Source organism: Amphiura filiformis, chromosome 9, assembly GCF_039555335.1.
Source record: "Amphiura filiformis chromosome 9, Afil_fr2py, whole genome shotgun sequence".
Taxonomy (NCBI): Eukaryota; Metazoa; Echinodermata; class Ophiuroidea; order Amphilepidida; family Amphiuridae; genus Amphiura; species Amphiura filiformis.
The window spans coordinates 60,695,559-60,760,489 of record NC_092636.1 but is presented as its reverse complement, the minus strand read 5'-3'; the positions used below and the strand labels follow the sequence as shown (position 1 = coordinate 60,760,489).

General features: G+C 37.0%; 3 protein-coding genes across 7 annotated transcripts; 1 reads left to right on the top strand and 2 right to left on the bottom strand.

The window, feature by feature from the left end:
• Positions 1-7,088: 7,088 nt before the first annotated feature.
• On the bottom strand, positions 7,089-19,704 carry LOC140161262 (F-box only protein 8-like). 2 transcript variants are annotated; one of them, XM_072184727.1, is made up of 6 exons: positions 19,527-19,704; positions 13,299-13,553; positions 12,624-12,750; positions 11,413-11,531; positions 8,949-9,133; positions 7,089-7,668 (listed from the first exon to the last, which is right to left on the bottom strand). In XM_072184727.1, exons 2-6 carry the CDS (start codon positions 13,532-13,534, stop codon positions 7,472-7,474), a joined length of 864 nt encoding a protein of 287 aa, XP_072040828.1. In that variant the 5' UTR covers positions 13,535-13,553; positions 19,527-19,704; the 3' UTR covers positions 7,089-7,471. The 2 variants fall into 2 exon arrangements, with proteins under 2 accessions (XP_072040828.1, XP_072040827.1); XM_072184726.1 differs by having other exon boundaries at positions 13,299-13,736; positions 19,527-19,703.
• Positions 14,543-15,382, top strand: LOC140160202 (uncharacterized). Its single transcript, XM_072183480.1, has one exon. The coding sequence runs from the start codon at positions 14,543-14,545 to the stop codon at positions 15,380-15,382; it is 840 nt and encodes a 279-aa protein (XP_072039581.1).
• Positions 19,705-31,364: 11,660 nt separating the features above from the next.
• On the bottom strand, positions 31,365-61,674 carry LOC140161260 (uncharacterized). Of its 4 annotated transcripts, none has more exons than XM_072184724.1 (10): positions 61,595-61,674; positions 45,837-45,943; positions 45,104-45,141; positions 44,047-44,309; positions 42,714-42,764; positions 38,252-38,413; positions 36,235-36,501; positions 34,621-34,923; positions 34,104-34,391; positions 31,365-33,259 (listed from the first exon to the last, which is right to left on the bottom strand). In XM_072184724.1, the coding sequence occupies exons 2-10, from the start codon at positions 45,888-45,890 to the stop codon at positions 32,646-32,648; spliced, it is 2,040 nt and encodes a 679-aa protein (XP_072040825.1). In that variant the 5' UTR covers positions 45,891-45,943; positions 61,595-61,674; the 3' UTR covers positions 31,365-32,645. The 4 variants fall into 4 exon arrangements, with proteins under 4 accessions (XP_072040825.1, XP_072040822.1, XP_072040823.1 ...); XM_072184721.1 differs by having other exon boundaries at positions 45,837-45,960; positions 61,595-61,668; XM_072184722.1 differs by lacking the exon at positions 61,595-61,674 and adding an exon at positions 48,345-48,716 and having other exon boundaries at positions 45,837-45,960.
• Between the last annotated feature and the right edge of the window lie 3,257 nt (positions 61,675-64,931).

Below are 64,931 nucleotides of genomic sequence, written 5' to 3'. Positions count from 1 at the left end.
TTACCAACTCACAAATCATTGGTCTGGTTTAGAAACATGATATAGTTTCATTTTATACATACTTGTTACTATCACACACTGGTTAACACAACATTATTGAATTTGGATATAATGGTCTCAGAATATTATATAATGCGTCCCTCATTGTTTTATGTTATCAGAAAGGGTTTGGTAGTTCTGACAAAACACATGTCCAGACACCAAAGACCTGCTATGTGCTATACCATTTTTCACCCTGATGTGGCAGTGACGTCAATGCATCGAAGCAACTGTTTTGCTCGAGCATCTATGCAGCATCTTTAAGCATGTGCATATGTACACCCGCACTTTGAGGGAACGCTAATGATTTGGGGTTGGCCCAATGAGATGTGCACTGCCGTCACTTTCACATTAGCCTTTTCGAAGTATGGCGTACACAAAAGGAGGGCAGTCTTCATTCTGGGTAAAATTCAAAAGACTTTACCCACTTTGTGCAGCGCCATCCTATTGTGTCCACATATCTCGAAAAGGCTAATGGAGGTGAAAATGGCATAGTACAGGAGTTCTCAATTTTATTAGCTCATGGGCAACAGAGGGCTAAATTCATTTCCAAGATGTTTGAGGGCCAAATACACATTGGTATCTCTGTCTACTGTACATTTAAGGGCCGACCACACCTAGTCAGCGGGCTGGATCTGGCCTGCAGGCCGCTAATTGAGAACCTGTGCGAGGACATATCCTGCAAAGAATCTTTGTATGAAATGAAGCGTAATGATAGAATCATACCATTCCTACTAAAGTTTACACAAGATTGGTGATGACATGGAGATATAGATGGTGAGATTCTAATCAAGGCATGAGTTAGTTGACAGAAATAGATCAACATCATCTCTGTTTTTTGTACTTTGTTTGATAGCTTGTCAGTGGTCAGTATCCTCTACATCTGAGTCATTACCTGCCTTAAGATGACCAACACCAATAAAAATGGTTGTAACAGTGATGGACATGAGTCTGGACCTTAACAATTTTGTAAGTGTGTCTGAAACTAGCCAGTTACACATCAGTAGATGTGACAGAGTAACTTGTTTGTTATCACAAATTGAACATACCTGGCAATCAACAATCTTATTTCTTATGCGCATACTATTTTTATGCGCATAATATACTAGTCGCTGGTACAGAGATAAACTGGGGAAGTTGCATCCAATGTCATCTGCCACTCCAGTAGAAACATGCTATGATCGGCTATCTTACCTATGTGGCTCACCATTATACATGCAGCGTCCTTTGAGTGCAGAAACATGCTATGCCCCTTAAAGGATGACATCAAACGCAGCATTCCGAATTTATCTCTGACAGCGACTATAGCAGTGGCAGTGATCAAAAGACAAATTATTGTTATCCGAACAAATGCTATTAGCGATTGTGCAAATGCTACCAGCAACTTGTTGAGTTGGGTATGACACTAAGAAAGTGGTGTATCCATGGTGTAAGATATGCATGAGTTAGACTAGTGTAAAGAGGAATTAAACAGCTTATAGAATAAAGCTGTATAATCCTTCAATAGAAGATTTCTTTCTAGGCTACTACAGTGCATTTTTACAAAAAGGATCAATCAAGCAATCGTTGTGTTAAATCACAACAAGTTGACTTTCAAGACAACTTAGACGCTACTCCGCTAACAACGACTGAACGCTGGTAGCGATTTACAATTGCCTACAGGCATTTGATCACTAGCCAGGTTTTAATTTTATGCTGCATTTGTGTTATGGGCATAATACATGCATTATTACTTGAGTATAACTTGTCTTCCCGCCAGTCCGAAACACCGTCAGTCCGAACCACTGTCAGTAAGAATTACTAAGAGGTAGGGTTAGGGTTAGGTTTAGCCCTAACCCTAAAAAATCGGACTGACTGTGGTTCAGACTAACGGTGTTTCGGACTGACCGGGTGTACCTGTGTATAAAAGGTTGTACAAAGGTCTCTAACCAAGCTATACTATGATCAGCGTTTAATAGGTGAGAATTATTCCATTTCTGCCCCCAACTTAAGCCACGCAATGCACAGTTCGCACAGGTGCTGCACCCAGCTGAGAATACACCATTCTATATCAATCCATGATGTTATGAGTCCCTCATATCCCAAGCTGATCAGAGTATAGATGTTCAACTGAGTACTCATACTATTTTGACATCCCTGGTAACATTTCAGCGTAATATTAAATTTACCAGTTGCTGTCATTTACAGATAAGTGCTTCTATCTCCGCCCACACCCAAGTTACTTTTCGGCCTTCCTTTCTTGACTTCTTTGCAGCAGATCACTCTTTAAAAAAAATTTAAAGTGTGTTACGCACAGGCACAACGCCTAGACGTTGATCCACAAGCCTCAGCACACTTTACCTAAAGTACATTCTTACAACATAACAATGGCTCAGTAGCAGAAAGACTTAATATCGTAATTAGGCTATTCCAGTTTTAGTTCATAAAACCCCTACGGGAGACTTGACCTGAATCTCCCACACAGGGAGTGCAGATTTCAAATGGTAACCCCATTTGAAATTCATACTCCCTGTGCAGAAGATTAAGGTCATCCATAGGGGGTATATGGATTTCAACTGGAATAGCCAATTTAGCTGCTGGTGCAATGAATAGCCCTCTCAACATGGAAAAATTTAATTCCATTTTTTTACGGGAGGAGTGCAGCAAAAATTTGTAGTAGTATGGAATTTGGATAATTTTAAATATGCATCTCTACAAAATGTTTTTTTTGGGGGGGGGGAGGGCAATGTATCCATTACTTGTTTAAGATTTCAGCTTGTAACTACTAAATAGCAGTAAAAATTAGTATCAGAGCTAGGATACATGGCAAGAGGATAAATGCAAAACATAGTATAATAACACCAATTGGTGTTCAAACATTACAGACATATAAAAATGCTACCTGATCACTAGTGTGATTAAAACTCCACTATTCGGCACACAATAATAATATAACTTATATCATCAGTATTTACAATAATCATATATACATATTATTTGCATAAAAACAAATTTCATAAAATTATTATTACTACAATGAGGTTATTGTAACATCTAAACAGCAATCTTGATAATCCAGGTTTCTACTGTGTTTATTGACAGGTATCTTCTTTAGACATTGGAGAAAATGTTTGGAAAAGGTCTTTCCATTTAGCACGAAATTGAAAAAGTGAAATTTGAAATGGTTGGGTAAATGTTATTTTGATATGATCAAGTAAGAAATTGTAAACTTTTCTCATCAAAATAAAATACATATTGGCAAAGATAAGCTAAGCTATTCTATATCTCACTATGAACCACAATGGCCTCATCCCAATGGCATAGTTCAATAACCTCAATTAAACAATCATAGTGCAAAATTTGACCTCAGGTTGCAGAGTATGAGTTTTGGTACCCACATTTTCAAAGTTCATTCAATGAATGTACAAATGTATTGGGGTTAAAGAACTGTGCCCCCAATAGATGAGCATGTTGTGGATCCTAGTGTCTGTTGCTAGACACTAACCTTTCAGATTAAGTATACTATAGTCTATGTATCTACCTTGAGTCACCGGCACTAGCTTTGAAGTTCAGCATGTTCTGTGTTAGCTTAGCTTTACTTGGTGCATCTACATACTTTTAGCATGCGATCAACGCAACATGCCGCATATGTACTAAGCCAACGCAGCACACGATGAACTTCAAATCTAGTGCCGGAGACTCGAGGTAGACATACATACTATAGACCTATTTATACACCATAGTATGTATTGTTAACATGTCTCGTTGTACTTTTAATTCACATAGTATGAACCGTATCAAACAGTGACCCAGCCAGCCACTGTCTTTTGTAGTCCTACTAGATATGACTATTTGTGCATTGGTCTAAATACAGTAAAACCCTGTGTGGTTCTTGTGGTATAGCAGTTTTTGGGCCAACACAGTAAAAAGTCACAATCTCATAAAGGCAACATCTTTCATGGAGAGAAGAGTCACAGCACAGCAGTTTATCACTTCCGCTCCAACAACCAACCTGGCCACATCATATGTTGGGGAAATTTACCAGACCAGCCTCAAAGGTTTTGCACTTGGGCACAAAGTTGGCTACTCCAAGGTATATCATCTTTAATTCAGAGGGCATATTTATTTGTAATTTAAAGAAAAGCCATCCACTACAATAATAATTTCATTTGAATAAACACAGCAGTACGTGATCGTATTTCAAAGGACATAATGTTTGCGACATGAAAATACTAATCAGAAATACCAACCAATCAGGAGTGAGCTGGATTCAATCACTTTCAGTCACAGGTGTGTGCACGAGCATACGTCACACAGTTTACGCGGGTGTTATCATGATGTGTTCATTCAAATAAAATTCTTATTGTAGCAGACAGGAATAATGTGGGTTCAGCTCTGAAATATGCAAAAGCTCTTTACTTTATTTCACCTTGAATTTGGTAGTGACAGCAGTGTATTCACGGTTGCACCACCAAGAAACCACCCTTATGAGTGTATATATACACTCTGCAGCGTTAGGTTTACATGTGAGATTCCATATTGCAACCACAGCAAATTGGGCACCAATGTCACTACCAAACTTGAGTATACATGATTCTTCTTTTATAAAAACTGTGTCAAGTTAAACAATAAGTTTAGAGCTTATAGAAAAGAACTGATAGGTTTGTAGAATAGCTACACACAGAGATGACAGTCTAATAAGCTATTCCTGTTGAAATGGATATACATGTACCTACACATGACTTTAATCTCCCACACAGGGAGTATAAATTTCAAATGGAATCACCCATTCAGGTAACCACATTTGAAATTCACATTCCCTGTGTGGGAGATTAAGGTCTTGTCTTCCATAGGGGGTGTATGGATTTCATCTATAATAGCCCATTACAAAGCTTTTTTGATGGTAACACAAAATTAGAAAAATTTAATCTCTAACTTTTGGTTTGATACAATGCAACCATAGAATTATCAGTAACTATTATCAGTTACATCATTTCAACATCATATGGCCACATTGATATCAAGAAACTTAACATTACTGCATAGAAATAAAATTCACTTTTTGTCACAAAGCACATACAAAAAATCTATTAAATATCACATTAACATTGTAAATTCTTTAAATAGTAGACTTTTTATAGACAGCTCATAAAAATGGAAAACTGAATAAAATGATTTTCATTGCAGAGATGATACATAGCCACCATAAAGCTGTTACAGAGTTAAGGTCGAGATATAGTTTAAAGTCTTACCATGTTTTTTTTGGTAAACCTTTTGGCATTTTCCCATTGCAACAGACACAGGGGTAAATTTTCCGCTCCACAAATAATTTCTGCAGTGTTTTCTGCAGTGGTATATGATGAAAAGAAGAATGCAGCCCTGAACAAAGCATATCATTTGAGTGGAGCTAAGAACCAGAAATTGGGCGGAGAACCCAATTAGCTGTGGAGAACCGAAAACAAATGTCTGTCACAGCGGGAAAAAAGCCCCCTAAAATGCCAATCTATATATGGGTCTTAAAGACATTTTGTTATACCACTATCACATAACATCATAGCCTTGTCCGGGGTGATTTTATTAGGCTTGTACAAAAGGCTTGCTTCCTATGTTACACAGATGTATAATAATATGCCACCCAAATTTATCATTCAAGCATGAGAATGGAGTCAATGGACATCCATGGCAAAACCTAAAAGTGATGGAAAACCTGAAAAAAGAAATTGAGAAAAATACCCCCAAAAAAGGCTGAAAATAAATAAAATCCATATATTTTGGTAACATAAAAATGTGAAGTCAGATAAAGTCTAGAAATTCTCATGCCTGATAATTCAAACTACTATAAAACTACAAATATTTTCATATCATCATTCTATAAATTGACACTATAATACAATGGATTTCTATGACACTACAGACAACTGTTTCCATAAGATTAAGTATAAGATTTACAACCTCAAGTGTCAAGGGGGGGGGGGGCAAAATTAGTCACTTTTTATGCCTTTTCAGCCCATGATTGGCAATTTAGGCCAAATGCCCCATATGAAAGATTTTATCAAACACATGCATCTTGCTATAATTTTTTTTAATCACAAGAGGGAGCTATAACAATTTTTCTATTGGTTTAGTAAATGCAAAATCTGTCTCAATTTACTACAATTTAATATATCATCAAGGTGCAATTTGAGAATCTGAACATTTGAACAACATTTATGACCACTCACATCTATCACCTATAATAATACAAATTTCATCATGTTAAGGTGGTACTACACTTCATGATAAATTTGTGACTATTTTGCATTTTCTCCCAAAATAATAACACACTGGTAACAAAAGTTATGTATATTATAGGGGCAAGGAATCCAGTAACTACACTGGAATTTCAGTGACTCAAGACAAGCGGTACATTATTTATGATAAGAAAAGAGGTACCGCTAGAATGTACCGCATTTCTTAACATATATAATGAACCACTGAAATTTAAGTGAAGTAATTGGATTCTTTGCTCCTATAATATACATAACTTTTGTTACCAGTGTGTAGTTATTTTGTTAGAAAAATGCAAAATTAGTCATAAAATTGATCAGGGGGTGTAGTACCACCTTAAGTATGTAGTACAGTAAAAGATTTCAAGCAGTGTTATGCAATGAGTATTTCTCACAGCAAATCATGATTTAAAGACAATTTCCCAGTTTTCTAGTTATGGCTTTGCTTCCAACATGCAGCAAAGTGTTTTCCAGTCCTCACAGTATTTGCTTGCATAAGCTGATTTTTCAAGGAAACAATGAAATTTTAGCATTTGCTGAATTAAATTGTACCATTGGTTTCACTATAAGAAGTATAACCAAACAATTTAAAATCCCAATGCTAATTTGATTCATCTACACTGCTCACAAAAAGCATGGTTACAAACTAACACCCAACCAGACAATGTAAGAGTTCACTGAGGAGGCAAATTTGTTCTGTGCATTTTGATACACTGACTTGTCACAATGTGATTTAATCTCTTCAATTTGTATCTATTTAATTGACAATCTGGAGTTTCAAAAATTGCAATTATTTGGGATGAACACTGTGCAAAGCCTCTTCAACCATCAAGATGCACTGAACCCATTTCAAATGGGACACAGAAGTAATTTGGAGTAGCGAATAGTGCAATTGGCAGTTTAAAAATCTTGCCTTTTATCATGTAAATTGCCATACCTTGCTCAAATCAAGTGAGTGAGTGAGGTTTCAAAATATCAAAATAAGCAGAACAAATTTTCCCATCTGATGAATTTATGGATTTTCTCATTTAGTGTTATCTCTTATTAAGAATAATGATACTTTTTGTGAGCAGTTATATATATATGACAAAGTCCCCAAATTGGTGAAATATATTGAAGGAAACATTAATGACTGTAGTGTCACAATTTGCACAAGACCCACACAAGGCCATAAAAGATTTGTGATTTTACCATCTCTCTGGAGCGATATGTCCAAGCAGGTAGATGTTATCGTAGAGATGACCAGAAAGCTCATCGTTTGCCTCTTGTGTCGCGTGTCTCACGTTGCGAATGAATTCACGTTTAGACATCTTGTTTTTGACATGGGGACTTGTGAGGTCCACTGAGAGTAAAATGAGAGAATAGCACAAGATGCATATCCCATCTGTGGATGAAAAGAAAAGAAAACTTTGAATTTGTACAATCAACATTAAAACCTTTGTTCACCAGAGTGATATAAAGATTTGAATTAAATGTGAGAGAAAAGAAGTTCTAATAGCAAGCAATAAAAACTAAAACTGGGAGAATTGTTTGAGGAGTGAGGACAATCAGAGAATTTTATCTTTCAATGGAGTGTCAGGTGTTTGGATGTTTAATTTGCTCTTTGCATTTACTTTCATCATCTTCCAGTGTAGTGCAAACTTCATTTAGTTGATGATTCTAGCACATAACGTCAACTTGATGCATGCTCGGTTCAAACAACATTTAATGTAATTTGGTGCCCGCTTGAAGATGTTTGTAGAAGCTTGGATTGATTCCTGGAGACGATTTTATTCCCAGTATGAAGTATGATATTACTGAACATGGAATGCAGAAATTCTCTGATGAGAATAACATGTGGTTTTTTGACACCATACTTGAGATGTTGATAACTACCATGTCACACTGATCTTATACAGCATAGCAAGTCTAGTGTCTGCTTGGAGAGTTGTTGTACCAGAGCACCAATATTTAATCTCCAGCAGTAGTTGTTCAAAGTAAATCTGACAGCAGACTTTGTTAAGGATACTATCGGTTTTTTTTAATGATAAGCTTTAAAGCAGCTAATATAACTTTCAATGGACAATCTGAACATCCATTATCAATATTATAATCATGGACGAAAGAGATAACATACCGTGTACAACCTGTCAAAGTCTCAGCATCACCCGATAATGAGGGTGATTGTTCCATGAAATGCGATAGGCAAAATTGCTACGCACTTACCGCATATTTTTACGGTCTATCGCATAATCGCGAAGGCACACAACGCAAAGGCACGCAACGCTGGCGTGATTGTTAAATCGAACAATCGGCCCTCATGAATACGCGAGAATTCACAGCATACAATGCACAGGGACATTGACTGGTTGTACACGGTATACTTACAATTTCACAAGGCTAAGGTTTCAAAAGTTCTGCTATCTCAACAAATTTTAAAAGAAGAAAACAGGAAAGGAGATCCCACCCAGGAATATGACCAACTTGCAAAGAAGATCAATCGCAATCTGTCTAATAATGAAGCTCTAGTGGCATGGCTCACAAACCTGAGGTCCTGGATTTGGTTCACAATGGGAATTGTTTCCCGTTTCTTCATTTAAAATTAGTTATAAACAGCAAACTTTGTGGAATGTGTTACCATTACCTTTGTTAAATCCACAGGTTTTGTTATGATAGATTACTTACCCTTAGTAAGCCCACAGTTTGGATTGCAGTTGATAAACCTTTGAGCAAACATATCAAGAAGTGTTTGAAGCTGCTGTGTGTTGTGACCAGGTGATTGAATATTGGAGAAGAATCCCCTCAAGGCATTGGGTAAGAACTTATTGGCATAGGTCTCCAAGGAAACAAGCTCCTCCAAGATGTCATGTCTGACGATTCAAAAGGAACAACAGGTTATGTTTGATAGGGCTGGGTAAAATTATATATATGTGACCAGCAATTTTAAGCAATATCAAAAGGACACACCAACATACTCTTTATTTTTGTTAGCACAAGCCAAAAAATATTTTCATTTACCTCAAGTACATTACACCTAGGTTTCATTATCATTGAGGTACAGGACTTTTTATTTTTTCGGAGAAGAGCAGGTAGGGTAACTACTTGATTATATTTCTACATGTTCATACTACATACTCTGAAAATTTTAGAAAATTCGCACGGGTCCGTTTTTTTAAAAATCACATTTTGTTCCTAAAATGGGGTTATATCGCCCTCAACGGGCACTCTCTCCATAGGGCTACATGTAAAGACCAGTTATAGACAAATGGCCCTAAAATAAAACGGACTCGTGCGAATTTCCTCAAATTTGATGTAGATTTAAAATCTGGAATGTAATGCAAGTGATGTCGTTGCTGCTCTTCTAAATTCATTTTTAAAATGTCCGCCCCAGACCAAGGTGATTATAATAAGGGATAAAGATGCACGTGTCGTCCCAGTCCAGTACATGTTTGCTTTGGTTGACTGAATTAATTGCTCAAACAGAAAGGTATTTGTGATAGTATCAATTTATCTTGCACTATTGTTCAGACTATAGTATTATCTACTGACCACCGGAGGTCTGATGACCATTTTGTGTCCAGGTATATGGAAAGAGAGATGCATGTTCTGCCAGCAAATGCACCCTGTTCTTGGTCGATCCTTTTAACCCTTTTCGCCAGCCCATCGGGCTGGTACCCTGGGATGGGGTCAGTTTGCTCAAGAGATTAATTTTTATTGGTATTGGAATGACTTTTGTTTAAAACTTTTTGAGGTTGAATTTTTTTAAAAATATTTTAATTCGATTTGTAAGGAAAAGTAAGTATGTTTTGCCGTTTCAACGAACAAAACGTGAGTATTACCAAAGTTATGTTTGAACTAATTATGACTTTAAAAGTTCTAGGTATAGGCCTAAATGTAACAATAATAGTTAATATATAGCATCATATGGTCAGCAGAAGAAAATCTGACATCACCTATGATGTCATATCAGTGTCCTTGACCGGGGGCCCTTACTCCTTGACCACTGAACAGCGTGATATCATGTTGATAACAGATCTATAGAATCAAAATCTTCATCATATCCCGGATCATATCACAGATTCTCAACAATCTGTGATCATATGGACCATATTGATGTGAAAGTAGTTATCTATCATATCCTGTGTCGTTTTATGGATAAAAATGACTCAAAATGTTATTGATGAAATGGTTGCTATCATAAACATCAGTTTTGTCTTTTCAACGGGAAAAATCCGATGCAAAATAAAGTTTTTAGGGCCTAGCTATAATATGGGCATAATTTATGCATGTAGGCCTATAGTATTGAACAATGTACCCCATTTGACATGCACTTATAGATAAATAAATTGTCTTACTTATTAATTTAATAACTTCTTTATTATAAATAAAATGACACATAACTAGTTGATTCATAAAATTACATTCAACAAAATGATTGAAGAGAAAACCCACAAGGCACTAGGCAGACTGTTATAGAATGGAGTAGGTAAGATGCCATGTCCATAGCTTCGCAGGGAGTTTCCGACTAGCAATCAACATGATCAGCACATTCAGAAAAACACAGTTTAAGAGTGAAGATTGTAGTGAGTAACCAGTCCTTTATAAATGTGCTGGCCACTATCTATTATAATATAGTAGGCTTAAACTATACATTGCGAATTAATTAAGTTATTTTAAAATAAAATGTACATGTAAGTTAACTCAAACGGGCAGTGAATTTGTGAAGTGGTATATCGAAAGCAGTGAAATCGGACATTCCTAAGCGAAGATATTGAGTTCGTAAGTTCTGGTATTACAAAATTGGAAATTGAGATATCGTGGGTAAAAAGCTGAAAAGACAAAAAAAACAAAAAAACAACAACAACAAAAAAAAACAAAAAAACAAAAAACCAGACCAGAACAATTTGGAGTAATGAATTAAAAGAGTTGACATGAGATTAGGAATTAATGTTTTCTGCTGTTTCAGTGTGCATGTTCTCATCGTTGATGGTTTGGTGAACTGTCATGTAGATTTAAGCGTGATCCTAAAAATGCCTTTCACATTGACCAAAACTCATTACAAGACCTCTTCTACATTGAGGCTGGCTTTCCCTTTTAAAGGGAATTTTTATCTTGCTAAATTTACTATTACATTGTTGTTGTTTCTTACTTCTTTGCTAAGTAGTTTCTGACTTGCCACCTATCCAGTCTATTAGTTGTGTGTATAAATCTAGCTATGGAAACAGGTGTGTCTTCTATAATCCCTCGCTTGGTTAAATATTCAATGCCCTAAAGATTGGGAAGAAAAAATACCAAATGTTCAAGTTCAGTAGTTAACTTGGTACCTAATTATTAAGCTGTAACAAAAGGAAAGTAAGACACAATGAAAGTCTTAATTAGTGCTGACACAAACAATCAGTGGTATACTTTCCAAGTATATTTGAACTTGCCCTGTAGACATGTTGAGGGTATAGTGCAGAAAAGCCTATCTGCAATAGCTGCCAGGTGTCATGTGTACAATATAGAATGCAGAAATGGTTTAAAAATTGTCTATAGGGCAGCTATTACAGATTGGCCTTTCTTGCACCAAACCTTTGATGTATGTTACTTGATGAGAGAAATCTGCATGCAAGGATTTCAATACATGTTGTGTTTATCTCATGCGAAGAGGTGGTAAAGTTTGTTCGGCTTATATAAGGCGGGAAAAAATAAGACTCATAATACCGTGTATTGATATAGAATGGCATGCATGCAATTGGGTGCAATGCTTACGCTAGTTGTGTGTTGCGTAATGTGTTACTGGCGCACACTTATATAAATTTACGCGAGCGTGAGTTGGGACTTTATTGACTCGCGCAGTAATAAAAGCCGAATAATTTCTGCCTTATAAAAGCCGAACAAACTTTAGCAGTGGTGGAGGAGGAGTAAGAGGGGGAGAAGGAGGAGGAGCAAGAGCGAAGAGGAAGGGATAAAAAGGAAGAGGAAGTAGGGGTGCTTATAATGCTCATTGTTGATGTTGCTGCTAAAGATGATGCCCAACCTGATGATGACAAAGAATATGATGATGATACACCTATATATCTCAATCAAACCATTTTTTATTATGTCTGATGTCCACTATCAGTATTATAACTACTGGTTCATGCATATAATTCTCGGACACGACATGTACATTTGAAAGACGAGTGATCCCACAAGCATTCTACAAGTGAACAACATTGTAAACTGTGCACAACTCAAAAATATTACAATTAATGCTATATGTTATTACTGAGCAGCCAGTCGCCAAGGTCCTGTGCTTCTGGGAGGTACGCACACACATTAACACACAATGTCAGGCACGTTACAGACTTATGGTACACCTGTAGTAACATGACTCACCACGTCAGCATCCCCATTGAAGGTAAGAGTTCCTTCATCCAACTGCATAAAAAGTTCCATGAAGGAGAATCCAGGTTCATCCTTTCTCTCATATGCTGCCACCCAGCCCCAGGTAGCACGACACAGCCTGAGGAATCAATTATACAACCCATATTAGACATCAGTCAAGTTATCTCAATCAATATGGAGTTAGATTTCAATAATTTTCAAATTTGTTCAAATAAACAAGTAAGTGAAATTGGAGAGAGGTGAGAGGAAAGCCAATAAGGCCCATGAAACACCTCCCACCCCTTTAAAAATACTCAATATAAACAACAAAGATACAAATTACACATGACACAAAATATCACAAAAGGCATACCCAAAAATTCAAGTGTCATGAAATTAAATTTCCCTTGAGTTGGTTAAGGAAGTGTTTTACAGAATTTGATCACATTTAAAATATTTCTTGCCAGAGATTGGCAGAGAATTCCATTGTGACAGACATGTGTTTCTGATCGCCCAGTTTGAGAAAATCTTTCTTCAATTATAGCGAATGATGATGCAAGTTCAAGACCTAGTAACTTATCTTGCTTAAATCCAAATTTGTGAAAGCTTACCCATGGACACATTGTACAGTCATACATACAATTATATCTCGACTTACTTGTCTAGAGATAATTCTGAATTTCTTACCCCTGCCAGAGTAGTTCATCTTTAGCCATCTCCCTCCAGAAATCATTAACACACATGGCCAAACACAGCTCTGTAGGATTCAAATTGGATAGCACCATCATGGCCAACTCTGGTGGCATCTCTGCAAGATCTGGAAATTTCTGACCGGGATCCAGGAAACTTGGCAGCCGCCTTCGTGCCCGCATCGGAATACTGCCAGCATCGCTTCTCATGTAGAGTCTCATGGCCTGGCCCATTTTGGCAATGAATATTTGGCTGAGAAAATGAAGCAACTATAATATTGATATAGTTTACTTGACTTTTTTATGTAGTACCGTACATACAGTTTGAAGTCAATGCATAATGAGGATTTGGTGAGACTCAAACCAAAACCATGTTTTGATTTGTTTTCTTGTATGAGGTAGAGAAATCACATCTTTAGGCAGCAATTTTCTGCACCTGTAGAAATGAAATAGATGAGCAAAAGTTGATGAGAACTGTTTATAACCAAGGGTGAAAATAAGAGAGCCTGTACCAGGGGCAACTTTGGCAACAAAAATGGCTCCTGGTTCACCAAGATTTGGAGGAACCAGGGGCCATTTCCAATTACCAAGGGGTCAATAAAAATATAGATGTGCTGGATGAGTTAAATACGCACTAGTTGCTTTGCATTTTCTATTTTTGTTTCACTATGCAGGGGGCCAGTTTGAGATGGAACCAGGGGCCATTTCAGAGTTTTTTGGGGCCAAACGGCTCCCGTATCCCACTTAATTTCACCTTTGTTTATAACACAGAAAACAAGTTTACAGATAATCTTTTGGGCTTGGTATTTTTCCTTGGAAGATACCGCTCCCTCGGAAAAATACCTCAGCCCAAAACAAAACCCTCCGATTTCACACAATGACCTCAAAATAGACAGTGCGCAGTTATTATTGTCTAATCGATAATATTAATACGCTTTTTCAGATGGACCTGGCATTTTTTTCTGCCAGCAGCTCGACCCAAAACGTGTATGCATTTTAGTAAGGTAAATATCTACTTAGCCCTGCAAAAAGCCTTCGACAAAGTACCACACAAAAAGACTGTTGCAAAAACTAAAAGCTCACGGCATAGAAGGCCCAGTACTGAGATGGATACAAGCGTGGCTAGCTGATAGAAAACAGAGGGTAGTAGTTCAGGGAGCAAAATCCAAGACAAGTGATCATGATGTGTCAAGTTCAGTTGTACAGGGATCCGTCCTAGGCCCACTCTGCTTTCTCATATTCATGAATGACTTGGAGATAAATATCATCTCAGAGATCAGTAAATTTGCGGACGACACCAAGATGACAAGCAAGGTTGGCTCAGATGTAGAGATCCAGAAATTGCAAGAAGACTTAGACAAGCTCATGGACTGGTCGGACAAGTGGAAAATGAGCTTTAATGTAGACAAATGCTCAGTCATGCACATTGGACACAACAATCCACAACACCAGTACCAAATGAAGAATAAAGCGCTAGCAAATACAACAGAAGAAAAAGACTTGGGCGTCTGGACGGAAAATACACTCAAAGTAGGGAAACAGGTAGCGGAAGCAACCAAGAAGGCAAACAGAACACTAGGGATGGTAAAAAGAACATTCAAGTACAGGAGCAAGAGGATTGTTTTACAACTTTACAAGTCCCTCATCAGACCACATTTAGACTACAGTAAACAAGCCTGGCGACCATACCAACAGAAAGACATCAAGCTGCTTGAAGGTGTGCAGAGAAGAGCGACAAAGATAATACCAGAATTGAAATCCAAACCATATCACGAAAGACTCAAGGAACTGAATCTTATGACACTAGAAGATAGAAGGAGGAGAGCAGACTTGATCCAAACGTACAGAATATTCACAGGAATTGACTGTAACATAAAACCGACAGACATGTTCCAACTAGCAGAATACCAAGGTACAAGAGGCCACCCAATGAAACTTCAAAAACAACACATGAGAGTAGATACAAGACGCTACTTTTACAGCCAACGAGTTATAACAGACTATAGGCTACCCAATTCTACAGTGTTAGCTCCAACCATCAACGACTTCAAAAGCAAACTCCAAACCTTTTTGGGTTACTAAGGGCGAAAAGCCCACTCACCCAAGCCACATTATGACCCTCCCCTCCCCTAAAAAGGATCTCGCGACCAAGTGAGAAGAGGGAGGAATGGTGAGGCACTTCATGTAAGTTCATAGCTAAAGTAATATTTTCTCGATCATGAGAGCTCAATACATGTAGGCACACAATGACAACTGCGTCGGCGTACAACGCCTACCACACACGCTTTGGGTAGCGCTGCATTTGCTGTGCATGTGCGTGCACAATCGATTGCGCTATCGTGTCATCTTACTATAAATAGGCGAATGTTGTGAGTTTGTGGCGGGTTCCACGTAAAAGCTTCGTCAGTTTCGATCCAAATATCACCAAATTCAAACGGAAGATCGGGGAATATATGGGAACGTGTTTAAACTTTATTTGGTTGAAAACGGTCAAGAATTGGCTGCGAAAACAGTGAAAATATGGGTAAAAACGTTTTTTTTGTTATGAAAATCGGTGGCCAGCCTACGCGTCACTGCAGCTGGTCGGCAGCGCGTCGGCGCCGTGTGCGCAATGTGCACTATGCCAATGCACGCGTAAACGGCACAGAGCCACACGACTTGCGAGCCATGAGACCAGTGGACATGATAATACGGAAAGAAGGAAAAATAAAGGACAAAAAGGTACATGGACGGGTCACGGGATAACGGGTGAAAATGTCCGCAGACACGCTATGAGAGGACGTAATAAATACAGGAAAAAGGTGAGTGTTGTTACTGTTGTATAAACAACATGAAGCGGTACTATAAAGAAAAAGAAAATTAAAATAAGGACAAAAAAGGTACCAGTAGGCCTAATAGGCCAACGGGTTAAAGTAACTAAATGAAACGGGAACGAAACAAAGAAGGAAATAAACCAATCAGAAAATGTAAGAAGCTAAAATATCATCAGGAAATGTAAGAAGCTAAAATAATGAGAACAGAATTAAATAAAAAACACGGAAACGGGAAATCACAAGCAGCAAATAAAAAAAGAAGCTAAAAGGGAAATGTAAGAAAGAACAGCTTTAGAAAATAATGGGAACGGGGTTAAAATAACATGGAAACGGAAAATCACAAGCTTAGCAGAAGAAACTAAAAAAGAAAATGTAAGAAGTTAGAAGAGACAGATTTAGATAAATAAAATGTACCTTTTCAATGATTCTACCTGTTCAGTAATTCTTCCTGTTATAGTGAACGCTCCCATTTACTCATCTAGCGGGGACCCGCGCGAAGCGCAGGTATCCCGCTAGTTCCACTAAACTTGCAACATTACGCAGTGCACGCAGTACATTCATACTCTCATGAACGAGAAACTATTATTTTAGCTATAAATATTGTTAATCGTGTACTGTTAGCGAGATCAGCGCATACGATGATTTACGCATTTGTATCTGTTTGTGTGTGAAACTTAGTGAAAACAACTCACCATTTCTCATCCTTTCAAAACTCCAAATACAATAGGAAATTATTTTTACAGAGTTTAAAGATGGAATTTTCCGATTATGTAAAGTTTTCCACAAAAAAAGAACATTAAGCATGTTTTTTAAGGTCATGAACTTGTTGAAGTTCAGGAGTTACGACCGTAGCGACTTGATCGACGGGACGCCATTTTTTCGTCTGCTTGAAATTCACGAAATCTCGATTTGGATTTATCCACGAGACTCCACGAGACTTACCTGGATGATGTCATCATTTGATAGGGAATTTTGTGACCTTTGCACTCATACCAAACACGACGGGTTTGTTTTGGGGAAAGCCCTAATTTTTCAGTTTTTGAGGTCTATTTTTTAGGTGGTAAGATTTTCATGGTTTTTGGCGTAAAAAGTTGTTGAAATGGAGCAGAAGGAGGTCATTACACCTATATTACACCCATATAATATGACATTTTAGAGTATTTTAAAGATGTTTGTGCATGGTCATTCTTCTGCAGAAATCCATCGCGCATAGATGCGCAAAGGGAATTACTGTGATGACCTGTATTTGCAATTGGCCGTGAAAATACGACAATACGGGGAGAAGTGGTGAGGTGGCGGTGCACGTGCTGTTCCTGATCGGGCTGACGCCGGGGTGGGAGATGTAGCGCATATCGGGTCATGTCGTATGTGGTAAAATGCAAAATGCACACTTAATTCAAGTGATATTATTTTTGTTACTACTTTTAATCAACTCTATGATACTTTAAGAATTTGTATAATTTTTTTAAAAATTTTTTTTTCACTTCCTTTGTATTTTTTTTTTCAATACTAAAGTTGAGTAGTGCAGTGTCAGATGAGGTTGACAAGTAAACTAATGGCACTGGCAGAACATGTTCATGTGTCATATTAGATTATGATTACAATGTACATATTCATTTGTTTATTTTTTTAAATTTATTCCTTTATTCATTCATTCCTAAATTTACTTGTTTATTTACTGCCCTTTACATTGATACCAGATTTGTAAGTGTTACTTGTAAAAATATTCAAGTGCTAGACAAATAAATCCAGGGTACCACAAACAAAAAATGACAGACAAATTCCGCTACCCTTCACAACTTCAAATAGGTATAACTCCCCCATACTTTGAGCTATAGAGCTGTTTTTGGTACCATTGTCTAAGTTTCTTAAAGGAGTATTTCGTGATCCTAGCATCCTCTTTTATGACATTTTTCAGTACATATCCACGAAAAAAGCATATTCCCAAAATGTCAGTTGATTCCGATATTATGCTTATGCGAGTTATGCATGATTATGTGTATTACACTGCTCCATAGACAATACGTTGTAATTTCGTTCTGGTGCACCAGAACGAAATTCAAATTTCACGATATCTTTGCTAAACGAATTAATCTGCAAGAAATATTTTGTACATAAACATTATGTAGCCAGAGGTTTCCAGTGATATAAAAATCTCAACTTTTTTGAGAAAAGTGGGGATGAGGCTGTGGATCACGGCGTGCCCCTTTAATGCTCTTTACAGTGATACCAAATTCATACATGCTCGCTATATAACGGCGCGCGTGATTGGTCGAGAGCCGGGCATAAACAGCGTTTATGCCCGGTGGCCCGGATGTGCGATCTCGGGGTAATGAAAACGAAGGAAATTTATCGTTTTTATGATGTTCCTTGTTAGGCTAATGAAAGTCAATGTTATGTTTAGCGTCACCCGCCCGCGTTTGGATTTTCTGGCCGCGTTTGTGATGCCAAAATCCCAAAACAATTCATTATTTTGTATTTTGTACACAATTAGTTTCCAGTGGGGACACAAGCACAAATGCCAATGATAAATCAACCTATTCCAACATAAAAAAGAACTAAAAACAAGATTCTGTCATCAAATTGGACTATAATTGGCCATGACCCCAAGGAGGGCTGGTTTGGGACCAATAATGTGGACAGTCATTTAACAATTTATGGCCTTTTAACTGGTAAGAGAGCTGGTATAAATACCTGGATGGTGAAAAATATTTTAATACAAATTTGTTGGTTCATATGCCTTCAAAAAGGCCTACTGTTGATTAGAGTTGTTTTAATAGAATATTGGAGGGTATATAGTGCGACAAGTGTTGATGAAGTGGCTGCTATTTTGTAATTAATGAAACGCTGCAAAATAATGAATAATGAATAATGAAAAAGTTGCCTCATTGTGGATTGAAAAAAATGTTACGCTAAACATAACATTGACTTTCATTAGCCTTTAATATCTTTTGTTATTATTTTGATGAAATAAGAATCACAAAATGTTCTGGTATGTATGAAGGGGTTCATTCATATATTTTCATGACTAAGCGGTTTTTTTATGCCCTCGGGCAAGCGCCCCTCGGGCATAAACAACCGCTTAGTCATGAAAATATATGAATGAACACCTAATTTGTAGATGTTCCTAGAATAAACCTAACAAGTGTTGTCCTCGCTAGTACTGTGCTATGTGCTGAAATGTCATGAACAATCTAATATTAAATATAGACACTGGCTTACATTTAATTCATTATATACTCTAAAACATCCGCGAATCGAGATGTTATTGCCAAAAGAACTTGTGCAAATTTCATGTTGAACTTTTTGCATGACATTTGGATGATCCAAGCCTTCATAATTCGGCAGCAATGTCAAGTACGCAAAATGTCATAACAGCACAAAAACACCTCAATTGCTTGCATAAAACTTACATTTAAAGCTCATCTGTGAGGTGCGTTGGAAAGCTTACGTCTCTGTGACCTTATTCATAAGTACTGCAACCTATAATACTGTGAGATATCTAGAGATTCAGCCAAAATATATTTCTTCGGCGATTTCATCTCTTCCTGCCCTTGATGTAAACATTGATGGCTACTCCTCTTATCGCCAAACGGCAAGAGTTTCTAGAATGCTGCTAAGATAAGAAAACTTTTAATGCTAATTTATTGCACATTCTAGGGAAGCGTGGTTACCTTTTTTTTTTAAATAGCCGAGTGAGAGGGTTTTCAATGAAATATTTTTTGTGTCAAAATTGAAGCATCCTATGCCCGGATCCTATGTATAAAAGAATATATGAATATTTACTGCACATCATATATAACGATTCGTGATACCCAATTGTGGCACATTTGATGTCGTTTAAGAGGCAGAGAATTTTATATCAATTTTAGGGAGCGATCGTTATTTATGGCAGGGGGGGATGGGTAAATTTAGGGGGGGACACGAAATGTTTTTTTGTGGTTTTGAGGGGGGAACCTGAAATTTTTAGTTGAACCAGGAGGGGGGGTTGTTAAATTTTAAATGGAGAAAATTGGGAAAACAAGGGGGAACGCGAAAATTTTGAGCGGACGCGAGGGGGGAACGCGAAATTTTTGTCGATATTTTTGCCAAAACACCCATCCCCCCCCCTGCCGTAAATAACGATCGGTCCCTTATATAGGCCAAAATGTTTTTTTAATTGAGCAAGAATAAGGATCGAAAAAACGTTGAAAATTCTATGTAAAAATTACATTAGACCCCACCAAAGATTACTGTTTCCTTTTTATGGTAATCTAATCTTTTATTTCCTGAAAAAAAAATTGGGGTCTAATGTGGATTTTTTAAATAAATGATAAAAACATCGAACGTGTATTCAAGAAAAATAGCTAAAGATGGTAGGCTGACTGGGCTCCATACATCGCAACCGACGCGATGTACAGAGCACGTGGCTGAAATCAAAATCGATTTATGTGTATCTATAGTACCCTCGTATTAATTGTCTGTATGCGCTTGAGAATTCAACAATATAAATAATGGTAGCTCTATTATAATACACATTAATGTTTTAAGCCGGGGTTTTAAGCAGATAAAATTCCAAAATATGGTATGTTTTCTGTCTTTGCTTGTCACGTGGTATGTTGAAGTAATGAAGTTTGAATTTTCACAATGACACCAATAAGTCCTCGTGGCCGAGCGGTCTAAGGCACTGGTGATATGATATGTCGATACTGTATACATGATAGCGGCGCAGTGCAGCGTGGGTTCGAGCCCCGCCTCTGCAGAACTAAATTTCCTTTTTTTTAAATTTCATATTATGTTAGGGAAATGTGGCTGGGAGAATGTATGTATGGCGAAGAGTGGTGTGATTGATGACATTCATGCAAATGACGTGGAGCCCGTTGCCAGTTTATATGGTTACAGCAACAATAACCTGAATCAAAAGTACAGAAATCCCTATAAACAAGGAAGTACATGACCAAATAATCATGATCATACAATGTAGGGCCTATATAATTATTATTCCACCCCCGGGATTACACCACAAGAATAAATAATACAATAAATTATAATGATTTAGTAAAAGCTATTTATGATTATTTTGAGGAGCCAGATTCTGACTTTGGGGGGGGGGGTGCATAATATCAGGTGCATTTTCAGGGGCTGGCATTTTCTTTGGAAGAGGGTCCCAAATATGTCGGTGACCGGAGTCAATTTTTTTATGACTCCCCTAACGCCAAAAAAATTTTTACGACCCCCTATCTTGGGTCAACATTTTTTATGACCCCCCCCCCTTCCACCTACACAGACTCAATAAAAATCATTAATTGCCGGAACTACGGCAAAAACTATCGTGCCAAAACTTAAGAGTGAAAAAGTGTGAGGAGCGTGTTAAAATGTTTATTGTAAGTGTAAAGGGGCGTGTGGAGCGCGTAAAATTTTTTGAGTCACCAGCCCTTAATAATCCTATAACCCCCTATTTTGGGTGTTAAAAAAATTATAACCCCCCTATTTTGGGTCTGAAAATTCTGTGACCACCCTGTATTTTTGGGACCCCCCTTCCGAAGAAAATGCCAGCCCCCTCAGGATGGGAGGACTTTGGGGAAACTTTGAGTGATCTTGAACCAATGTTGGTGACTTGAGGTGGAACTTCAAGATAATACAAAAACCCAAAGACAAAAAATCTGGCCCTGCTATTTTATTATTTGCAATTTTGCTTTTAATATTGTCACAGACTGAAGCAAAACTGTAAAAAAAACCAAGAAAAGCAAAATAACTCCAACTAATGTAGTGGTTCTGTTCTCACGCTTTGCACCAGTGAGGTCCCGGCTACCGCCAAACCCTGGCCATTCCCAGACATTTAGTGGCCATACTCACTTTCCCTGGTTTCCTACCCACTTGGAGGTGACATGTAGTTTTAAAAGACCCCCTTTTTTTTAACATCGCTGTCATATGCACCCAAAGACTCCATATTTTGTTATGAGCACATGCTCTATCACCCAAAGTCCCTTATTTTTCCTTCGATCTGTCACCAAAAGATCCATATATTTTCATTTGAACAGCAACGAGTCCTCTATTACTGATTCTGTTACTTCTTTTGAAATAATAAAGCAATATGAAGCCATTTAGAACTAGAAAATCAATTTTCTGGGCTTCTTTTGGCTCTCACCCAGACTCCATAAAAGGTTGTATCACCCAACAACGCCCCCTAATCCAAACGGTCCGTTTCTCACCCAATGACCCCAAATTTTGTACATTATACTCTCACCGAATGTCGAAAATCATGCTCTCACTCATTGACCCCATAATTTTTATATTTCGCTCACCCTGAATGCCCCTTACTGTGAAAGTGCCAGCCCTATAAGTGTCCCACCCCTCGGGTTTCTTACAGGTTCTCCTGTTTTCTCTTGCATCTAAAACTGGCTTCCTTCCCCGAGTATATTGATCTGCCTTGCCGTATAGAATATGATAAATAAATACAGCACAAATGGTCTGAACTGGCAAGTGCCAATAAATCCAAATACCCAACCCACTCATTCTGTGGGCAGTGTCTTAAAAATTGAAGTGGAAAGACCTGTGGGAAAATTACAGGTCATATATATTTGTCATCCTAATCTTTCACCTTGTTTTAACCAGTCATTAGCACAATACCACCAAGCCCTATTGACTGGTTAAAATCGGTGAAAGATTAGGACGATGGCCTGTGAGTTTGTTTTTCATTTTTAACAAGTCTTTCTGCTTCAGATTTTTTAAGGCACTGTCCCCATATTTTTTATTTTAAAACTGAATTGTTTAAAAAATATTTTTAACTATGTTCGCAAGTTCTGATTTTTTAAAATGATTTTCAAGCTTTCAGTGATTTTTTAGGGTTATTCAGCTTTAGGAAAAGAAAAGAAAATCTGGACCAACCGATCCTACTTGGCAAGTCTGTCTGCCTCTAGAACAGGTTGTTTGCTCATCCCCTTATGCCTAAAAACATTCCAACTTACTTGAAGTCAGTAATATACACAACTAAAATAGACGAATAGACACTGAATTTTCTATTTCTTGAAAGGTTTGAACCTGATTCTCCAGGTACAATTTTATTACAGCTTTTAAAGCACATGTACACAAAAGCAAATAAAGTTAAAATATATACCATATTTGACGTAATTAGCATCACAGCTATAGAAATGTCCAAGTGACAACTGTGTCCCCTCCGCTTTTCATGCACCTGCACCTATACAACTAAATTCTGTCAAATGTCCAACTAATATCACAATCTAACATTCAGGCTTAGGATTAGGCCTCAAAATACCAGCAAAACATTTATACGACTTGATCCCACTGCAATTTTTAAAACAAAATAGGAATAAACTGTATTTATTTTAGTATTACCATAAAAATCCAGTTTTGATATACACATTAGATTTATATTCTGATTGTTCATATTGATTGTTATTTTTTAGCATGTCATTATAGAAAACAACACACTGATCGCTGCATTTGTAATGTATATGTTAGTAAATTCCTTATTTGTGACATGATCTGGTCCATGGGGGCCAAAGGCGGGATATTTGAGAGTGAGATAAAGGTAAAAATATGGTGTAAAAAACAATAAAATAAATAAGAAAATAACCATCAAAAAACTTCATAACTTTAGAACCAAGTATGCTAGACCTTTGGTGTTTTCAGTAAATAATAGCCTATTGTATGTGTAATGTAATAATTATAGTAACTCAATTGTCAAAAATGCCTCCTTTGGCCCCCTATGGAGCTGATCGTGTCACATTTTGACTTTCATTTTTGACTTTTATCCGTTAAAGCCCCCACAAATGGCGCTAATTAGGTCAAATACGGTACATGTATATAAAGTTGGTTTCACCTGCAATAATACACTTCAGCATAAAAAGACTTATTAAAGTAAATATATTATATATAACATTATATTTTCATGTTATCAAATCCCTTCGTAAGTCCAATAACTGTTTGATGTAATACCCATCTGGTCTAACTAATAGCCATTTGTTCCAATACTCAATTAGTCTAACAAGCATTTAGTCTAACTAACCAATTATTGGTCTATTAACCGATTGGCCTAATAGCACATGTGAGGCTGAATAGGCGCAATAAGATTACTACACATACTGTCAGCAGGGGCGGATCCAGGAATTTTCAATAGAGGGGCGCCGAGCCCACACAAAGTCAGGCACCGCTCTGCAAAAATACATTAAGTCGGGCGCCGCTTTGCAATAAATAGAGGGTGCGCCCTCCTCTATATCCGCCCCTGGTGAGTGTAAGGTCATAGTCCAGGTTCATCGTGGTCTTAAAGGAGGGCACATCTGTCGCCGGATTTCATAAACAGTATATCAGGCCTATTCATTTAACATTTACACAATTATGCAAATGACAAAAACAGGAAAACACTATTTGTTATAATGTTGGAATGACAGATAACTCGTACTGGCCCATGCTCCACACCTGTGGCACCCCGTGGTGCAAGATGACCATATTTCTTATTAACCTTGAAAAGACGGGCAAAATGTCACTTTCACTCGAGTACAATACCTGCAAGCCGCATGTCTTTTTTTTCTTAATTTTTTGGATACATTCGGATAAACAATAATAGACAGTATTCTACTGAGAATTCATGGGAATAATGCAGACTTGATACATGTGGTACATTTGTTTATACACATGCTTGTCTCATTACACATATTTACAGCCCATAACCAGTAGTAGACAAAATGGCAATTTGTTTTAGATGAATTCACCTTTTCGGTAAATCCCATAAGCCTTTGCGAGTACACCTGAGACCTCGTCATTTGACGTCACGCTGATCTGCGCCAATGCGGACATCGTTTATCGAACATCGTTACTGCGCATTGCAAGGCGGCGTAACGTCAAATGACGGCACTCAGGTGTACTCGCAAAGGCTTATGGGATTTACCGAAAAGGTGAATTGGCAAATAGACAAAATGGTATAATTAACTGGTTATTAGTCCATACGACTATTGGACCTAACGGTTATTACCTTCTGAACCTTCTGAAGTTGTAGTCAGCAGGGCGAAAACCACAAATCGCTAACTATTAGACCAAATCGTTATTAGACCAAATGGTTATAAAAAATATTAGACCAAATGGTTATTAGACTATGGCTATTAGACTGGTTATTGGACCAAATGGATTATTAGACTAAGTGATAATTAACCTTTCTGATTATAGACCAATTGTATATCGACTTAATGGGCAGTAGACAAAATGGTATTAGACCAAATGGCAATAGACCAATATGATGGTGGGTGGGGTTCTGAGTGGTACATGTAGCAAAGACAACTTTGTTACATAGCCACAATTCAAAATTCATCATTACCTCAAACATTTTGTGAGTGAGCAACATGGTCATATTATTACACTATGAATTATCCACTAGATAATTTGATCCTATTTATGCATTCAATAATTATTAACCTTGACACAAGGTTTTGTTTGCTTTATTGACAAATTGTTTATTTTTACATACTAGGACCTAATTTAACCATATTTTAGGTATAAAATAGTTAAAATGGGGTTCAGAACCCTATATAAAACCAGTGTCACAGTGCTCATTTTCAAAATGCTTATTTTCAAAATTGGTTAAAATTTTAAAGATTTTGGTTTATGGATTCAAATTTACAATTTTTGCCAGAAACCTGCCAGGTCTCGTAATATGAAAACCTTTCTTCACGGAATCTTGAAAACATGATCACAATGTCAAATAAAACCAGTGTCTAACTTTGTTGAATGTTGAATAATAATTTAAGTGATTTCTTGTGCACAAAACCAAACCATTTACATAATTATGACTAACAAACAGCTTTGGTTTTCTGTTTCACTTATCATGGTTGAAAAGTATCTCCAGAGAAGTTGTTGATACAATAACTTTCTGGTTGGATGTATGATATCTGGACTGTAGATGGTGTAGTACTGTCAGCCTGGAAGGGACATAAATGTGGATTCCCACCCTATCTAGCCTCTCACCCATACCACGGAATCATGGCATGTTTGGGATCGACGCTAAGTCAGGTAACGTGTGAGCAAACTCAAAAATTGCGCAAATAGCGCTAACGTACACAAAAGAAACTTCACACGTAAGATAGCGATGTCGCCAGGTCTGAACGCTGTACAGGCGTCAGTTGAATTCGAGTACGCTTAGAGGGCACAGGCATGGAAAATATCAATCTGTTTGTTTATTAATCTAAGCTCTCACCTTTATTTCATAATCACTTAGGTATAGGACATTTTGTTTTGGCTATATAGCCCCTCTTAAGAAGTATTTAGTTATATTTGTACTTGCTCAAGTAGCATTATCCATGAATTTTGTTACAAATTGTATGTGTTTTTTTTATTGCACTTTTAAGTGCCCAAAATTAGGCAATATGGCCCTTTCCAGCCTTCTCCAATCGTCATCTCCATAGACATAGGCAAATGCCCCCAGTCAGAACCCTTGCCCCCCTGTTGCTCCCCCCCCCAGTAAAAACCCAAAATTACGAAAAATACCACTTTTTTCGGCAATTTTGCACAAAAATTAGTTGATTTTGCCCCCCCTGAAATTCACTTTTCTCCCCAATGCCCCCTGAAAAAAAAATTCCTGGTGCCGCCACTGGACATTACATATAAAATTGATAGTTCCATAAAAACTAACTGCATACATTTTTGTGATACAATTTGCACATAATGCTAGCTGAGCAAGTGTATATGCAAGGCACTAGTTTTTCAGAGGGAGCAAAATACAATGTCCATCTGAAATAAAGGTGCTCTGTCCACTCCCATTGTTTTATGGCTGACAATACTACATTCTCACCTGGGATCAATATAGCTGGATAGTAGGATCAACATTTTTTTGGGGGGGTCATACTCAAGTATGATAGTATACACATTACACATTCATGACTAATCCAAGCTTTACCCTACCAGGAAAATTGTGCTATGAAATTTTTCACCAAGTATTTGTATCATTTTCCCACTCATTTGACAAATATTTTGTCAAAATATTATAAACAATGCTGGTCGCAGGCCACCAACCTCCACAATATGCAGGTCATGAGAACTTTGTTTAACATTCACTTTTCTCGATACCCTAAACAGTTGAGCATGATCAGAAACAGCACCATAAATTGGTGTTTCAGCAACTCTTCCTATTCCTTTGTACAGGAGCCAAACGTTGTTAATCAGTGATGAATCCACACTTTAACGGAGAAATAGTGGCTAAACATTGCCGTTTTATTTTGTAGTTTCATTGCTCAGTGATATCAACAGAGAATCACCAATCTTCTTGTAGGCCTAAGGTTGAGTGGCAATGACTAACTGACATTCCTCATGAAATAATCATATGAATTAGACAATCTTTAGCTTGTTTTGTTGTTGAAAGGGATTCAATCATGTTTCACCATTGTTCATCACCGTTTAACACTTGCGTCCGGCGCGTCTACATGATTTACTTTGCTTGGGCAGCTAAAGCTAAAGCTAAAGCTGCCCTCGTGAAGTAAACCATGCAGACGACGCGGCTGCATCTTTGTTAAACAGTGATGAACAATGGTGAAACATGATTGAATCCCTAATTCTCAACTCCTAAATGCATAATTTGATGATATGTCATGATTAATTGTCATTCACATGCACATAAATGATTGGGCATCCCCTGGCAGTAATAGTGAGCTTGTCAATCATGGGTGCAATTATTATTATTATTATTATTATTGGTTTTGTGCACAAAGCAACTATTTTGCGTATTTATAAACCTTACAAATATTCAGTGATAGGTTTCCAAAGACTTGTTTTAAAATCTTTCCCTCACACCACTTGCTCCACTGCAATGAAATATTCCAGCTGAAATCCACACACCCCTGTGGAAGGTATGACTTTAATCTCCCAGGGGGTGTAGATTTCAAATGGAATCACCCATCTAGGTAACTCCATTTGAAATTCACACTCCCTGTGTAGAAGCTTAAGACTTCATCTTCTATAAGGGTATATGGATTTCAACAGGAATGGCCCAATTTCAGTCATTTATATTTCAGCTTCCCTCAAATATATTGCTATTATATTACAATATGTAATGATATTATAAAAGCTTTATACATGTCTATAATGTACAATAAATATACTATATAAATTCCATTGCACATCTAAATATACACTACATCTACTGACTAGATTAATACACGGAAAGAACATAGGCTAGGTCATCTCACAAAAAAATGAAACAAAAAAACGAATTGATTGCTAAAACAAGGGAATGAAGCCGAAAATCCATGAAGGCCTATAAACTTAGCTGGTTTTGTTGCAAAGCTGACCCCTCCCTCTCCATCTATGGCATAACAATAGATGGAATACCCTCCACACTGTGTTATATGGTTAGGGTTATAGAGCTAGGGAGAGGCTTCAAATGGTATTCTGTAGTTATTCTCCCATCTGTAACACACCAGAAAATGAGTGAAAATAACATTACTTTTTAGCCTTCTTCCTAACAAAACTAAAGAGTCGTCAAGTTTTAAGTTTCCCTAATACTTCCTAATAAATTGGTAATGCATTTGTCTCATCTGCCATCAATGTATGAGACATCAATTTAAAAGAAAAAAATATTTGTGTAACTTGGTAAGAAATCTAAATGTATAGCCTATTTTCTAAGATAACTGCCATGTTTAGATGTGATAGGCCACATTGTTAAAGCCATAATTTGTGATTTGCTCCACAGCGACACCCTCAATTTTTCTCAAATTTCTACTTTTTGCATGATTGTAATGCCAAATGGTGTACAAAAATACCATGAGAAAGATTAAGTCTGAAGTGCTCTAATATGATCGGTGAGCAGTAAGTAGGAATCTATTCTTTATGCAAATCACACATTATTGCTTTAAGTATACTTTGACAATATGTCTTAAATATCATTAAACACACTGTAAACAAATCTTAAAGTCTGCACAAAAAGTAACGCAGCTGTTATAAATACGCCTATAACTTCAGAACTAATTATTGTTTCCACAATATTTCTACATAGAAAGAAGGATGGTTTATTTATGCACATTTTGATGCCCCATTTGTCAAAAGTCGTTCAATATTAACAACACAGTAGTACCTTTGAAGAAAAATACCTGAATTTAAAAGTTGCAGTTTACAGCGATCAATGATTATTACGCAAGCATTGTGGCACGTAAAACCCTCCATTATCTTCGCGCTGACTCCAAATCAATACAAATAGCTGCAACTTTTAAATTTGGGTATATCTCTTCAAAAACACTGCTTTGTTGTTAATATTAAACAAAATTGGACAAATGGGGTATCAAAATGCGCGTAAATAAATCATCCTTCTCTCTATGTTAAAATATTGTGAACACATGCTACAATTACTAGATCTGACGCTATAGGCATATTTATAACAGCTGCGTTACTTTTTGTGCAGTCTTTAGTTACAAAACCTTTATAAAATCAGCATCAATGTATTTTCTACAATGAGTAAGTCAATCATAAACCAGTAGTAAGGAATATTACAATGCAGAAATTATCAAAGAAAATGCAGAAAATAAAAATTAACAATAAGCTTACAAAATTTATAAATTCCCACACAGTGGTCCATTTCCAATTTAAAGGGCCTCAGGCCCAATATATGCAGTAAATATTCTCAGCATAATTGTCATTTCATGCATGCTCAGAAATAACAAATAAATTACAAACTAAATCTGAATATGTGACTTTTTTTTCACATTAGCAATCATCATAATGTTTACATTGCTGGATTATACACTATTCACGGTGTGTAATAAAGAATATATAAGAAAGAATATATAGACAATGGATTAAGTTAAAAGCTTTGCAGGAAGGCTATTCTCATGATACCAGGAAGCTCCAGGAGCGCAGCTACGGTGGCTAGAGGTAGCACCATATCGACCTCCAAAAGGCACAAGTCTAAATTTTTTGTACGCATTTCATTATGAGAAACTTCCTAGGCTGAAATTCATCTTGGTTATTACAAAATTATAAATGTCAGGTGAGCTCACAACAAGCTTCTATGTTCATGGGCTTCTGCAGGTTTCTGCTTGGCCTGTGGTGAATTTACTAGTACAAACTAATATTTGGTATTTAGAGAATAAAGGTATTGTTTTTAGCCACTATAGTGCATATATCTTGAATCTTCTCATATAACGGGCGACATCATTATTTAAAAGAGTTGTTTTATGCCAAAAATAATGATGTCGCGTGTTATATGAGAAGATAGATGCACGACAGCGGCTGAAAACAATACCTTTATTCTCATTCTTAAACACTTCAATTCAAATGGAAATATTAATAAGAAATATACCAAATTTTAATCAAATTAAATCCTATATTTTACAAGGAATTACCTAGGACTTAGAATCGATCAATCCTGTTGCTGCTATGCACCTCCGATTGGTTCAAATAGCGCGTACGAGTATCGCGTCGACGTCCAAGCGCTAAAGTGTGTGATATCGTGTCATATCACACGGGTAAGAACCAGAAAGATTGCAGGAACATTATCAAGTGTTTAAGAATAAATATTGAAACATTACAAATCAGCACCACAATTGTGACATTTCCCTCGATTTGGTACACTTCGGATACCTTTTGTCAGATACTGGCATGCATTAAAATTAGAAATGACTGCACATACACATTGATCATAATCCCATCTTGAATTGTCATAGATTGTATACTGGTCACAGAGGAATATACAAATCCCTGTGACTTACATTTAGCTGCCTCCTAATATACTGGCTCACACACAGATACCATGACAATGTAAAAGGCATACAAAGAGTGGAACAATTTGCCTTTGCATGTACGACTTGCTCCATCCATCAATGTCTTCAAAACACAACTCAAGACTTTCCTATTTAATCAATAATGTTGTCATGTGCAATCTCATTCAATTGACTTTATAAACTGTATTTACTGTATTTTTTGTGCAATCATGCGGAATAATGTCCAGAGGAAGAATGTCCTGATGTCGTGGTTTTGTTGTTGTTTTTTCCTTGCTCATTTGATGGCCTGATATACAGGCTACCAGGACATGACATTCTGCTCTCTGTTCTCTTTTATTGTGTATTATTTGTCTTCATTTTAATTTGCTATTCCTGTTGTATAATATTAGTTTTTAAATCAAACTGTAGTTTTATTCTAAGATTTGACTGTATATTGTAGACTTAAGTATTCTGGTATTTTTATGCTGTACTTTGTTTTTTAGTTTGTTAAGCGCCTTGAGACCCTCTGGGTTAAGGGCGCTATATAAGAGCCTGTTATTATTATTATTATTACACATCCTTATTGAACAAACCAAAAGTTGTAATAAACAGTTCACTAAACCTCACAATAAAACAATAGAAGACAAACGATTTAACCTTTTCTATCATGTTGTTTTTCACACTTTGTATCAAGTTGAAACACAATACTGCAGCTTTTTTGATTTATATTATAATGAGTTGTAAATTTCACTGTGTTATGATACTACTACGTATGTAGTTATTTTTGATATCTAGTTATACCACTACATAATGTATTTGTGAATATTCTCAATCATTTCAGGTAGAAAACAAAATATTGAATCTTTTCATCTGGACTTCCTATTATTTGATGACAAAGGTATTACTTAACCAAGACTCATCAGGTCGAATGGCCTGGTAATCAGGACTATTAACCTGTGACAAGGTTGGATTGAGGAACGATTCTCAATCCAGGCCAAAAATGCACCTATCAGGAAAGTTCCTTGGCGACTATTCTGTGACATCATTCCAACCTTGTCATGGGTCATTGGGTCAATAGTTCATGCCAGATTAAACCTGATGATGTGTCTCAGATGAAATGTAGTCCAGATGAACAGATTTAATATTTTCTTTACTTTCTCTACGACATAATACTCTCCATGTTAATCTGAGACGAATAGGTATATTCGTCTCAGATGTTAATTACATGCAATTCAATATGACATTTTGCGAACAAAATGTTGCTACAATTCAGAGCAACGCATTAAAATAGACTAGAAACACCAAATCAACACTCACAATAGTTGTCAAATTCTTAAGCTGCCTCCACATTCGCAACCCACAATTTATTTTTTACCGATCTCTTCCGCTGAAAGTGCTATGCACTGGGTAGCTTGATGTATGGAGTATTTACTCTATAATACGGTTGCTCTATTGATCATAAAACATGTTCTGATTTGATGTGTGTAAGGACTTGTGTTCATTGCATTCCTTGTCTGAGCATAGCTGCAAATTTCAGCAAAATCGTACACTCAAGCTTTGTAACAACAAAATATGTATTGAGTGGAAACAAACTGCTTGAATCTAAATTTTATTACAAAAATAGGTCTAGTCACAGACCCTGTACCATATTTTACCCTGATGTGGCAAAAACGTCAGTGCACATTTCTGGGTGCAGTTATAAATCACTAGAGTTCGCTCAAAGCGCTGGTATACACATGTATGCACTTAAAGACGCCGCAATAGATGTGCACACGAAACAGCTTCCTCAACGCATTGACGTCACTGCCACATCAGGGTGGAAAATGGTATAATCTTTTTCTAGGGTCTGATGGTTTATCAAACAGGTGTTCCTATAACAGGTGTTCCTATATGAGTAGCATTACCATTGACAATTGGTTTTACTCTTACACTGTCATTTAGTACTGTTGATGAAAGAGAAGAAATGGCCCAATCACCCTCACTCCCATCAATTTGGTAACTACTTTCAGATGTCTGACACTCACCAAATGGAGCTGATCCATCAGCAGCAACAAGATGGTAGGCATTCTCTTCCTCATGCAGCCTTCTATGGATCAAAGTTCTACAAGCTGAGCAATCATGATAGCGTAAAATGGCTGCTGTAAATAGCGCTATTTCATCAGGACACAACTGGTTAATCTTTGGAATTACTAGTCTCTCTACAAGTTGATAAATTGTGGTACCCTGAACAGTATCTCCAGCAAACAGTGTAGACATTTCTTCTAAAAATTTGTCAGCTGATGGTTCTGCCTGTGCGAGATCCTCAGGGAAGTGGTCCTTTCCTATTTGCGGATTGTTGCAGATTTCGATGAATATTAGACAGAACAATTTAAATTTCTCGGGATTGAGTGACATACAAAGGCTTTTTTTAAGTGTATGATCTGCATTCTTGAATGTACAGGTGCATATCTTTGGTTGGTTGTCACATTGATCTGTAAAAAATTAAAAGTTCACAATTTAACAAAAGATTGAGATTTGATTTTTTGAAATATTGATCTTCAAATCAAAGTGCACTAAATTCATGTTTTATGTCCACTTCACACTACATTTCCCCCTTATTTTTCTTGTTTCAAATTTCCCTCTCACAATTCTGACTTCCTGCCACTTTCAATAAATTGAAGTCAACATATAACTAGATCTAATAATACCTGTCCACATACCACTAGTAGGCAACTTTGCTTTAATTAAGGTAAAATTTCAAAATATGCCCACAACTTTGATGAGAAAAATTTAGCAGGGCTTGTGCTGAACTTTTAAAACAACTGGTCCCCTGTTTCAGCTTGGACCAGTTGCTACTTGCATTGGCTGAATTCTACAACTTAACTGCCAGCATTTACAGCTCGCCTGAGGTATTTAGAGACGGTTGGAAAATAGGTGCAAATCTAAATGCATCAACCCATAATAGCAAGCATATTGTGCGCTTGTGTATTTATTAACACCACCTGGCATTTTTTTAACGTTTGCTCTGATTGGTTCTCACTATGTAAGAGTGTACAAATCATCATCAATCATCATCATCACCATCTTCACTTGTTATCATAATAATATCATCATCTTTATCATCACTGATTTATGCTTCTTCAACAGAAGTAACAAATAACGATCACTCCCAAAGCACATACATACAACAATCATGCCTGAAATTCTATTAACAATAAGATTTTCATATTTTTTTTCTAACTCGTGATCACCACATAGTCAGATATTTACTACTGTTCAGATCTGACTCTCCATTATTTTATTGGTACGTATGAATGAAAGATATTGCTTGCATACCTGTTCCTTTATTCTGAATCCTCTGTTCACCAGCTACATGTAGTTTCCCTTCGTTATTGGATATACATAGCTTCACAGGCATGGATCTCCATTCATTCAAGGGGCAATCTAAACTCACACTGCTACCTGAAGGGGGCAAGCAATACTTTTTCCCGCCATTCACATTTTTCACACACGAACAGAACTCAATGGAACACTTCTCCCTTAAAGCTAATGCATTCTCATCACTGGGCAGATTTTCAATCTTAATTTTGCATGCTTCATCAACTTCTGATTGAAACGTCCATGCTGAAAAAGAAATTAATGTAAAATAGTCAGATATAGTAATTTATATTAAACCTGTTATTTTATCTAGTTTGGTAGGAATGGAAATCATGTTTGCTCCATACTTCAGCAATCATGGTGCTGTTACTATATATTTAAGTCTTTTTGACATTGTCTTCTCATTTGCAGGAAAATTGATTAATTTTTTTTAGCAATAATGAAACCTTGGTATAAATGTGTAAAGAAATATTACCTGGAGTAGAGATTTCATGTTCTTCTTTCCAAGGCTTTCCTTGCTCATCTGTCCAGTTACTATTACCTGATTCCACTACTTGTAAACGGTATGTTTTAGCTGGAAGAACGCCATTATCCAAACCAAACCTAGCTTGGTTGCTAGTCATCTTTATATTTGAGGCTTGGTTGCTAGTCATCCTTATATTTGAAGCAATCTTAATATCTTTGATTTTATCAAAAAGATTGACACTTGCATCAAAAGTTGGGGTATCATATTGAGTAGTTATAGATGTTGATGATGATGATACTGATGTAAAGAAATCTAAGAGAGTAGAAAGAGTAGAAAAATAATTGCAATAAATATTGAGTATGCAAATGTCACCATTTGTTCATTGGTCAACTGTTAATAAGCAGCATTTGTAAAATCATGGATTGATATACATGTAGAATGGTGTCACTGTGAGCAAGTGCACCCCTTCTTGTAAATGCTGCCAAGTGTGGTGGTGTGCGTGTATTCCAACTGGGGAGATTCACACACCCACATTCTAACTGGGGAGATTTTTTCACACAAATCTGACAGCAACCTCCATACTGTGGAGGTCATCAAATCAGAAAATGGTAGGTGGTATACCCCCCTCTCTGACTCAACGACCCCCATGTTTGAGGTTATCTCCAACTTTGGAGCTCCTTGTGAGCAGTCTCCACAGTTGGTATATGGCAAAACATATCCACCTCCACAGTGTGAATGTGGTTACAAACACTGCACCGACTTCCTGTTTATGCTGTACGCAGCGCCAAATCAGGCAATGGAAAAGTACTGTATCTTCAATATGAAAGGTCAAAATTTTCATATGATGATTGGCTTTTCATCCCAACTACATACATTTTAAGTACAAAATGATATGGTATACACCCAGTGTCACAACACGGTGTTTCATGCACAGCAATCCTCAGGTGACTGATAACCAAGCACAAACTACTTCTTTTTGAGCAGTCTCAAACTGTTAGTGATACTTTTTACATATGTTTACAATTTTTAAAACATATGTAAAAAGTATCCCCTGAAAAAGTATGATACTTAAAAGTATGATACTTAAAAGTACATAGCATTCAGATTAAAAAAAGTATGATACTTAAAAAGTATCCCCTGAAAAAGTATGATACTTAAAAGTATGATACTTAAAAGTACATAGCATTCAGATTTATAAAGTCTACCTAGTTTACTTTGCCATAAAATTTGTATTATATCACAAATTTCAAATTTCAAAAAAAAAAAAAATATTTGATACCAGTAGTGTCTAATCTGCATTAAGGTCCCACAAAAAATACTGTGCAAAGGTGAGTGACTGAGCCCATAACCAGTGGGAGTATGGTCACAGAAAAGATTGGATGCTAAAAATCTATTAAATTGTGACAAATTGGAGTTAAAACTGGAGTATGCAACTATGCATGATGGTCAAGTGGACTATGGAGCAGTCTAGTAAATCACATGATCAGAGGATCCTCTGACAACTTGAGATTTGGGCCAGTAAAATTCTATCTGAGGAGGTAAATTTCAATATATTATCGCCAACTGGCAGAATAAGTTAATATCCACCCCTGAATAAAACACACAAACATGTCAATGTAATACCTGGTGTTGTATATTGGGTAGATTTCAGGGACTCGCCAAGTTCAGCATCGCTTTGTCTAATATATTTCAAAGTATACGACCTCCCAGGTCTCACACCGTCAATGAATCCAAAGGGTACGTCTTCTGATGTAAGAGCTTTGTATTTCATTAACTTATTTCCAAGGCAGAGGTGAACATCAACACCTACATCGCTGTCTATCTGAAGTTTGTGACCACTAATTAAAATTGAGTATGCTGTGCCGGATGGAGAGCTTTTGTTACAAATCTCTGGAAAAGACAACATACAAAAACAAGAAGCAAACAAATAAAAGAATTATCAAAATATTTTTGTTAACTTTTGTGTACTTCCCTGTGGTTTTGAATTTTGCTATTGCAGTGTTTAGCACCCTTCATTGGTCATATCAAAACCTTGGTCTCCTTTTGTAAGTGCAGACTTTTATGGTGTGGCATACTATCCTGCACTGTGGAGAACCATGACCATTTTTACTTCAAATTAGTTCAATCGCCAAAATACACAAAACATAACTTGTTTGCAGCAATCAACACATCAGAGCTTCTAACCATTAAATTTTTCTGGTGTAACATTAAAATCTCCCAATTTCTGTAAAAATTCATCAAATTTCAGTGCGAGCGCTGATTTTTGCCCCAAAATGCTGTCTTCTGATGACAGGAATCAGGACATAGCACCATCTAAACTATCAGCTACAAGCTTAGTTTGTTCTTGTCCATTTATGTAAAGATTCTAAGTCATTGGTTGAATTATATTCTCGCTTTACCAAGAAACCAATCAAATCTTTTCATTGATCAGCATTCGGTAGGTTCATGAACCTACCGAATAATGCAGTCTTACAATTTTGTCGCATATCGCATTATGCGGTACACATAATGTGCTGTATTATATAACTTAAAATTTGTGTTTAACACTGTGTTATACAAGCTTGATTGCATTTTGTCACTGAAGACTGAGAGACATTGTGAATATTAGTTATTGCATATTTCTGTAATATTGTAGTGGCGATAGCATAATTAATTTTCCAGTTCACATTATTAAACAGTATTCCTTTTAACAAAGTGTTGATTTTGATGGTTGAACAAAACTGGTACTTCAATCTCATGCATGCATGTAGTACATGGTGCTGTGTAATGATATGTGACTATCCTTAATATATACTCATTTTGTTGACTTGGTAGTTTCAAGATATTTGGTCTGCCTAAGTTGATGTTCTTTGATTGCCGCTACCTGTACAAGCCAGTAGTATTATCCTTCATGAATAGCCCATTGTGCCCCATTCATAAAGGACATACAGACATACTTAGGGCTCATATTGAAATTCCCTTACACAGGAAGGTGTGCGCCATCCTGCAGCTTTCCTGTGCTAGCCTTCTTTTGTTAAAATCCTGGGCAGGGTGTATCACTGATGCGTATAATCCATCTGTTTTATGACCGAGCTTTCCTGAGGCGCGCGCTTAGCGAGGGGAACCCTGCCTTCTTTCTGTGTGAAAACGTGGTAGGGTATTTCAATATGAGCCCTTAGTGGCTTTAACAGGTGAGTGAACACCAACGCAGTAGCCAGGGCGTTTTGAGTGACTAACACCTGCGACTTTATGCTGATTTCATGGTAGCAGGTCACAATTAGGGCTTTCACATGCTTGTGACCAACTTTTGGATTTGGCTCCAATTGGGTGCTTTAAAACAATTTTTAGGTGCTTTAAAGACTAGTCTGAACATCAATCTTTATTTGTGACATGATCAAGGGGAATGAGTAGCACATTGGCAATTTTCAATCCGAGGTTTTTTACATCATTTTCTGGCAGTTTATAAATGCTACATTTTGATACAAACCCAATCAAAATCGGACATCTGGTTACTGAGTTATGAGCAATTTATCAAGGGCTGAAAACAACATAAAACGAAAGAATTTGAACACTGTTTTTGCCAATATCTCAAAAACAATATTAGCGACATCTGACTCATTCCCCTTGATTATGTCACATTTAAGCAATTAAAACAGCTTACTTGATATAAAAGCGGTTTTCTCCTCTACTTCAGATGATACTACAGGCCTTTTCTTGAGTCTCTTATACAAAAAGCAAAGTGTTACTATGATAACCAAAAGAAGAATGAATCCGGCAATTATGATAACTGGCAGATCTACAGGCATGTTTCTTCCTTCACCACCTAAATAATCCAAACAAATAATTATGCAAAGAAATTAATACATCTCATGAAAAGTGAGTGGACATTTAATAGGATGTTAAAAAGAAATAAATAGAGTTAAAATGGGATACTTGTCAATATACATCCCTGCCTGAAAGTTAGGTTTTTCAAAAGAAAAATAAACAGTGTTAAAATCAAAGAGAGACCCAAACAGTCCTGATTACCCCCATGCATGTGTGTCACTCATGGAAGGCAAACTAGTGCACCTCAAGATTATTTCATCATGCACATCAAATTAAAGTCAGTGCTAGTTTGCATTCTGCATGTAATGCAATAGCACATGCAAAGTGCTACATGGAAACCTTTGTAATGCTCAAGCTTAAATTGACAGCCTCATATGGTAGTCTGGTGGTTTCCACCCTAAGTTGTGTACTGTTCTATGGGTCAGCTGTGACACACATTTGCTTCTAGAATATAAACCGGTGAAGTAATTTAACTCAAAAGTTGGAATAAGAATGTTTCATACGCTCCTATATCAAAGCAGCCAATCAGAAAAGCGGTTAGAAAAGTATGCAGAGTGCATTGATTGTGTATAATGTACACTCTGTGTACTACGCGCAGTGCTTTCACATGCGTTTGTGTCACATAGGATTGATTCAGGCAGGTTGAAACATTTATATTGGTTCTATTTTCCAACATTTTTAGTAATCATTTTGTTATAAAAACAGCAAAAATCATATTTTTGTTTCTTCTAATGAAATAGGTTGATGAATGCGTATTACTTACTGCTTGAGAAATTAGACGAAATAATGCATTTGCGCTGATGTTGATGTAGACTATGCCATAGTCAAATTTTTATCAATAAAAATGTGTTATTATTAATCATGATGAACGCATTCCGTTGAACTCAAAATTATACGGATGTTTATTAAAATTAAAAGTGTTAAATAGTAAAATGGTCATGAATGCAACATATCTTGCATAATCATTAAAACGGCTCACTTCAATACTAAACAATTCTGATTTTGGAATCTACCAGTTTATTGATCGCAAAAGCCCAAGTAAAAATTTGACTATGTACTTTGGATTTTAAGCAGGACTTTACACCGGGACTTTGTCTCTGGATTTGTCTCTAATACATACTGTCAATCACACTTGTTTATCAATCAAATTTAACCACAATCACCAAGCATGGTAGTACAAGACGCGCTAGATGTACGTCCATGCACCAAGTACACCGAGCGCCGCAAATTCCATAGTTAGTTGTGTACGGTGTAGTTAATGGTAATGGCACGTGTCCGGAGGATTTAAACCATAACGAGATCTGGGCAACCAATCAGAAGCCACGTCCATTTAAAGATGCATTACATCATAGTCAATTTTAGTAGGCCAGAAATCCGACAATCTCGTCCATAGACAACATGTTTAAGCAAGTTAACCGCAATCCAAAGTATGTATAGTCCACTTGGGAAGCTAACAAATAGAGGGAGTACAGTGACTGAAAATATCAGGTGTGAAAATCTATCAATTGCACACAAATTAATACAAATCAGAGTTTTATAGATAGAGTATGCAAAATGGGCAAGTGGAAAAGTCTAATGTTGATGTGTCTAATGCAATCCGAGGGGCTTGTGCATTAGACGTGTGTATGCATTATTATGTCTAATTTTTCTTCCAACAAGTAATACATGTTCATTAACCTATAATTGGGTGATGGGTTCATGTGAGGTAACCAACACCATTATGTTACAATCGGACCACCCCCGGGGACCACCCACCTTCTTAGTTGTTGTTCAATTCGGGGTTTTTACCATGGCAGATTTAGTAGATTTTTCGCACAGGGCAATTTTGAGTCAGGGACTCTTTAGGCCTCATCTTTGGTTAAAATCCTTCATTGTCATGATTGTCAAAATAACTTGACCAACAGTGACCTTTGACCCTTGTGTGACTGAATCCGAAAATGAAACATGAACTTGGAGTTCTTGTGAGCAAATTATATGGTTTCATTATATGCTACAATAGGCAAATTCACCCTAATAAAGTAGCTCCAATCTTTGTTCACCCCAAAATTAAATACTAGTAGTACTTTAGATCATGCATTTTAGTGATAGGTAAACATTACCTATAATGTCCATTTTATGTGACCTTTAACCCCAAAGTGCATACTTTCTGAATTAAACTTGGGTCCAGGGTTGTGTTATTTATTATTATTATTATTAAGATAAATATAAACCATTCCTATAACTGGCACCTTCTGCTATTCATGGGATGAACATCGATATCACATAATATAGGATAGTGAAAAGCTGTGAAAGTTAGGTCAAGAAGGGTATCATGTGACTATTTCATCATTTTAAAAACATGTGATATCCTTCTGATCTTGCTTTCATTGTTTTAAACTTCATGACATCGATGTAATATTAATATTCACCCATAAATGACAAGAAGGCGCCAATTATAGGAATGGTCTATAAGTTACCGAAAATGTTACGAAACTTTGGGTGGGATCGAGACACATTTCCCCTTCGGAGCAGCTCCTTTACTCTGCCTACTTGTTTAGTACAACAACAACAACAACAACAACAACAACAACATCAACAACAACAGCATCAACAACAACAATAAGTAGATTAGCAAATTACGCAGTGCGTAAAATTTGTCCCTGCTAAACTAAGTGATCAGAAAAGGCAAGTTTGTGAAAAATTAAGATATTAATAAAATGACCACCTCTAATGACCCCTAAATTACCTTCAACCTCACATCTGTTGACATAACATATGCCACTGTATCTAAGGGTCATAAAAATGAGAGCCATCAATAAATCAAAATGTATCCCGAATCAGCAAATCTAAACTAATGACTGAAAATGCACCAGAAATCTGTTCCACATCCCAGTACTCTTTTTTCTACCAAGAACCTCTCGGGATCACATCATATAAGGAGGGAAATGTTATTGGTACCATGTTCTTGCAATTTAACTACATGCTTCATATCTTTTGTCGCCGAACAGTAACAATCTACTGTTTCAGCAGGGACGTCCCTTTGCTGCCATTGATCATCCTCCAGGAAACGCTCTTTATGTAAGCCTATTCTGGTATGAAATAAATTAAGCAAAAGATATTAAACATTTAAGAGATAATCACTGTTGGCATGTTAATTATCATAGAATTTTTTATGGTACAACAGATCGAACAATTCCATTTATTAAAACTTATGAATAATATGCTGGAAAATACCATAATTTTTCACTCCCTTTTTTATTGCTCTGAAAACAAATCGCCATTTTTCTTATGCACACATGCCCAAAATATTTACCCCCTCCCCCCTCTTACACATGCTTTGTGCATAACTTAAAATGGTAAAAATTATGGACAGCCTCTTACATACCTGTAAAATGAACTCAAGTGACCCTTCCCCTTTGACTTCAAATCTGTTGCCATCACACATGTCATTGTACCCACTGGTCATGGTGCCCAAGTCCCATTGAAATGCATCAAAGATCATCAAAAAATCCCAGGATCAACATGTTTTACATAGTAACACACACACAGCCACCAAGGCTCATTTTATAGTTCCCTTTCTGAACTTGTTCAGCAGGGACAACAATAAAACAACAACAACAAAAGCAACACAACAAAAACAACAACATACTACTACTACTTCTAATAATAAAAATAATGTTAATTACAAGGAATATCTATACACATGAAGTATGTTCAATTAAAGCCATATTGTAACATATCCATATAAAATACAATTAGTATTTTTTTCCATAAAATGTTAGCTCTTACTGTCAGATATGTCCCCTTTTAATTTCAAGCCAAACAAGTGAGGTAAAGCAAAGAAAATGGGAATTTACTAAAAGCTCCAATACCACCAATGTGTGTTACTCTGTCGGTTATGCTATGGCATGCTCCTTTGATGTGTGTATAACCATCCAGCACGCCATGTATGTACTGTGTTGTGGACATAGCGTATGATTTCAACTATTATTTCTATCGTAATAATTTTAATTAATAAAATGCAGGAACCGTTGTTTAAAAACAACAGTTCCTGCATTTTATTCAAAATGTTGGATTTTAACAAAACTACAGCACCTAAAGTTTTGATTTTTGCAGGGTATGTTAGTTTAATAATGTACATTACAATCGTGTAAAAAGCAAGAATTAAAAAAAAAAATGTTGAGGGCATCCTCATCAGCAAATGTTACAATATGGCTTTAATATTTTACTGAGCCAGAGACAACAATAAAATAATAAAGATTTCTCTACAGTATAAATTCTATGATTCTTGAACTGGTAATGACAAAATTACAACTTACCATCATTTGATGAAGCTGCACCTGTTGGTGGAGTGATGCTGTCAGTCACACCTGTGAATACAAGAGAAACATGGTACATGTAACATCTGATCAATATGTATGTTTGATGTTTTTGCCTTTCCACATATCGTCACTCTGCTACGATAATTTCCTGAGTCATTTTTGAAGTCTTGAAGATGCGTGTAGGCTACGAGATGCATGCTTGAACCATATTTTGCATTTTGTTCTCAAAATTACAAAAAATGACTTGGGAAAATCTGTTAGGTTCAGTAATTTGAAAAAGACTTTACTTCATATCTTAAAAACATGACAATGTTTTCAGATAACAATTAAAGCTTTGCATGCAGGCCTGGAAAAACTGGGTACCTTGGCCACCTGGTGGCAGGGAAATTTGGGAAGCTTGCGAGAAATCTGCAGGAAAAAAAAAACTTTAAAAAAAAAAACGAATTTAAAAAAAAAATTTCCAAAGTTTTTCGGCGATTTTGGAGAACCACTGGACCTATTCTGATGTGCTAGGATCATTCACAGTTAATTTGAAAAAAAAATTGCAAAACAATTACAAAAAACTTACAGTTTGTTATCCTTAATATGCAAACCACTAACTAATGTTTACCTCTTCATCTATCACATATTATAAATGCATTGATTTTCCATTGACACGTTTGGTTGAGTAATGTGCCTGAGACACTCTGGAAATGGTTCTAATAATATACATGTTTTTGCTAAAAATGTGACCCATTTCTATACATATGAGGCCCTGATTTTGGACCCAATTTAACACAAGTTTGACAATTTTTGCAAAATAGTTGTATAGTTTGGGCAATTTTGGCTCATGATTAAAAAAATGAGCCAATTTTCTGACAAATTTGCTTCTCATATCGATCAATACTACTGGAGCAATACAACTCAAAATTTGGAAATACTGTTTTATTGAAATGTAATATAGAAAATGAACATGAAAATATTTCACCACGCCCCTTCAATCTGTATGCAAATATTTTTTATTTTCCATTTACTCTATCAATTAGCCTTTTCGAAGTATGGTGTACACAAAAGGAGGACAGTCTTCAATCTGGGTAAAACCCGGCAAATTCAAAAGACTTTATCCACTTCGTGCAGCGGCATCCTATTGTGTCCGCCATATATCTCGAAAAGGCTAATTCTATTCATGCCACCACCACTATATAGCAGCATCATCAGAAAGAATGATTAGCAGTCTCATGAATTATGGATAAACTACCAAATCAATGATACTGGTGGCACAGGCCCCCAGCTTCAATTTTAGCTACACCAATAAAGGACATTTAATTGTTTTAAATCATGTTAAAAGTACCTTTATTTGAGGTTGTATGATTTGGCTTCATCATTGTAGTAGCTTCATCTGTGGTACTACGCTGTGTTGTATATTGATGAGGTGGGTTTTCACAGATGCGGTCATCTGCCAATTCATGGGGTAACCACTTTCTTGGTGGTACTGTGCACAAATTTGGGCATGTAGAAAAATTTTCATAGCAGTCCTCATTAATCCAGTCATTTAATTGATATTTTGGACATGGTGCGCATTCAATACAGCCTCCTCCGTCTTGACGATACTCTCTGGGGAGAAAGTTGTGACAAGATATGTTGTATTAGGTTCACCTGGATTGCCAAGATATACTGTCTGAAGGAAATACATACCAGCAAGTCCATGTTTGATTTGGCCTTTGTTACAGAGAGTGGAACACAATTACTATACTTGGTTAGCCTCAAGTTTGGTAGTGATGTCAATGCTTTTTCACGTTGCACCGCAAGCGTGCTGACAAACCGCCCTTGTATGCATGTATGTATGTATGCCCTTCACTACGATTCGATACTGCAACCAGTGCAATATGCACCTATATCACTACCAAATTTGAGGTAAACCAAAGTTGAGAGATAATGGTAACTATATATGTTTTGACCAGCCACCAAAGGCAGCAGCTTCAGGAAAGAAGCCAAGTTGCCAGTCTGATACAGAACTGCACAGCAGGCTTAGCATTAGCACTTAGCTGGGCATTGGCACAACCCAAAAAAATTCTGAAAGGAAATAAACTTATAGAATTTCAAAAATTAGGTAGGTATTCTTTTGTACAAAAATACAGCAAGTAAGGCTTACAAATCCCCCTGGCAAGTTTTAATCTTAGACATTAGTAATGCTCATAGTTAATAGGGGAAATAGAACATGAGTACTAAGGTTGAACAATTTGATGCATCAATCATTTTTCTGTGGATTTGGAAAAAAATAAAACAGCAGAAATTTTTTTTTACTCAATCCAGTGAGAATAACATCCAAATGCAGGTGAATTATCTAATGTGTGTGGGGGCATTTTGTTTCTTTGATTGCATCTTATGATTTATTTAAGCTTACTTACCCACTTTTACATGAAGTAGCTGTAGGTGCAACCTGAAACTGATAAAACAGAAAAACAATAAAACAATAAATTTGTTTAAGGGTGGTCTTACCCCTGGAATTATGGCAATTTTGGGGCCTCATAACTGCTAAATTATTGGTCTACAGCAGTGGCTATGGGTTTTAGTGCCCGGGGCCAAGGATACATAATGGCGCTTGTGCTCCAATTATGCGCGGAGCATGCAAAAATTTGCACAAACACCATGAATTTTGGTTATAATGAAGTTCAGTGAATGTCGGTCTTTAAATTGATCTTTCAAATGAATACTTTTGCTGAAATGCGTAAAATTTTTTGACTTTCATCACTTGCAGGGGGTGCAGAATCGATGCTGAATTGGTCAATTTGGCGCCCTCCGTAAGGTGGCGCCCAGGGTATGTGCCAACCCTGACCTATTGATTCTTCCACTTGAACAGATCCTGTGGGCAAGCAAACAATTAATTTTTTGTGGGGGGGGGCAAATACCCCCAGTCAGAACTCTTGTCCCCCTGTTGCCTCACAGTAAAAACCCAAAATTATGAAAATTTCCACTTTTTACGGCAATTTTGTGCAAAATTTGTTGATTTTGCACCCCCCTGAAATTCACTTTGACCCCTCAATGCCCCCCCCCCCAAATCCTGGTGCCGCCACTGGGCCTACAGGTGTTATTTTCAACACTACAAATGCAGTCTAAATGTAAAATGAAAGTAATTCATACCTGTGCTATGAACAGAAGAACACTAATAACCCTACACCTGTTCCCCAATTCCATAGTTGGCTTCCGCTGGGTTAATGATGCTTATCAGTTCCTGGTTTATTCAGTTCCTGGTTTTTGGTCTATTCTGTAACAAAAAAAAGAAAACTGTTAGTAACATGCATGAATTATAGGCCTATCCGAGCTGTACTAACACAGGCTTTGTGCTGGGACTCTGATCCGGCATCATATGATGATCTAAGATATCCAAACAATATAATTTGCTCATGCTCGCTATTTGAGGGGCGTCGTGGTTTGCGAACGGGGCTAGTTCTAGAGCCGTAACCAAAAGTATTTGGTAGAGACACTTTAACCCATAGATACCACAAAATACCACAATGAAAACCACTGCACATGCATGAATCCCAGGGTCTGCGATGACGCAATCACCCTAAATGCTATATGGTCAGCATTACCTGTGTGGCTACCGGTCAGTGATTGTGTGCTTGGCATGCGGGGGGTCTAAGGTTTGAATCCCTGGGGTGCCAAGTGACTTCTTTGTTCATCTTCCCTCCTTTTTTGTATCTTCCTTTAACTTCCAATAGCAAAAAGCAGGGTTGAGTGTTAACACCATACAGATTTTGGTCATGTCATACAGATTTCAGTCAATTTGTAGTTCAGATTTCAAATCACTATGAGACAAAATAGTTTAGTTTCCAATATTCACAGTTTATTTATTAAATTCCATTCAACAATTATATTTCAGAATTTTATCGAAGTTGTGGAGTACAAGTTTTTGTACCCACCTCATTTGAAGGGACATTCTAAAATTCTATGAATGTACAGGGTGAGTCAAAAAAGGGGCAATAGAGAAAAGCATCCATTTTTATTTAAGAACTGAGTTGAACCTTTTAGGTTTTAAAACATTTTATAAATGATATACATCCATTAGTGACTTTGTGTGAAAAAATCAAGGAATTAGCATTCTCCGTTGTGTCTTTATGACACATTTTATAGCGATACCTAATTTTAATATTTGTTCAAGAGACATCTAAAATTTGAATGTCAGCCACCTCTGTGTAAGGTAGATTTGGAACAACTGCCATTTTCTTAATAGTTCTAATGACAGGGCTTTCTTGGACATTTACGGCCACATTTCGTGTACTGTAAAACGGTAAATTGTTGAAATGTTTAATTTTTTGGGTTAATTTCAGGACTGCAAATTTAAAAGGCCCACAATATTATATATTTTTGACCCATAGGGTTTAATGTGTAGAAGATGCAAAATTTGTGGAAAAAAATATATACACACCCCTACACATACATAAATGAATTTCAGACAGAAATAGTGATTGCAAAGCTCTAGCAAGACAAAAGGACTGTCCCTTTTTATACTTTGCAAAACTCAAAAAATAGGAACTATCCCTTTAAAAAAGGACAGTTGACAGGTATATAATAATTATGATATTGTTTCCTGTTTCCTGAATAAAATTAAGTGAATACAATCACTGAATACAATGTACTTACATTGTTTTTCATTTCCTTATTGTCAGGTGCATACATACTGTAGTGTGGATTTTTCGTACGCTGAGATTTCACAAAACATGGTCATCAAATAGGCCTAGTGGTGACACATATCTACATGTATGTGGCAATCTATTTCACATGAAGAAGTACAATAATTTTACAAAATTTTAATATTTTGGAAATACTTTTAATAGACCCATGAATTTCCTGTTGAACACTATGGCAGGTTTATAATCTATGCCCATTAAACTATTCGCCTACTCAACATTTTCCCCGGATGCTCATTTCTTGATAAATTTTTGATCGAAATCTGTTGCTATGAATCCACCCAATTTTGGTTTACATCTGTTAGTATGTGACATACCCAAGGATATATGCAACCGGGTATGCAACATCACATTTATTAGCTGTGTTCACATTGTCGGACGTACGCCCGCCGGAACTTGGTCGGCGCAAGTTGCTAGGAGTAGCGGTAGGCGCTGCCAGAAGTAGTGACAGTGTGAACGATGGTCAGCGAAAGTTTCGCCAGGCGTATGGCCAACGATTTACTCCTGGAAAAAGTCAGGAGTAGCGAGCTGGGTGTAATCTCCACCAGGCATAAGTTGCAATGTGAACGCTGCTACGCCTAGCACCTGGGGTAAATTTGACCTTTTTGGGTCAGAACTGAAGAAATTACATATTGCGTGGTTGAAAAAGGTCATGGAAACACCAGAAGTGGTAGCCGATGTTTCATGCCGACCAGAAGTGAATGCTTGGTGGAACCATCCAGATATTTTTATCTTGATGGTGGAACTGGTTGGCGTAGTGATAGTAGGCTAGGTGTGGACACACGGTTGGAGTAGGGAAAATATTTGTGGAATTTTTATAAATGTTAGTGCAAGTTTACGCCGGGTATAACTCGAAGAAATGTGAACATGGCTATTGATTTCCATTCAATTGTGCTTGCCCCACGACCAAGACCCCACAGTCAATGTCAGTGAAAATACCAAGAATATAAAAGCTCACCTGTTCGAATCCTGTCTGTTGGGTTGATTAACGGGTCAATGTTAAAAGATCCAGTAACCATTTGCAAGAGAAACTTTGTGAAAACTTTTTTCACTATGTGGCGATATCGGTTTAAAGTATACACAATCACACTTCAGCAGTACACTACAAAGATATATGGCACCAATCAAGCAGACATGATATTACAATCCTTGTACTACATGTACCATTTCAATCAAAGAGTTAGTCATAGCAGTGCAGCTAAACAATTTACTAGTTTCAATCATTTTACCAACAATACAATTCAGTGACCCAAAGGCGGATATACAGCAGAAGTGGTAATTTTTGAGTGATGAATTTTTTCACACAATACCAAATTTAAATATTTGTTTTTGTTTAATTTCACTGATAATGTTCAAGTTTTCTACAAACACACTATAAAATAAACCAGTTCATCATATTCCATGTCTCTTCAAGTTTGCACAAGCATAGAAGAGTGCTAAAAGAATGAAAACTTATCTAGCACAAACATTTCCAGTTTTTACAGTACACACATGAAAATCTACACAATTCACAAAGCCATTATACTTCGTTACGGATTTAAAGCAAATCAATTTTTTTTATTCACACAAATAAATAAAGCTGAATTTAAAGGCAAATTTAACCAAATTAAAAGTTTTACCATAGATATATGAGTGGAGATCTAGATCTGTGGTTTTACTCATTCCTACATCAAACAATTTCACTTGCCTTAGCTACCGTACTTTGATTGAGGCATATTGAAGCTTTGATATGCTCACATGGTTATACTTAGTACTGTCTGAAGTTGTGCTTGTGTTCTACCAGAGTGTAGAAATTTGTGAAAGTCAGGATCCTTATAAGTATAATTCAATGTCACAGATTGTGAACAAAATTGCCGCCACCAAGCCCATCATGTATCTCTACAATTTTCTATGTTCTTTTTGTATGTCTTTCTTTGACTGGAGTGTAGTCAAAATAAAGTTTTCATATGCTTACATGATGAAATACCTGTTCCACCAGAGAGATCCTTAGTTAATTAAATGTCACGGATTGTGAACCAAAATGCCGTACCATTACTATTACTTGACATACAAGTGCTATAATGATCCAAAGGCACCTAAACATAGTCAATATGTACACAAATACATTGACCTTGTTCAGCTGACTCATTTAATATGTAGGCCTGAGACCTATTGATCACTATCTTATGATGGTTCCTGCCAGTGGCGGATCTAAAGCAGTCAGAGGGGGGCCAATTTGCTCCTCTACAGCAAGTCTGTTACCTTCCCAGCATTTAAGAATGCCGGTACCCATTTAAACACCTGGGTGGAAAGGAGTAATCGAGATAAAGTGCCTTACTCAAGGGCACAACACGATGGCATCGCCGGGACTCGAACCCACAACCTTCCGATTATGAGTCAGTGCCTGTTCCGCTAGGCCACCGTGCTCCCCTTGATTTGAGAAATAATACAAAATAATGTAAAAAATGGCTGCAAAGCAATTTGGGTTTGTTGCGAATTTGTGATGTTATTAATGTTAAAAATATTGTCTGATAGTTTCAGACCGGAATGTAACTGGCATCTTGTATTTTCCGAGACATTTTCAAGTTAATTCCTACTCTCAACATTGTCAATAATATTTTTAAAGGCCGATATCTCAATTTCCAATTTTATAATACCATAACTTCCGAACTCAATATCTTCGCTTAGGAATGTCCGATTTCATTGGGGAAAACGGCGTTGTGGAGCAAAATATCTCTAATAATTAAATTTAAGATATGTAAAAACCTCAAAATTCATAACCTGCCCAAAAGTGTCTCCTTTTGACATGACACGTCACGATTTTGCACAATTTTTGTGACAAGATAATTCGAAAAATATGCAAGCAAAAGGTTAACTACCGTTTGTACTACCGTTTAGGGCCTTCAAGGGAAGGTTTCTCAAAATGTTTTATTTAAACAAAAATATACATGTCAGTTTTTACTGAATAGAGTGACAAAACTGCTTTTTCAACATTTCGAAAGATGATTTGGATTTCCAATAAATAAAAAAACCTTCCCTAATTTCATGTCTCTACTTTATGAAAAGCTATAAACTGATGATAAGGTGACTGTGGATTCTTCCCTAAACAAGGTGATGTAGTAAAGTTTGTGTAATTGTATGTTGTAACTTAGGGTAGTGTAAGGAGGGTGCTCGCTTCAGGCCTTTGGGCCTTTTGAGCATCTCCTCATTCAAATTTTGTGTCTTTTATATATATTTTGTATGTTGATTTGAATGAAATAAAATGATGATGTGTGTATGTATGTATGTAAATATCTGCAATAAGCAATTTGAGGGTCATTACATGTATTTTAATAGCTCAGTATAGAATAGTGAAGTAGAGCTGCAGAGTCCAAGCCATCAAGTAAGGGTCCTACAACTATTAGTTAATGTCACCGATTGTGAGCCAAAGTGCCGTATCAAACACCACATAATTAACTTGACCCATACTTATTTGCTTAACTCCCCCAAATATGTACACAGATGCTTTGAACTTGCTGAATTGACTCATTATGTCTATAGATACTGATAACCATCTTGTATTGCATGAATGGTTCATATCAGTCCAGTATGACTAAAATGTCGTTGACAGGGGCGTCGCTAGACCAATATGATTCGGGGGGTGTAGAGCATGTTTTGCTGACGGAAATCAATTTTGCCTCCCCTTCCTCAACAGCCCGAAAAGGTTGACCCAATTTTTTTTCCGGGCGTTTGAAAAATTGAAGAGATTTTTTACTCATGAGTAACTACTATCACATTTAATTAACAATAGCTATATTAAGTATCTTACGTAACAACAGCACAATTTTGTAACACATTAATATTTTAGATGACTCTTGCAATTTGCCGACAATCACACATAGCTTTGACTGCATTTGACGACAATCACATGGTTTTGCCGACAACAGTCCATTTTTGCTGACAAAATTGTGTATTGGGGGGGGTGTCACACCCCCATACCCCCCCTCTAGTGACGGCCCTGGTCGTTGATGGCGAAATAAGAATTGCAATAAAGCAAATGTGTATTTTTTCCTTTTTATACACTGTTGAATTCATATTTTGGTACATATCCTGTTTCCATTGAAAACTTAACCACACACTTTTTATATACAGTTGACTTCCCTCTAATTTAAAGCACTGATAGGACCCAAACTTGCAACTCAGAAGTGTGGGTGAAAAAACATTTTAAGAGGTAATTACATAAATGTTTTTAAATAGAATTACACAATTCGTAATTAAGGTGGCCCCCACATAAAGGTGCGTAGAAAATAAACATGCACATTTATATTCTAACCCTGAGCTACATTTGCATATAACCCTGTTGAATACAACAAAACCCAACATTTAGGATGCAATGGCATACCGAGTAAAAAGAACATTTCCAAGGGATAAGCGTCCCGTTGACCTGCTACCTTAGAAGTAATTTTACTGGCACAAATGTGTGTGAAGTGCATAAAAGATTGCAATTTGAATGCTAAAATGGCCTTAAATGAGGTTCTTTTTTGCCGTGCATTTTGAGCCTGGGGCAACTTTCCCCCCTCCCCACCCCTGGTCGGTATGCCACTACTGTGTGTCTCCTGGGGGAAGGCAACACATAAGGCAGTAAGGCACCTTGCTCATGTTATTATAGGACTCTGACTGTGAAACTAGCATCGGATACTCATAAAATCGAGATGGTCCAACGTAGAGCCGCCAGGTTTGTTACCAGAAATTACAAAAAATCACCAGGTACAATGACAAACATACTGCACCAACTTGAATGGCCCACACTTGAGCAAAGAAGACTGGAATCAAGATTAACCATTATGTTTAAAATCCAACAAGGTCTCATTGCCATTCCCATACCGGATTATGTTCAGAAACAGACAGCATCCCAAACTCGCCAATATCATCCGGCCAAGTTCAGAGTCATGGGACCCAAAAGCAATGCCTACAAATTCAGTTTTTACCCACGCACCATTCTAGACTGGAATTCATTGCCAACTTCAATACTCAATATTCAAAATATCAATGGTTTCAAAAATGCACTTGTAGATCTAAGGGTGTAAAGTAAGGTAATTTAAGATTGTTTAGAGGCCTAAACCTAAGATTGTATTTGGTAGTGTAGTATATATTTGTTTTTCATCCAGTGCCATATGTCTCAGCGTGATATTGCTTCGGCAACTTTACTGAGTATTTGTATAGAAATAGAAATAGAAATGGCTCATAGTGATTTATATTTAAGCAAAATCATAGAAAAGAGTTTCAATTTCACTCAAATTCAATGAACCGGAACAAAGCTTTGGAATCTGGCTTGTATTTCTTTACAAAATATGTTATATACAAAACCAAAAACTTGAATACAAGGTCATGTCTACATAGGGAGATAAAGTTGTTATTTGCCAAGTAATTGATTTGGGTTTATTCAATTGATAATCATTTGGTTTTCAGCTATGAGTGCTATTTTTCAGTGCTATACAGATATTTGTATTCCTAGATTAGTCCACTTTTACCCAATGAAAATAATATTGAGGATGTAAACCGTTCTCATCTGAAAACTGAGACGGTTACGTTCAAGAAAAGTTACAAAACTTATTTTCTCAGAAGAGATGTCACTCCGTTCCACAACAAAAAAAGCCCAAAACCTTGCTGAAAATAATAAAAACACAGATAAAACTTTAATCCTATTCCTACATGTAATTACTATTTGGGTGGCAGCAATTATGTGATGCGATCGAAGGGAATAAATCTAATGTCAGTATTACTGATTTTTAGCTCTTTACAAAAAAAGGTGTTTTTTTATTTGTTTTCAGCAACTGAAATAAATTTTTGCCTATCCTGGAACCAGAGGTTTCACATTATACATCAAAAACATAGTCTTTTTAATGGGCTAGTAACTTATGTCCAAAAATTTAGGTTGAATAAATTTTTGATAATAGTCTCATAATCGTATTAAAATCATGTGGGTCCTGGTGGATAGAAAAGAGGGATAGAATTTAGGCCTCTGACAATGAAAGGATACAAATTGTGACAGCTTTCCCAGATAAGTCGTCAAAAATATGAGCCTTTTTTTTGTTTGAATTTTTTACCCTGTTTTTGAAGTTGACTTCAAATGACCTTTGACCTCTATGTGATGTGACCTTGGATATCACCAATATAGATCCATATCCATAATGCAGCTATGAACCAAGTTTGGTTTGAACTGTTCATATGAGACCAAATGTTTAGCAAAAGCCTTACATCATTGTTGATGAACACCCCCCACACACACACACCCACACACACCGACAAACCACTTTAGGTCTTTTCGGACGCCTTATAGACTACCCCGTAGTCCACTTGCCCATTGTGCATACTCTGGATATTGTACTTAAGCTTAAAACTCTGATTTAATTAATGTGCGCGCAATTGATAGATATTCACATCTGATCTTTTCAGTCACCCTACTCCCTCTCTTTGTTAGCTTCCCAAGTAGACTACTGACTTTGCCTTGCGGTTAAGATTTTTAACACGGACTCTATGGAGAGTTAGGCCAATTTCTGGCCTAACTAAAATTGGCCATGATGTAATGCATCTTTAAATGGATCTGCCTTGTGATTGGTCGCCCATATCTCGCTATGGTTTAAATCTTCTGGGCCAGCGCCATTACCATTACCTACACCGTACACAACTGTCTGTGGTATTTGCAGCGCTTTTGTGTTGACGCTGAAAGTTAATCTCTCATCAAACATCTAGCGCGTGCTTGTGGTTAATGGACTGATAAACAAGTATGCTTGACAGTGTGTTTTTAGAGAGCAAAGTCCAGGAGGTAAAGTTCTGCTATGATTCAAAGTCCATAGTCGGATTTTCGGGGTTCGCTATCAATAAACTGGTAGATTCAAAAATCAGAATTGTTCAGTATTAAAGTGAGCCATTATAATTATGCAAGATAATGTTGCATTCAATTACTTTTATTGTCAGTAATCATCTGATATTTTTAACTCTTTATGACCATTTTACTATTGAATACTTTAATTTTAATAAACATCAGTATAATTTTGAGTTCAACGAAATGGGTTCATCATGACTAATAATAACATATTTTAAATAAAATTCGACTATGGCATAGTCTAGACGCCTTAAAACTGGGACTACATCCCGGGACCACATGCCCAAGAGTCAGACTTTCTTTTAAAAACAAATGTGTCACCCTGTTACCAATAATTGCTATATCATATCAGTGAGTTTTAGTCATTGTGTATTCTATCTCTATTGACTTACTGCCTACTAGTTCATTTCATTGCACAAATAATATTTGTCTAACAAAACATTGAATGATTCAAAACAGAGGTCACACAAGTATCTATAGCCGTGTTCAGACGGGCTTAGAGGTAAGTTTGTGTTAAGTTAACACTAAGCTACCTCTGAGGTAGCTTCGTGTTACAGCCACACAGAAGGTTTACCACTAATACCAGAGAGAAATCTCTGTGGTAGTGAGCTAACAAGAAGCGATCGTTCCGTGTTAGCGCCTGTCCGCCTGTGTGAACAAGATTCCATGGTAACCTTGACCTTATGGATACAACACTTTTGCAGTATTTTAAATAATTTCACAATAAATTATCTCCGTTTCTCACCAAGAATGAGCATGATGAAAGAAGCACCACAAAAATGAAAAAGCTATGGCATAAACTGGTCAAAAGAAGAAACGGAAGCGTTGATAAGCGTCTGGAAAGACAAAGCAATTGAGTGGAGAAGAAAACAACTGCAAAGAAAGAAAAAAAACATGTGGAGGACATAATTGCCCTGAAACTAAGAGACATCCGATTCCGCAGCGTACGGGCAGTCAGGTATATAGCAAACAGCCCTATAACTTCCAGGAAATTCCTATTTTTACCACCAAGCAAAGACCAAGCCATGCAGCTAACACTCAAGTGCTTCCATGAGGAAGGACCATGTGGACAAGTCCCGGCTCCCCAACTCAACCCAAAATTGGCAACCATGAGAGTTACCAAATAGCGCGGAAAAGGGGTAATTTTTTTACCAGTAGCAAGGACCGCGAATCGGCAAAATAGGGGTATTTAATTTGGACTGAACATGAAATTTGACTGTGAAATCAGCAAAATAAGGGGTATTTAATTTGCACTGTCCGCGAAATTTGGATAAAAGGGTACTTGAGAAAAGCCGGTAATTTTAATATTTTAAGTCAATATTTAGTGTCATTGAAAAGTGGCGTTTGAAATTCTAGTCATTGAAAAGAGGTGTTTGAAATTCTAGTCATTGAAAACCACAAAAAGGGATTGTTTTTTTGCCAAATTTTGTCCTTGATTTTGCATGAAAAAGGGGGGTAAATTTGATGAAAATCATTGCAAAGGGGGTCTTTGAAAGATTTGGCAACTCTCATGGTTGCCAACTTCTGTGATGAGTTGGGGAGCCGGGGGACAAGTATCAGTGTTAAGTTATGACCTTGCACTACCTCCGTATTACGGTAACACGGCGGTAAGCTCCTGTGTGATCATGCCTTATACAGATTATATCTCAAAGAGTGCAACCTAAATAAATAGCTACATGTACAGTCAATGTCATACATTTGGTAACAGGAAATAAGTTGCAATATGCACATTTTTATTGTCTTATTTGACTCGTGTACAGAGCATCCAGCTAAGCTATACTTACAAAATTTACATTGACGTTACAGGCCTTATTATTTTAATTTAGTAGGGTTAGCCGGTCACTAAAATAATTTAGTGTGATGTTTTTATTTTGTATGCAAAAGACAAAGCCTGAAAAACAGCCACGCAATAGTTAAGTTACTTCTGGTAAACCGGTAACCATGGTAACCAACAGTCAATCCACAAAGGATGCACATGAGGTTGATTTCAAATCAAATGGAAGTTTGCCAATTTACAGATAGCTATTCATTCAGAGAATAAAACATGAACTTTAGGACTTAAACTTCCTGATGATGACCACAATCTCCTATTGCATGATCAGCTATGAGTTATGTCACCTTTTTTGTCACGTAGACCAATGCTATAGAATCCTTATTCGAAATTGTGCACAGTGGTTTGGTCAAGTTACGCGTCACATAAGCGTTCTATAGCCTATTTGAAATAATGTGCCCTGATTGCATGCACATTCTACACAGAACATTATTTGAGCATATTGCACAGTCACTTGCCCTGTAGATGTAAACAACTTGCAATGTTTGGGGAAAAGAGTGATATTTTGTCTTTAAATCGCGCTATTTGTTTGTTTGTTTGATTTCTTCATTAACCTGGGACACTCAATCAGTTGAAAACACAATTAATCATCTGTTCTTCCTTGAGGCCCTATTTTTGCAGTAATGCAGGGTCAGAATTTTGGCGAGAATCCAAGAACCGATTCTCCCAAAGATTCTCGAAAACAGATTTGCGTGAATCCTAGTTGATTAAATATCACAAACATTTGTAGTTTACACAAAAGTTGATTTGCAAGAATCAATGATTTCCGCAAATTGATTCTGCAAGAATCAAGATTGATTCTTGCACTGTAAACGAAATTCCGACCCTGTAAAAGAATGGAAATAAAGGTTGCTGCCTTAAATGCCAAGTACTATGTTAAATTTACTACAAAAATCACATATAGTTGGACTACCACCCTACAACACATTATCATGTGACATGAGTCATCAATAGTCTATATCAATAGTGATGTGGTCGGCACCGTTTTTAATGTCGACATGTCGATATAATTCGTATACCGACGTCGACAGTGTGTCGACATAAAAAAAAAATTCTAAAAAAAAAAAAAAAAAAAAATTATTTTCAAAAAATATTTTTGGCCAGAAAATCAAGTTATAGGCCCAAACTGACTTGTTATTCAAGGTTGAAAACCAGAGAAATACTGCTACTCAAAAAAAAAAAAAATGCCAATTTTTTTTACAAAGTTGAAAAAGTTGTACATTTTAATTACTTTTGTTTCTATTGAACAGCTAGCAATGCATACTAATTCAATGTGTCCCTGACTGTTCAATAGAAGCAAAGGTAATCAAAATGTACAAGTTCATCCAACTTTGTAAAAAAAATTGGCATTTTTTTTTTTAGTAGCAGTATTTCTCTGGTTTCCAACCTTGAATAACAAGTCAGTTTGGGCCTATAACTTGCTTTTCTGGCCAAAAATATTTTTTGAAAACTAAAAAAAAAAAAAAAAAAAAAAAAAAAAAATTTTTTTTTGTCGACATGATTTTTGATGTCGACATGTCGGCATACGTGCCGACGTCGACATTATGTCGACATAAGGCATGTCGACCACATCACTATATATCAATGGTTTGATATCTAGCCAATATGCCTGAAATATATCATTTTATTTTGGTTGAATGCTTACACATTACACCTGCATAATGAGGTAAACATACACTTCAACTTCCTTGAGAAAAAGTACAATGGACATAGCATAACAGAACTGCAAATCACAATCTGTGCAAATAAGGTAGCGTGCAATCCAAATACAGAAGGCAAGTGCGCGAGAAGTTTGTTAAACGCACAACACAGCGTGCCCGGAGGTTATATTTACACTGGAACAATTACGTATTATGCGGTCAATTGTGAGATATTTATGACCTTGATTTGCATTTGCATTTTTACAAATAATAAAATATGGATCACATCGCATATATTCATGAGGGGGTGAATTAACAAGAATTAACACCATTCTCTATATTATAAACACAATTCTCTATTTACAGGGTGTCCAAAAAAAAAAGAGGCCCCTCATTGCACCCTCTTTTTCTCCTATTTCAGAAAAGTTGATCAAGTACATGTTAGTATGTAAAGAAACCAAAACAATTATTTTAATCGCCTCATAACTTTTGAAGATATGCCCTTTTAGGAATTTATGTACCTGTTTTTCACTCTGTCCACAGATGAGGTTTGGCTATTTAAATTTAATTTAAATTTTAATCAACTTAACAGCCCCCCCCCCTGTGTTGTCCCCTATCCTCCTGTTCTTTCCACTGTTCCCCTTTAAAAGCTCACATCCATCTTCTCTGTTTTATCCGCTCTGCCTCTTATTTGTCCCTTAGAGTAATCATGGTTTTAGTACTTAGTAATTTATAACAGCTATTATTGTATTTTTGCTGGGTGCTGAAAACACTGCCAAAATTATTTTCTTCTGTGCCAAAGATGAAAACGATCCATAGATCTTTAATTTGCATTTAAAACCACCTTAACAAGGAGTCTGGGAGTAAACTGGTACAAAACATAAACATAGTGTTACAAAACATTGTAACTAAGTATTCTGGAAAGCTTTCATTTAAAAATGATAGCATAAAATTCACATATATTGAAGAAAATTAAAAGTATGATATCATTTCTAATACACAGGTATATTAAACTTTTTGAGACGTTTTTTTGGAGTTCTTCTTAATCTTTCTTTAGAAGAATATCTACTGTCTCTCTTGTCATGTGGAAAAATTATAGGTTCAATATTCATAAAGACACTAATATCTTCTAATATGATGCAAATTGATTCTTAGCATTTCCAATGTTTTAAATTGCTTGATATGATCGATAATGTGAGAGAACCCCCTCCCCCCAACTTGCCAAAGATCTCAAACTTTTGGCACTAATCATAAAGCCCCTATTTTTCTCAAGCTCCTAATTTTTATGCTCAAAAGTCATTGTACACTAAGCCAAAAAAGAAACTTATAATTTTTCACAAGGTCATATCTTAAAATCCTCTCCATAAAAATGAACAAAAATTGCACACAGGATTACTTCAATACTCTACTCTAAACACTGGTCAGTAACCAAACAGTTGTCCAACTGACACAACAGCAAAATACACTGACATGCAACACCTTCCTGGACCACATTCACAGCGCAACAGATTTCTTTGGCTGGGTTCCAATTTTTCGCCTGTACATGAACAAAATTACACACAGGATTACTTCAATACTCTATTCTAAACACATGTCAGTAACCAAGCAGTTGTCCAACTGTCACAACAGTAAAATACACTGACACGGAACAGCTTCCGGGATCACATTCACAGGCGAATAATTGGAACCCAGCCAAAGAAATCTGTTGCGCTGTGAATGTGGCCCAGGAAGGTGTTGCATGTCAGTGCATTTTGCTGTTGTGTCAGTTGGACAACTGCATAGTTAGTGACATGTGTTTAGAGTAGAGTATTGAGGCAATCCTGTGTGTAATTTTGGTTAATTTTGATAGACAGGATTTTAAGATATGACCTTGTGAAAAAAAAAGTTTCTTTTTTAACTTAGTGTACATTTGAACAAATTGTGAGAAAACCATTAAAGAAAATGCTTATATCTTTGACAGCTTTTTTAACACTTTTTCAAGTACAAGGATTTTGGATGTAAAATCTTAGGAGTTAAGCAGGAGACCAGTAGGAGCTATCTAATAGTATCAAAACCTTGATTTTTGACATCTGTGAGGTCAGTGTGGGGACAGGGTCCCATTATCGATCGTACCACACACTTAAAACCCTAACCGTACCGTATACTACAAAATACTACTTGATATATGCGCTGTTCGTGCATGCATCCCACATGGTGTGATGATGCAATCGCCCTAAGTGATATAGGCACGGTTTCGCTGGCCAGCGAAGCCCAAGACCCGTGGTAAGGTGTCGCCGACCGTGTGCTTGGCATGCGAGGGGTCTCGGGTTCGAATCCCATCCAGAGCAAACAACTTCTTTCCTTCTTTTCTCTCTTTATTCCTTCCTTCTTTCCCTTCTCGTCGCCGAAAAGCCCCTAGGCGGTTAGGGTTAGGTTACCACTATCGAAACTCAATATATGCTTCCTTAACCCTAACCGCACCGTATACTACAAAATACTACTTGATATATGCGCTGTTCAGTGCATGCATCCCACGTGGTGTGATGACGCAATCGCCTAAGTGATATATAGGCACGGTTTTTAGCTGGCCAGCGAAGCCCAAGACCCGTGGCAAGGTGTCGCCGACCGTGTGCTTGGATCCCACCCAGAGCAAACAACTTCTTTCCTTCTTTTCTCTCTTTATTCCTTCCTTCTTTCCCTTCCCGTCGCCGAAAAGCCCCTAGGCGGTTAGGGTTAGGTTTAGAAAAAAATGTGCATGGTGGACAAGAAGTTAAGACAAATATTAGGAAGTCAGTCACCTAAGAACTAAGAAGTTCCAAAGTTTCATAAAATAGGACCCAGAGCTCAAGGATCACTCACATTGTTTGAATGTGAAAAGTGAGTTAAAACATAACAATAAAGTATCTTATGCTTTTGTGATAAGTAGTGTACTTGATTTTGAACAGTGTCTAGATATAAAACACCATTCTATACACCACCATCTTGTCCTCGATTTGTAAACATGTCTAAATTCTAAACATGTTTAGTAATTTGATGCCTTGTGTTTAGATATTAAACACTTGATGTTTTGAAGTTTGACATTTGTGTTTAGATTTTACATGTACAAATCGAGGACAAAAAAGTGTTCAATCTCTAGACACTGCAACTGTATTGGAATTGGAATTGAACTTCAATTGAAATGAATGCTCAGAATTGAATTGAAATTGATTAGCTGTTTATTTCACTGCATGCCATTGGATTGGAATTGAAATGAAATGATTTTGAAATTGAAAAATTGAATTGGAATCGAATTGAATTAATTCTAAAGCAAGGTGGATTGAATTGGAATTGAATAGCATTAAGACTCCAGGTGTAGAAAGAATTGAATTTGAATAGAATTGAAATCAATTTTCTGGAGTGAAATAACAATAGTCTATGCGTACACGAATGACTGCTGGTTCCGTTGTCCTACTACATAAACATAGATTGCCTGGCGATCGGCGTGTTAAGCCTCCAGCATACTTTCCTGCCGCTTGCCGCTGCGGCAAGCGGCAGGGCGTTTCAACCAATGACAAGCCTTGATTGTGTCCGTTTGTCTGCAATACGTGTGCGCCACGCTGCTCAGCGGCAAGCGGCAGGGTAGTATGAAACCAGCATTAAGCGCCCGTCATACTTTCCTGCCGCTTGCCACTGCGGCAAGCGGCAGGGCGTTTCAACCAATGACAAGCCTTTATTGTGTCCATTTGTCTGCAATGCGAGTGCGCCACGCCGCTCAGCGGCAAGCGGCCCGCAGGGTAGTATGAATGAAACCAGCATCATCGTCAGAGCACCTCGGACTAGCCTGTAGTGTAATGTAACTTTGTAAGCTTACTGTAAGTAGTACTGATATCGTGCAGATTTAATATGTAGTTTTGTGGCTGTTTTGCAAGACTCACCTCGTCCTTTATGTGTTGACCGTACCAAAATTTGTTATGTTCAGATGTAAATAGCTGTAGCACATCTTTCCGCATACAATCAAGGATTCTCGAGTACTAATATACTATAGGATAAGCCACTCGTTTGCGCAAATGAAGTCAGTCACACAGCCAATGCACGATCATGCATGTGCCCCTGTACGTGTAGGAGTGTATTTTCTGTGGAAGAGTCGATGCATGTTTACGTCATCGTTTAAAAAAAAAATTAAATGGCGAAAAACGGCGAACATTTGGTCGAATCTTTCCATTACTATCATATCGTGAAAAACCAAATAGCTGAGGAGTTAGCTCAACATGCTAGGAAAATATTATAACCGATGACCCCATGATGAGACTGGCTAAATAAGCTGTATTTTTGCCGGAAAGGGTCCGAATAATTGGCAGTCGATGGGCGCCATCTTGGAAAAATAGCTCGAAATAGACTTCCTCGACAGTCGTTCAAGATTGAGGAGATTTTAGCCTGACGATGTTAGACTTGATCAAGACGGACTGTTGTTTGTACCGTAGCGGTCTAAATGTGCATATTTCATACATAAAATTAGCCCGAAATTCAATTAAACAATTTAAATATGGACCTAATGTTCTCTCTACTAACATAAAATTTGATGAAAGGGGTATTTCTTTTTTAAAACAAATAAACATACGTTCAAATTGCGTTACAATCGTACCTGTACTTGCCGGTCTGGAACTAAGACTATTGCTGCACTTGGATTCCCCAGCAACCGTCAATCAAATACAGGATAAGTCCTTTTGACCAATAAAGCAGTAACGCGCATCATAGCCATTCACAAGTACGTAAGTTTTAGGCTGTGCACTTGGATGCATAGCAACCGGCATAGCAACCGTCACTCAAACTGCCGGCGAAGTGACTTCATTTTGTATACAGGGATTGAATACGAGTGTCACGGCCCTGATACAATTCAACCCTGCGCTCATGCGCTAATGAATCAGATCACTGACAAGGGGGTGACACTAAATTCACGGTTGTTCTATTAGCAACGCAAAACCTATGAAAAATTCCGCTGGTTTACTAGCTAGAAAGTGAGGCCAGTTATCGATCCGTTATGAATAATTCATGTTCGACCCTTGGATCATGTTAATTGCTATTGGCAAATAACAACGTTGTTAGTTTTGCGAACTTTGCCTGTTCAATGAGAGTATAGCGCGCCCTCAATACATCTGGGCGCAAACCAGGCGAAAACGATCCAGTTTAATGAAATGGCGGACGGATATTCCCATCAGGCACCAGTGATATGTTTGTTTCAAAGAAAGTCTACTAATTTGATATGAAATGACATTTTGCAATAGCAAAGTCAAAATTAGGACTTGAGGTCAATAACATGAAGGAAATACGTGACAGAGGCAAGGTGTGAAACACAAGTAGTATTTGAAGTTAAAATAACCTTTGATACCCGACCTGACCTTCCATAGCTTTCCATCATGGCGCCTTATTCGTCTTTATGTATTTCTATATGCTCTCAAGTAAAATAAAATACCAATATGCACTAAGCAGACAGAATGTTACTTGGCTCCCAGCATGAATTATTGATTTTATACGGAGGTAAAGAAATACACAGTTGCCTGCAAGCCGTGCACCATACTCCAAATACTTCGGTAAATCTGAATAATGGTCACATGTAGACATATCATGTGTTCGGGAAATCACGTGGCAACATTTTAAGATTTCAGACTTGTTTACTAGTTAAATTGTCATTTGTACTGTTGATTATTTATCTTTGTTAATTAATATATCTTTTAAATGCTGATAAATCGTGGTTGGCTGCCCATATTATATGTTAAGTTCAATGTTTTATGAATATAATTCTACCACGCAGAGGGGGTCACACAGCATAATTTCACACTACACGATTTAGCTAGATTTGGAGCTCTGCACTTCAAATTCACGTCAATTTCAAAGTTTATACACTTAATATATTTAATATAATACTTATTTTTTGTTATAACAAACTGGAACACGAAATGTACTAGCTTATTACCTATACAGAAAGGGGATTTATACACATTCACTCAGCAATTTGACATGCCTGGCGCATCAAGACATTCTCTGTCTGGATAACATGACTGTCGCCCTCAATACGTCTGGGCGCAAATTTAAATAACAATACGCTATTTACATATGAATGCGGCTTCATGCTAATGTCTAGTGCCGCTTCCAGGCCTATTCCGTGTCACTGATCTCTGCACACGAATGCTTCCGGTTTCTGGTTATAATATAGATGTAGTCAACCAATAATGCTCTTGGAGCTCTACTTGTTTACTAACTTCATATGGCAGCTATAGTGTAGCCAGCGGTGGGAAGAGTGATGCCCCCCTAACAAAAATGAAATAGAAAACTGGCCCACTGACAAGAAATGCAAGCGAAAGTAAGGAAGGCCCCGGGCGCTACCAACCCTAGTTTACTGCACAACCGGGATTTTTTTCTTGTCCTTGCCCCAGAATTTTTTTGCCCCCTTCAGTGGTGTACCGTGGCTGCTCCTGCCCCGGGGGGCTGAAGAAAATTCAATTTTGCCGCCCCATCCTCAACAGCCCGAATAGGTTGACCCAAATTTTTTTTCGGTGGTTTGAAAAAGTGAAGAGCAAAAAAAAAAAAGGATTAGGGATAGGCGCTAGCGCCCTAAAAGCAACACATTTTGTTCACAATTTTTTATACTTTTTAATTTTTTCTGCCCTTTTTCTTTACTAATTCTTTTTTCCGATCCTTCTTTTCCGCCGCCCTTTAGTTTTGGCCGCCCCCTGCTTACCCCGGGGGGCTCGCACCCCCAAAGCCCCCCAAAAAATATGTGCATGCCCTTCCCCCGACCAAGAAAGCTGCCTATGCCCCTGGGCACGCGCATGGCAAGTGAAAAGATAAAAGTTGGATCATCTTATGGATAGAGCCCACAAGTTTGTAAATTGGTAGAAAAAGCAGTTCAGCAATAAAACTCGATTTCTCAGGCCAAGAAACTAAGTTTTCAGAAGCTAGGCTTCTATGATTTATCAAAAGTTTTTGCATTTGAAAAACGTCAGGGGTTTATCGACCCCGATTATCGACTAACAAAGTTTTTAGACTGACCAGGTTAATTGAATTTGAAGAGCCAAGTTTTTGAAAAACCTGGTCCCAGGGGAGCTAGTGTAGCTAAATCCTACTGAAATGTGTGTGTGTAGGTTAAGGGGTGGGGTAAGGAACGTTTGGACAGCCTATTTTTGTGGGACATGAGAGCACATCAGACATATGAAATTGCATTTTGAATACGAAGAATGTCCTTCTGATATCAAATAATTTTGATTTGTTTTAATT

Bases quoted from the DNA above. Each gene is read 5' to 3' on its own strand.
- LOC140161262 (XM_072184727.1), bottom strand. From the start codon at position 13,534: ATGGGCCAGGCCATGAGACTCTACATGAGAAGCGATGCTGGCAGTATT. The intron at 12,751-13,298 runs GTAAGAAATTCA...TTGATTCCTCAG, and splicing joins GATGAACTACTCTGGCAGGG to GCTGTGTCGTGCTACCTGGG. The intron at 9,134-11,412 runs GTAAGAAACAAC...TTGAATCGTCAG, and splicing joins AGAAACTACTTAGCAAAGAA to ACATGACATCTTGGAGGAGC.
- LOC140161260 (XM_072184724.1), bottom strand. From the start codon at position 45,890: ATGGAATTGGGGAACAGGTGTAGGGTTATTAGTGTTCTTCTGTTCATA. The intron at 44,310-45,103 runs GTAAGTAAGCTT...CTTTCTCCCCAG, and splicing joins GCTACTTCATGTAAAAGTGG to AGAGTATCGTCAAGACGGAG. The intron at 34,924-36,234 runs GTATTACATTGA...CTACTCTCTTAG, and splicing joins TACCCAATATACAACACCAG to ATTTCTTTACATCAGTATCA.
- LOC140160202 (XM_072183480.1), top strand. From the start codon at position 14,543: ATGAATGACTTGGAGATAAATATCATCTCAGAGATCAGTAAATTTGCG.